The sequence below is a fragment of the Rutidosis leptorrhynchoides genome, chromosome 7 (genome assembly GCF_046630445.1).
Source record: "Rutidosis leptorrhynchoides isolate AG116_Rl617_1_P2 chromosome 7, CSIRO_AGI_Rlap_v1, whole genome shotgun sequence".
NCBI lineage: Eukaryota > Viridiplantae > Streptophyta > Magnoliopsida > Asterales > Asteraceae > Rutidosis > Rutidosis leptorrhynchoides.
Genome location: NC_092339.1, coordinates 145,737,495 through 145,809,583, shown reverse-complemented (window position 1 = coordinate 145,809,583; position 72,089 = coordinate 145,737,495).

Sequence of the window (72,089 nt, the reverse complement as noted above, 5' to 3'; positions counted from 1 at the left end):
AGACAGGACCTTGTGCCAGACCGAAAAATCATAGGATGATCTTTACTATTGCTCCTACAAAGGATAGTACTAGCATCCGACACGTTTATAGACCATAATCAAAAGCAAGTCACGGGACATTGCCTTAACAGTTGCTTGTTCATCGCTTTCCTGTACAACCGGACGGTAGTTTATCGAAAGGTAATATACGGAACAAGTGAACTGGACGTGTTGCTTTCCTAATACAAGGTTAGCAAGTGGGTAACACAAAACCACAAGTGTTGAGCTAAAATTTTCAAATCTGAAACCCACACAACCCACAAAAATATTTTGCAAACACCGGTGAAGGGTTATTCCGGAAAACTTGTCTAGGGTAAAAGCTAGATTGAATTTTCAAAAGATCAACTGTTTTCATAAAGATCCAATTTCCTTAAAGGATCTAAATTTTTATAGTCATGTGGGACTGTAAACCACATTGTTACTATCATTGTTTATACCGCCATCTCAAAATCACTGATGTACAAAGTGTGAAGAATAAAGAAGTGATTCGTGTGATGTATTATATTATTTCAAGTTATGTATTGCTTGAGGACAAGCAACGCTCAAGTGTGGGGATATTTGATAAGGCTAAAAAGTAACATATATTTCATAGCAATATCCCTCCTAAATAATAGGTTTTCATATGTAATTGTATTATATTTTCATTGTAATTGTTTAAATAAATAAGTGCGAAGACAAAAGGCGAAAACGAAGATTTGAAGACACAAACGTCCAAAAAGCTCAAATGTTCAAGATACAATTCAAAAGGTTCAATTTATTGATGAAAAACGTCTAAAAATGACAAGAGTACAAGTTACAAAACGCAAAGTACAAGATATTAAATTGTACGCAAGGACGTTCGAAAATCCGGAACCGGGACATGAGTCAACTATCAACGCCCGACGCAACGGACCAAAAATTACAAGTCAACTATGCACAAGAATATAATATAATATTTAAATAATTATATAAATTATTTATATATTATATATATTTAAAAATTATGTCGACAAGCTATGAGACAAATGATCCTGAGCTAGATTTTCAAACTCCGCGACTCGCGGAGTTTGAAGGCTAAAAACTCCACGACTCGCGGAGCTGTCAGAAATCAAAATTCCTATAAAAGGTCACGAATTCTGCGAGTAAAAAAAATATAATAATAATAATACTCCCTAGTATAATATAAATAAATATATATATGTATATATAGTATAGATTAGTGTTATATTAGATTAGTTTGGGTTATGTAAAAGTTATTTTTACGGGTTTTTAAAGTCGGAGCTCTGTCCGTGTAACACTACGCGATAAATAATCAATGTAAGCTATGTTCTCCTTTTTAAATTAATGTCTCGTACTTAAGTTATTATTATGCTTATTTGAGCCAAAGTAATCATGATGTTGGACTAAATATTAAAGACGGGGTAATTGGGTTTTGTACCATAATTGGGGTTTGGACAAAAGAACGACACTTGTGGAAATTAGACTATGGGCTATTAATGGGCTTTATATTAAATTAACGATACCTCGTTAATTTAATATAAAGGTTATGATTTGAAGTATCTATATATAACCACATACGCTTAATCGGACACGATGGGCGGGATATTTATAAGTACGAATTATTGTTCATTTGACCGGACACGGGGATGGATTAATAGTCAATGGACTCATTAAAACAGGGGTGGATTACATTCAAGGGTAATTGGTGTAATTGTTAACAAAGTATTAAAACCTTGGTTTACACACAGTCGATAACCTGGTGTATTCATTAAGCAAAGTATTAAGACCTTGTTACAGTTCGAATCCCTAGTTAGTTGGAATATTTGACTTCGGGTATAAGGTTAAATTTGCCGAGCAGTTTATAATTATGACCGATGAACTATTATGGACAAAAACCAGATAGGTTTCAAATACATCCAGGATAAAGGACAATTAGCCCAGGACAATAAATTAAAATCAAAACGTCAAACATCATGGTTACGGAAGTTTAAATAAGCATAATATATTTTATTTCATTTTTCCTCGTACTTTTATTTATTGTCATTTCAATTATTGTTATTTATTTTTTATTGTTATTTAAATATCGTCATTTACTATACGCTTCGCTTAAAATATAAATCGACAAACCGGTCATTAAACGGTAAACCCCCTTTTATATATTATTATATATAATTATATATATTTTGTACAAATATAGTTGTTTAAAAATATAGTGTGCAATAAGCCCACTCCCTGTGGAACGAACCGGACTTACTAAAAAATATACTACTCTACGATTAGGTACACTGCCTATAGTGTTGTAGCAAGGTTTAGGTATATCCCATTTGTAAATAAATAATTAAAACTTGTGTAATTTGTAACGTATTTCGTAGTAAAATATAGTACTATCACGTACCCCCATGCTACCACATCAACTGCCCAAGGAACGAGTTTAGGAAGATGGAAGCCGAGTTACGAAATCTTAAAGTTGTCAGAACGGAACTTACCAACTATAACAGGCGATTCATGGAATTAGCCTTGTTATGTCCTGAATTGGTACCAACGGAAGAGCGAAAGATTGAATTGTACAAAGATGGTCTGCCAAAGAACATCAAGGCCAATGTTACAGCATCCAAACCCAAGACAATTCATGAAGCTATCACCATGGCAAACGAGCTAATGGATCAGATCATCCTGGATAAGAACGCATCAAATACCGATGCCAAGGTATCGGATAACAAAAGAAAGTGAGATGGAAACCGTGATCGAGGTCACCAGCAACAATCTCTCAAGAAATAGGAAACCACGCAAGGTGCGGGTAGTGGTTCAAGCTCGGGTTACAAAGGGTGTAATCCTTATGTAACAGATGCCACAAACATCACACTGGTTTTTGCAATGTAGTGTGCAACAAATGTAATCGAAGGGGTCATCTTGCTGAAGATTGTTGGGTTCCTGTTACAAATACAAATGGCACCAAGACTCCTGCCACCAATGCAAATAGAACTACCCTGGCTACTGTTACTTGTTACGAGTGTGGAAAACAGGGTCATATTAAGAGCCAGTGCCCGAATCCAGAGAAGAATAACAGACCTGCACGGGGAAGAGCGTTTGTTATTAATGCTAGAGAGGCATGTGAAGACCCGGAGCTTGTTACGGGTACGTTTACCATTAATGACTTATCAGCATCTATTATATTTGATACTGGTGCTGATAGGAGTTACATGTGTAGAGACTTTTACGCTAAATTGAATTGTTCATCATTACCTCTAGATGCTAAGTACATGATTGAGTTAGCTAATGGTAAACTAATTAAAGCCGATAAAATTTGTCGTGATTGTAAAATAAAGTTAGCTGGGGAAACATTTAAAATTGATTTGATACCCGTAGAATTAGGAAGTTTTGATGTAATAGTCGGCATGGACTGGATGTCCAAAATAGGAGCTGAGGTTGTGTGTGCCAAGAAGGCAATTCGCATTCCTCGTAAGGATAAAACGGCAGTAATGATATATGGAGAGAAGGGTAACTCAAAGCTAAAACTTATTAGCTGCTTGAAAGTCTAAAAGTGCTTGAAGAAAGGGTGCTATGCTATCCTAGCACATGTTAATAAAGTCGAAACGAAGGAAAAAGAGAAGAGCATCAACGACGTGCCTGTGGTAAGAGATTTTCCTGAAGTCTTTCCGGAAGAGTTGCCGGGATTACCTCCACTTAGATCTGTAGAATTTCAAATAGATCTAGTACCAGGAGCTGCACCAGTGGCTCGTGCTCCATACAGACTTGCACCGTCTGAGATGAAAGAGTTACAAAGCCAGTTACAAGAATTACTGGACCGTGGATTCATTCGACCGAGTACTTCACCGTGGGGAGCTCCAATTTTATTCGTCAAGAAGAAAGATGGATCCTTCCGAATGTGTATAGATTTACCGCGAATTAAACAAGTTAACTATCAAGAATCGGTACCCATTACCGAGAATTGATGACTTGTTTGATCAGCTGCAAGGATCACGTGTTTACTCCAAAATCGATCTAAGATCGGGATATCATCAGTTGCGTGTCAAAGAAGAAGATATTCTGAAAACTGCATTTCGGACACGCTACGGTCATTATGAATTTTTAGTCATGCCGTTCGGGCTGACAAACGCACCAGCTGTATTCATGGACCTCATGAATTGGGTATGCAGTCCGTATTTGAATAAGTTTGTTATCGTCTTTATTGATGATATTCATCATTTTTCCAAAAATGAATAAGAACATGAGCAACATTTAAGGTTGGTGCTGGAACTGTTGAAGAAAGAACAGTTATACACAAAGTTTTCTAAGTACGCCTTTTGGTTAAAGGAATTCAGGTTGATCCTGCGAAGGTTGAAGCCATTGAAAAATGGGAAACCCCAAAGACTCCGACGCAAATACACCAATTTTTGGGTCTTGCTGGCTATTACAGAAGGTTTATTCAAGAGTTTTCCCGGATAGCCAAACCATTGACAGCATTAACACATAAAGGGAAGAAGTACGAATGGACTTCTGAGCAGGAAGCCGCATTTTAATTATTGAAGAAGAAGTTGACTACATCGCCTATTCTATCGTTACCTGAAGGAAACGATGATTTTGTAATTTATTGTGACGCTTCGTGACAAGGTTTTGGTTGTGTCCTCATGCAACGAAAGAAGGTTATTGCATATGCATCCAGACAACTGAAGATTTATGAACAAAATTATACGACTCATGATCTAGAATTGGGAGCAGTGGTGTTTGCATTAAAGATTTGGAGACACTACTCTACGGGGTTAAATGTACTGTGTATACTGACCATAAAAGTCTTCAACATATATTCAACCAAAAACAACTAAACATGAGGCAACGTAGGTGGGTCGAGCTGATAAATGACTATGATTGTGAAATTCACTATCATCCCGGAAAAGCAAATGTAGTAGTAGATGCTTTAAGCAGGAAGGAAAGAGAGCCGATTCGAGTACGGGCAATGAATATGAAGATTCATACAAACCTGACTACACAAATAAAGGAGGCTCAACGAGGAGCTCTTACTGAAGAAAACTTTGGAAATGAGATGCTCAAGGGTTTAGTCAAGCAACTTGAGATACGAGAAGACGGAACCCAGTATTTTAATGGACGTATTTGGGTACCGAAGTTTAAAGGGTTAAGAAAATTGGTTTTAGATGAGGCACATAAGACGAGATACTCGATACATCCCGGAGCTGGAAAGATGTATCAAGATCTTAAGGCACACTTTTGGTGGCCAAATTTGAAAGCTGATATTGCAACATACATTAGAGAATGTTTGACTTGCTCTAAAGTCAAGGTGGAACATCAGAAACCATCAGGTTTGATTCAACAACCATAAATCCCTGAATGGAAATGAGAATGTATTACTATGGATTTCATCACGAAGCTACCAAAGACTGCATGGGGTTATGACACCATTTGGGTAATCGTCGATCGTCTCACCAAATCTGCACATTTCCTACCTATGAAGGAAATGGATAAGATGGAGAAATTGGTACGATTATACATGAAGGAAGTTGTTTCAATACATGGAGTACCTATTTCCATTATATCTGATCGCGACAGTAGGTTTACGTCAAGGTTTTGGCAATCACTACATGAAGCTATAGGGACTCGTCTGGATATGAGCACTGCATATGATCCTCAGACCGATGGGTAAATTGAAAGGACCATTCAGACTCTTGAAGACATGCTTACAGCATGTGTGATCGATTTCGGAAACGAATGGGATAAATATTTACCATTGGCAGAATTCTCGTATAACAACACTTATCATACGAGTATTAATGCTGCACCATTCGAAGCACTTTATGGAAGAAAGTGTAGATCCCCTATTTATTGGAATGAAGTAGGTGACAGGCAACTGACTGGTCTCGAGATCATACAGGAGACTACTGAAAAGATTGTGCAAATCAAGGAGAGATTGAAGACCGCCCAAAGTCGTCAAAAGAGCTATGCTGATGTTCGAAGGAAGCCGTTAGAATTTTAGGTTGATGACATGGTTATGTTAAAGATGTCACCTTGGAAAGGTGTGATACGCTTTGGTAAGAGGGGTAAATTGAACCCAAGATACGTAGGACCATTCAAGATCATCGAACGTATTGGACCGGTGGCTTATCGACATAAGCTACCACAACAACTTGCTGGATTACACAATACCTTTCACATCTCGAACCTAAGGAAATTCCTTGCAAAAGAAGACCTCACTGTTCCTCTTGAAGAAATCCAAATCGACGAGAAACTGCATTTTATAGAAGAGCCTGTCGAAATCATGGATCTTGAAGTCAAACGGCTCAAGCAAAGCAACATACCTATAGTTAGGGTTCGTTGGAATGCTCGAAGAGGTCATGAGTTCACTTGGGAAAGAGAGGACCAGATGAAATAGAAATACCCATAGCTGTTTACAAACACCGCCCATTGAATAGGTATTACTTCAAATTTCGGGACGAAATTTCTTTAACGGGTAGGTACTGTCATGACCCGGATTTTTCCATGATTATATATTGAACAATATTAATATTTACATGATTAAATGTTTCCAACATATTAAGCAATCAAACTTTTTAAGACTTGATTAATTGAAACAAATTTTATGTAAACGTGTGACCACCCAACTTGTCCGATGATTCACGAACGTTATAACTTGTAAATAACATGATAATATATATGAACTTATATATATATATTTAACATGATGAAATGATAATTAAGTATCTCATTAAGTATATTAACAATGGACTATATACATAAAATGAGACTACTAACTTAAGGATTTCGAAACGATATATATACGTAACGATTATCGTTGTAATAACATCTTAATATTTATATATCGTATTAAGATATATTAACACACTATGTTATCATGATAATATAACAATTTAACATCCCATTAGATATAATAACAATGGGATTAATTACATTTAACAAGGTGGTTAACTTAAAGGTTTCGGAACAACACTTACATGTAACGACTAACTATGATTTAACGACTCAGTTAAAATGTATATATATATATATATATATATATATATATATATATATATATATATATATATATATATATATATATATATAGTGTATTAAGATGTATTAATACACATTTTAAGGACTTCAATACATATATCAAAACACTCTTACTTAACAAAAATAATCACAATTGTATTCCCATTTGTTTTCATCAAGAATTCTACTCATATTCCCTCGGTATTTGCACTCGTATTATACCCAGCTTCTAGATGTATTTACTATTAGTATATACCAATAAAAATCTGCTCCTTAGCAGCCTTAAATGATTAAGGAACATGTGGAACCAACCATTTGTCAAGTAGCATGAATTATTTAGCAAGAAAACAACATTAGGAATCTTTTCTTTCTTTATAAACTAAAAACGTTTTTATGCATACACACCATTTCTTCATTCCATTTTCTCATACTTACACTCTCAATTCTTTCTCAAAATACTCTTAACTTCATACTTGACCATCTTCAAGTATTTTACCCATCATTTAGCTTCAATTACAAGCTTTAATCATCATAAAAACAACCTAGAATCAAGAAGTTGCAAGATTACTTCTAATCTTTTTAATCCAATCTAACAACTCATCAAAGATCAAGAACTTCCATCTAATCTCAGTAATTTTTCATTCTTAATCAAGGTAATAATCATATCCAAGCTTTGGTTTAATTCCTATAAACATAACTACCTTAAATCAAGTAGTAATCTTACTTGAACTTGTTTTCGTGTCATGATTCTGCTTCAAGAACTTCCAATCCATCAAAGATCCTTTGAAGCTCAAGTTACTTTCTCACAATTTCCAGTAGGTTTACCTACTATACTTGAGATAGTAATGATGTTCATAACATCATTCGATTCATATATATATATATATATATATATATATATATATATATATATATATATATATATATAACTGTCTTATTCAAAGATTTAAACTTGTAATCACCAGAACATAGTTTAGTTAATTCTAAACTTGTTTGCAAACAAAGTTAATCCTTCTAACATAACTTTTAAAATCCACTAAACACATGTTATATATCTATATGATATGCTAACTTAATGATTTAAAACCTGTAAACACGAAGAACGCCGTAAAACCGGACATACGCCGTCGTAGTAAAACCGGGGGCTGTTTTGGGTTGGATAATTAAAAACTATGATAAACTTTGATTTAAAAGTTGTTCTTCTGAGAAAATGATATTTCTTATGAACATGAAACTATATCCAAAAATCATGGTTAAACTCAAAGTGGAAGTATGTTTTTTAAAATGGTCATCAAGATGTCGTTTTTCGACGGAAATGACTACCTCTTTCAAATATGACTTGTAACCTGTAACTCCGACTATAAACCTGTGACAACCCGGAAATTTCCAACCAAATTTAAACTTTAATCTTTATATGTTTCCGACACGATAAGCAATATTTGTTAAGTTAAATTTCAAGAATTTTAAACTATGTTCATACATTCATTCAACCTCGACCAAGTTCCAACGATTCACGAACCATTAAACGAATATGATTATATATGTATATGTGTATATATATATTATAACTTGAAACGTAAACAAAATATTAGATTAAATACTTTATATGATTGTATCTGTTTCAAAATGTTTATCAATGGAATTAGAAGATAAGATCAAATGATTGAATTATCAGATATATTGAATTATGATTACAAGTTGAAAGGCCCATGTTGATTTGAGAAATCTTTTCATTTTAACAATATTCGAAAAATGGTAAAGTGATTTATAAATATGAACAAATTGTCAATCATTGAGAACTAGACAAAGGATAGTGGAAGATTGAATCTCATAAAGACTCAATTGATCTATTTAGTTTCAAACGTACAAAAACGTTTTCAGTTTAAAAAGAACTTTATTATTAAAACGTATATAACTTTTATAAATATCTAGAACCACTTTTGACAACTCATTACTTAACTAGTATGATAAAGATAAAGATATTTATATTTTATTTTATTAAATATATATAACGATTTAAATTAATATTATATATATTTATACGCGTATTATACGTACATAGTTTTATACTTTTACTATACTTAAACTTTACCTTTACTTTATTTTTACTTTACTTTAACTTTAATAATGCATACTTTAATAATTCACTTTAATAATTCACTTTAATAATTCATACTTTAATAATTCACTTTAATAATTCATACTTTAATAATTCACTTTAATAATTTATACTTTAATAATTCACTTTAATAATTCAAAAATCTATTATAAATAGAATTCAATAGGTTTCATTATTTCATAGAAACTTGAAAATAGTTTTCTCTAAACTCTCTCAATCGATTTACATATATATATTTACTCCGTATTATCTCAAGATATTATTAGTATACATAAAATATTACGACAGAGTGCTGTCCGAGTGATTTCGAAGTTGTTTTTTTGAGTGGGATAGGATTAAGGAAATTATGGGTTATAGCTATGGAGGTGATTGAGTATGGTTCATGGGTATGCTCGTGAGGTCAATATAGTGTTTATCATCTCCGTTGCGTTTACGTACCTTTCCTGCAATATTGAATCTCAATATTGATATGTGAGTACTCATAATTTAACTTTTACATACTAATAGTGTATCCCTGACTAGTGCTCGAGTATTTAGGATTATGCATGCTTGTACTTTTGATATTGCCCTTAGATAGGTTAGGTTGAATCTTGATTTAGTTACACTTGCGGTTGAGATAAGGTATAAGATATGCATGTCCTTGGAAAGCTAGCGAAAAATTAAGAACTTTTCCTTTAGATATCGAATGGTTTCGATGAACGGATTAGAAGTTATAATCAATTGAATTTTCGATATTTTTATTAAAAATGATTATTATTATCGTCGTTTTTATCGTCGTTCTAGTTTTATCTTATTATTATCATTATTATTATCTTTATCAATAAAAGGGATTTATCATTAAAAATTGTTATTTTTTTATTACTATCGTTATTATCGTTAAAGTTATAATTAGTATTATTATTATTATCCAATTATTATTATTATTATTATTATTATTATTATTATTATTATTATTGGTATTATTATTATTATTATCATTATTAATATATATATATCATTATTTAAAAATGGTTATTGTTATTGTTATTATTATTATTATTACTATATTATCATTAAGATAATTATTAGTATTATCGTTAATAATGTTATAGTAACTATCATTATTAATATTAGTGTAATTAAAACAAATATTTGTAACACCTAATTATTTTGATTACTATTATTATCATTATTATGAACACGATATAAAAGACGATTAAAAGCTATTAAACGAAACTATTAGGAAATAATGGGTAAGAGTATCATGATGAAATTAAAATATTATAAGATATTGATTTAGATAAAATTATCGTTCTTATTATTTTTATCATTACTATTATTATTAAAAGTATCGTTAGTATTAAAACTATCATTTTAACAAAAATTATCATTTTAATAAAAATGTCATTGTTACTATAAAATATCATTATTATTATTATTATTTTAAATAGAATTATTATTTTAAAGATAATATTAAAAATTATCGTAAATATTAAAGTTATCATAATTAGAATTATCGTTTTATCATAATGTCATCTTAGTAATTATAAATATTGATATTTTTATAATAATAATTATTATTACAAAATAATACAACTTTTACTTACTATCATTATAGATATTATTTTATCAAATAAATATATGATACAAACATATTTTACTACGTGTAATAACTTACTTTAATAATACCTATCATATTATCTTTATAATATTAAATGAACCCTATAAAATTTTATTACTTAATATATATAAAAGTATATTTTATTATATAAATTTAATATAAAATTTTATTTATTAATAAATAAATTATATTATTTACTCTAATAAATCTTTTAAAAATATTTAAAAATGTAAAACGACGATATTTAAACTATATATTAATCATGTATAGATTTTTGGAAATTATTTTGAGTCAAATTTACTTTTGTTGACTTTTGCATATTAGTCTCGAGCATTAGGATTGTGGTACACTATGACTTGACCTAATTTGTTAGACAAATATTGACCAACACATAAATATATATAATTAATTTAGGTTCGTGAATTCGAGGCCAACCTTGCACTTGTTCAATGACGTTATATGTATTTTTACTACGAAATACAGTATGGTGAGTTTCATTTGCCTTTTTACCCTTTATATTTTTGGGACTGAGAATACATGCGCTTTTATAAATGTTTGACGAAATAGACACAAGTAATTGAAACTACATTCTATGGTTGAATTATCGAAATCGAATATGCCCCTTTTTATTAAAGTCTGGTAATCTAAGAATTAGGGAACAGACACCCTAATTGACGCGAATCCTAAAGATAGATCTATTGGGCCTTACAAACCCCATCCAAAGTACCGGATGCTTTAGTACTTCGAAATTTATATCATGTCCGAAGGAGGATCCCGGAATGATAGGGGATATTCTTATATGCATATTGTTAATGTCGGTTACCAGGTGTTCACCATATGAATGATTATTTTTGTCTCTATGCATGGGACGTATATTTATGAGAACTGGAAATGAAATTCTTGTGGTCTATTAAAATGATGAAAATAAATGATTATGATAAACTAATGAACTCACCAACCTTTTGGTTGACACTTTAAAGCATGTTTATTCTCAGGTGTTAAAGAAATCTTCCGCTGTGCATTTGCTCATTTTAAAGATATTACTTGGAGTCTTTCATAGCATATTTCGAAGAACGTTGCATTCGAGTCATTGAGTTCATCAAAGATTATTATTAAATCAATTTATAGTTGGATAGTGGATATTATGAAATGGTATGCATGCCTGTCAATTTTCGATGTAAATAAAGATTGTCTTTTAAAAACGAATGCAATGTTTGTAAAATGTATCATATAGAGGTCAAATACCTCGCAATGTAATCAACTATTGTGAATCGTTTATAATGTATATGAACGGGTCCTTTCAGTTGGTATCAGAGCGGTGGTCTTAGCGAACCAGGTCTGCATTAGTGTGTCTAACAGATAAGTCGATAGGATGCATTAGTGAGTCTGGACTTCGACCGTGTCTGCATGTCAATAGTTTTGCTTATCATTTTGTGTCAAAAATTAACTACTTATCATCCTCAGGAAATTACCTGCTTATCATTTTTAGTCTAAGATACGTCTTGCTGCATTGATTGCATGAATAGTGTATAGACAAAAATTCATATCTTAGCGTATCTGCTAAATCATATCTTATCGTATCTATTACTGTAAATGTTGCCTGATATATCCAGTAAATTCCTCCGTAATTTACGAAATCTTTTGTTCTATATATATGGATATTCTATGTAATTAGAATACCATCCGATAACCGAAAATCATTTCATATCGAAAAAAAAAAATCCTTATTCAATCGTAAGAAATGGAATTCATCATTAATTCAAGTTCCTCGGATTTCGAAATGGAATCCCACTCCAGCTCCGAAAGCAGTGTGACCGGAATAAATCAACCAATCAGTCATCACCTATTCTGGATGAATTGGGGATGGGTTCGTAGCCTCCTCAATCATTGGAGACAAGAAGAAGGTGATCCCTTCCATCCACCACATTGCCCTCTTGACGAAGAACCTGAAGCACTTACCGGCGAACCTGTCCGAAACACCATTTTCTCGCTCATTTCTAGAGTATCTCGTCACGATTATATATTACATCAAATTTTAGATTTTATTTATCCGCTCGTCCGAACCGACAATCACCCCGGTGTAATAGAAGAAGTCAACGAGCTTCGCGCTCGGGTAGTGGCTTTGGAGAATATGGTGCAGAGATTACAAACACCAGCAGCAGCATCAGCAGCATAACCAGTAACACCATCATCAACGCCAATAGTACCATTACCACCCCAACCACAACCACGTCGTAAACCTCAACTTTACACTCTGTCCCACGAGCACCAATGTCATACGCCCTGTAGATACCAAGGAATACCAACAACAATAACCGACGAAGTATTAATTCATAACTTCATTGGAGAAACATTCCGCGCAGATTATGTAATCTCTAAAGTCTTAGAGATTATCTAATCTAGCCCTAACCATAAATCAGTTAAGCGAACCAAAATGATAGAAGGAAGAGTAGAAACCCTGACAAAAATGGTGTGTGATTAACAAGCTAAACTTGTTTTACCAACAGCATCAACAGTACCGTCAGCGTCACCAGCATCATCAGTACAGTCAACATCAGAATCAACAACACCTATAACATCACAAACTCCGTCAGCTCAAGAATCACTATGGACATCATTACGAATCAATAACCCGTATATTGTATCAACGAGTTATGAAGAATTAACTCATTCCCTTTGAAGAAATTATATGTATATTTTATATATTTTGAAATAAAAATAAATCTTTTCGTGCTAAGCTATTGTGTGTGAATCTTAACTACTCGGTTAATTCATATTACAAATATGCAATAATGTACGTCCTTCGGCCGCAACTTAACCAGCGTTAACTACAATCTCTGTCGCAATTCAACAAATTCCAATTCATAATAAATCAAGTATATATTTGATTTTACACTTTCATCATCGATGTACCCGAAACTTTTCAGATAACATCATTCGTACTTTGCGAAATTCACAAGAATTCCACTAACCGAACATCATACATCAACAAATAACGAAGTATTGATTCATAATTTCAATGTCATTAAAGAAATACTGCGTAAAAGTTATGTACTTTTTAAAGCCTTTAGGGATTATTCAATTCTAGTTTCAACCGTAAATCAAATGAGTTTAATTTAACATTAACTCATTAAATCTATGTTACATCTGAAGAAAATATACATATATATATTTTCATAAAGACTGTAATAAAATTCTTTTGTACAAAATATTAATTGTGAAATTTTTTTTTAACGGGTAGGTAATACCCGAGAGATATATAAATTCACAAATAATATGTTACATTCTTCTAATCTGATTCAGCAAAATCATCCATTATACTCCCTACTTTCACAACAATATACATTCTTTTATAGAAATCAAAACAACCATACTCATTCAAAATTTAATTACATATTCTGATTTTGAAATCTCAAAATTCAACTCGAGATATGACCAAAATCATCACTCTTAGATCTTTACATCTTTCACAAGCTATATTTTGACTTCAAAACTGTGTTAGAACATCAAATGTATGTTAACGATTACAATCTGTGTTCAAACCCTTCAAAAATTTCTGAAGACACTTCGAATGATGAGCAATCGAGATGATGATCCAACCACATGTTACCCACAGTTATGTACCCGAAAAACTCTTGAAACCAAAGTAAAAGTTTAAACAACGTATCCTCGTCAGATTCTTTAGCATTTATTAGCAAAAATAACTTTGCGACTCCTATTCAAAGTAGCCAGTTTTGTCACAGCTCCAGCAAATTAACTTCGACTTTTCAGTCAGACTAACCTTATTATAACCTTGAGATATACACCAACGTTACCAGGGAACCTTTTACATTCCACCACATTATTAGCAGATGTACCAACAACTTCATTACCCTTTGACTTTAGCCTCTCCAAGAAGTCATTATAATTATTCATTGAAACCCCATCATTTACTCATTCGCATCTTGTAATGAGAATTGCCATACGAATCATTGGGAATTAGCAATCAGTATTTTGAAATCTCGCAGCATGTCTACGCCAATAGTTATATGTGTATATATAACGTCTATCTTCTGGACTTAATTTGAATGTGAAGTTTCTGAAAAACACTCCGAACTACGAATTGGTTCTCCGAAAATGGAAAAAATGCTGATGAAGCAGCAAAAACTATAAACGACTTTAAACGGTAAAAGCTGGATGATAATGATGAAGTGTGCTGGCAAAGCGCAGAAAAAGAGAAGCTTTGGAACTGAAAAACAAATTGAGCAAAGTAGGAAGGAGGCTGTGGACAAATTACAAAGACTGAACCTGACTTCAAAGGATCCAAATGATTCAGTACATGCTGAAGTCATTAACGAATACCTTGCTCCTGACTCTAAACCCCTGCGGACAATATTCTTCATCATCCTCTGATATTAGAAATTCTAAAATATCATCATATCTTTCATTATAAATATCCTCCATATTTCTGAAGATATTTTCTTAATTTTTCTTATTTTAAATCATTTACCTCTTCGCGCTATTTGTATTACATCATAAAAGAAACTATTTTAGTTTCTAAATTCTGAAACATTCAAGTTTAAAATAGGAATATTTTGAAGTAGTGTTGGGAACTGAAGCATGAATTAGTATAATATAATGACACTTGATCAATGTGATTATATTACAGTAAGTCATGCTGAGTTTCTAAATGGAACGTGATGATTCACAGATCATAACATCATCATGTGCCATGTTATACGACTCTTGTATTCTATTTAACCTCTAAAATATCAAGAAAATATTTCTTGATGATTCGGCCTTTTCCAAGGTATTCTAGTAATTTGACAAGTCAAGATCGTGCCATCACAATTTCCTTCCTAGAACATTAACAATGTTCATTCCGAAATTCATATCTGTGAATTCTGGACCATTACAAGCGGTGCTTAATCGTAAGAAGAAGAAACGAAAGGACAAAACTCCGAAATAGAAATTGGGGTATAAATTGCAGCAAATAAAAGAGAGCATTAACTGTGAATGACAATGATTATAGAAGACAGAAGCAGAGACTTTGAAATATAAGGGAACATATAAAGCCCAACGACAAACCAGAAATTATAAACCATATATATCGATGCATATAGCAATATAAAGACACGGGAGAACTAGAAACACTATAAACCCAAGAGTATAGTAGAAGTAAATAGATTCTTCCGGTGGTAGATGAAAAAGAAGAATGACCGATATGAAAGTTAGAAGTATATCGAGAATCAGAACTGGATGGAGCATATTGATGAATACTTTAAAATATGAGTTGAGGGGGAAAGAATAGAAGGTGATGAAACATGACTAGGAACTTAGAAATTAACAGATTTAACTCACACAATGGCGGAACAAGTGAATCAAACCCTCTAGTGAATAGGTTAAGTTTTTTTTTTTTGATTAATTTAGTTAAACCACAACTAAATCAAGTGTGATTAAATCAACACCTAGAGCTATTATTCACCACCTGGGTGATTTGGACTGAAAGAGAATCGGAGGAGCTCACTAGATCTGAGTGTGTGTAACAAATGAGAGGCTTAACCTAAAATGAAGAACATAAGACTTTATATACCCCTGCTGTTGACTCACCCATACGATTCATTCATCACACGTACGAGTTGGCTTCATCAGTCGTACGGGTGATCACTCACTCGTGTCTTCTCATTTAGGTTGTAATTGTGACTTAGCTCAGCATCAACTGTGCGTATGAGCCTGTCAGCCGTACTAGTGAGGCTTCACTCGTACGTCTGACTAAGTCTAACATAGTCAAACATCTAAATCTCGTTCCTGCAGTTCCTGTAACCACATACAAACACGGATAGGATAATAACGAGCAATCATGGTGGCCTGTAAACTGTTGTACCTGCAATGGACGCGGGTAGATGTCTAGGGACTTGCATAAAATGCATCAACAGAAGGTGTGAGTTGTAAGGAAACGAAGGAGGTGAATTTATAATAAAATCTCCGACAGAACAATTAAAATGGACGATCGCATTTAAAGCGGATCCTAATTCCCTTGATTACCGGAGAGTCAAATCTTATTAAGAAGATTTTCTTCAAATCCCTTCAAAATCTGGGAATCAGTCATATCTACATCAAATGATAAGATGAATCTACACTTACTCATTTCACTCTTCTATGTTAGCTTCATTCGTACTCTTCATATAAATGGATTGTTTATCCAAATTATTCGCTGATGATAAAACTCTAATTTTCAGCCCGTATGCATCATGAAAACATACTTATTATCATTCACGACCTTTCCACTCAAATTTCGGGACGAAATTTCTTTAACGGGTAGGTACTGTGACAACCCGGAAATTTCCAACCAAATTTAAACTTTAATCTTTATATGTTTCCGACACGATAAGCAATATTTGTTAAGTTAAATTTCAAGAATTTTAAACTATGTTCATACATTCATTCAACCTCGACCAAGTTCCAACGATTCACGAACCATTAAACGAATATGATTATATATGTATATGTGTATATATATATTATAACTTGAAACGTAAACAAAATATTAGATTAAATACTTTATATGATTGTATCTGTTTCAAAATGTTTATCAATGGAATTAGAAGATAAGATCAAATGATTGAATTATCAGATATATTGAATTATGATTACAAGTTGAAAGGCCCATGTTGATTTGAGAAATCTTTTCATTTTAACAATATTCGAAAAATGGTAAAGTGATTTATAAATATGAACAAATTGTCAATCATTGAGAACTAGACAAAGGATAGTGGAAGATTGAATCTCATAAAGACTCAATTGATCTATTTAGTTTCAAACGTACAAAAACGTTTTCAGTTTAAAAAGAACTTTATTATTAAAACGTATATAACTTTTATAAATATCTAGAACCACTTTTGACAACTCATTACTTAACTAGTATGATAAAGATAAAGATATTTATATTTTATTTTATTAAATATATATAACGATTTAAATTAATATTATATATATTTATACGCGTATTATACGTACATAGTTTTATACTTTTACTATACTTAAACTTTACCTTTACTTTATTTTTACTTTACTTTAACTTTAATAATGCATACTTTAATAATTCACTTTAATAATTCACTTTAATAATTCATACTTTAATAATTCACTTTAATAATTCATACTTTAATAATTCACTTTAATAATTTATACTTTAATAATTCACTTTAATAATTCAAAAATCTATTATAAATAGAATTCAATAGGTTTCATTATTTCATAGAAACTTGAAAATAGTTTTCTCTAAACTCTCTCAATCGATTTACATATATATATTTACTCCGTATTATCTCAAGATATTATTAGTATACATAAAATATTACGACAGAGTGCTGTCCGAGTGATTTCGAAGTTGTTTTTTTGAGTGGGATAGGATTAAGGAAATTATGGGTTATAGCTATGGAGGTGATTGAGTATGGTTCATGGGTATGCTCGTGAGGTCAATATAGTGTTTATCATCTCCGTTGCGTTTACGTACCTTTCCTGCAATATTGAATCTCAATATTGATATGTGAGTACTCATAATTTAACTTTTACATACTAATAGTGTATCCCTGACTAGTGCTCGAGTATTTAGGATTATGCATGCTTGTACTTTTGATATTGCCCTTAGATAGGTTAGGTTGAATCTTGATTTAGTTACACTTGCGGTTGAGATAAGGTATAAGATATGCATGTCCTTGGAAAGCTAGCGAAAAATTAAGAACTTTTCCTTTAGATATCGAATGGTTTCGATGAACGGATTAGAAGTTATAATCAATTGAATTTTCGATATTTTTATTAAAAATGATTATTATTATCGTCGTTTTTATCGTCGTTCTAGTTTTATCTTATTATTATCATTATTATTATCTTTATCAATAAAAGGGATTTATCATTAAAAATTGTTATTTTTTTATTACTATCGTTATTATCGTTAAAGTTATAATTAGTATTATTATTATTATCCAATTATTATTATTATTATTATTATTATTATTATTATTATTATTATTATTGGTATTATTATTATTATTATCATTATTAATATATATATATCATTATTTAAAAATGGTTATTGTTATTGTTATTATTATTATTATTACTATATTATCATTAAGATAATTATTAGTATTATCGTTAATAATGTTATAGTAACTATCATTATTAATATTAGTGTAATTAAAACAAATATTTGTAACACCTAATTATTTTGATTACTATTATTATCATTATTATGAACACGATATAAAAGACGATTAAAAGCTATTAAACGAAACTATTAGGAAATAATGGGTAAGAGTATCATGATGAAATTAAAATATTATAAGATATTGATTTAGATAAAATTATCGTTCTTATTATTTTTATCATTACTATTATTATTAAAAGTATCGTTAGTATTAAAACTATCATTTTAACAAAAATTATCATTTTAATAAAAATGTCATTGTTACTATAAAATATCATTATTATTATTATTATTTTAAATAGAATTATTATTTTAAAGATAATATTAAAAATTATCGTAAATATTAAAGTTATCATAATTAGAATTATCGTTTTATCATAATGTCATCTTAGTAATTATAAATATTGATATTTTTATAATAATAATTATTATTACAAAATAATACAACTTTTACTTACTATCATTATAGATATTATTTTATCAAATAAATATATGATACAAACATATTTTACTACGTGTAATAACTTACTTTAATAATACCTATCATATTATCTTTATAATATTAAATGAACCCTATAAAATTTTATTACTTAATATATATAAAAGTATATTTTATTATATAAATTTAATATAAAATTTTATTTATTAATAAATAAATTATATTATTTACTCTAATAAATCTTTTAAAAATATTTAAAAATGTAAAACGACGATATTTAAACTATATATTAATCATGTATAGATTTTTGGAAATTATTTTGAGTCAAATTTACTTTTGTTGACTTTTGCATATTAGTCTCGAGCATTAGGATTGTGGTACACTATGACTTGACCTAATTTGTTAGACAAATATTGACCAACACATAAATATATATAATTAATTTAGGTTCGTGAATTCGAGGCCAACCTTGCACTTGTTCAATGACGTTATATGTATTTTTACTACGAAATACAGTATGGTGAGTTTCATTTGCCTTTTTACCCTTTATATTTTTGGGACTGAGAATACATGCGCTTTTATAAATGTTTGACGAAATAGACACAAGTAATTGAAACTACATTCTATGGTTGAATTATCGAAATCGAATATGCCCCTTTTTATTAAAGTCTGGTAATCTAAGAATTAGGGAACAGACACCCTAATTGACGCGAATCCTAAAGATAGATCTATTGGGCCTTACAAACCCCATCCAAAGTACCGGATGCTTTAGTACTTCGAAATTTATATCATGTCCGAAGGAGGATCCCGGAATGATAGGGGATATTCTTATATGCATATTGTTAATGTCGGTTACCAGGTGTTCACCATATGAATGATTATTTTTGTCTCTATGCATGGGACGTATATTTATGAGAACTGGAAATGAAATTCTTGTGGTCTATTAAAATGATGAAAATAAATGATTATGATAAACTAATGAACTCACCAACCTTTTGGTTGACACTTTAAAGCATGTTTATTCTCAGGTGTTAAAGAAATCTTCCGCTGTGCATTTGCTCATTTTAAAGATATTACTTGGAGTCTTTCATAGCATATTTCGAAGAACGTTGCATTCGAGTCATTGAGTTCATCAAAGATTATTATTAAATCAATTTATAGTTGGATAGTGGATATTATGAAATGGTATGCATGCCTGTCAATTTTCGATGTAAATAAAGATTGTCTTTTAAAAACGAATGCAATGTTTGTAAAATGTATCATATAGAGGTCAAATACCTCGCAATGTAATCAACTATTGTGAATCGTTTATAATGTATATGAACGGGTCCTTTCAAAACCACTACTTTTTCAGTTTAGTTCTAAATACTACAGTTCATTATGAAACCATAGCAATTTGATTCACTTTAAACAGAGTTGTAATGAATATTTGGCGAGCAAAACAAAATCTGCTAAAATTAACGTTGTATGGACGAAATTTATATTGTAAAAACTATATTAACCATATCCTTGCTAACTTTTTCTATATATATTTGGACATGTTATCATTAGTATAACAAAATATTATAATCTTAGTGATATTGCTTTAAACATACATATATTTCGACGCAATATCATTTATATTTCATAGGATTTTACCGTTTACGAAGACATTCAATGCATAATTCACGAGAAAAAATGACAAAAGTAAACACGAGCTTAAAATTTGAAGGAACGACGATAAACAACGAATTTAAACCAAAAATATATCGAGATAACGTTTACCCGAATGCAAGTTCAAGATGATCGAAGAAAAAGAGTTCAAATGAAAGTTTCAAGTCAATATACGTCAACACGGGGTCAACAAAGAACAAAAATAGAAATAAAAATAAAAAAAACTGCCGTTTACTCTTACGCGGATTGCATACTTCTGTACGCGGGACGCGTAATGTTGTTGTTCTTACGCAAAACGTGTGGATGGTTACGCGAAACGTGTAATGTTGAGGCCAGACTCAGATCTAAATTGCAAATGGGACGGTGGCTTTTTATGTTTAATATTAATTCTTTTTCAGTCTTTACAGCAGAAAGTAGATTAAGTCTACCTATTACTTCAAGATATACAATTTAAATACGAGTACTACTATGAGTTGCATATGGAGGAGAGACAGACAGAAATACACAAACACATATCACAAATTATTTTTAGCCACTGTCTTAGTTTATTTTTTCATTTACTCCATATCAATTACTTCAATTTTCATTTCGTATTAATTTTAAGATTCAAGATTTAGGATAGTTTCAATTTTAAGGGTGTATTATACGTGATTAAGGGTATTATTGTTCGAGTGCAAGGGTGTTGTTATTGTAATTTTCTACCATTTGAAGTTAATGAAAGTGAAGATTTTCGTAAGTTTATTCTATTAAAATTATCGTTATCAATTTTTATCGTTATTATTATGTTTGTATATTTATATTTTTATGTTTACCCTAGTATAATGAGTAGCTAAATTTCCATAGTGTTCGTTTAGATGTAGAGCCCCTAGTGAAATGGATTATTATCATTTGTAAAAATTAAAATGTAACTTAAGTATTTTTAACATTGTGCCTAATTAAAACAACCATTATTATGTACTTAGATATTTAACCCTTGTCACTTAATTTATTAGATTCAAATAACGAAAGTTATTTTTATTTATATAAATTAAGCTTCAACATTAAAAGTGATTTAGACGAACTTATGAATAAGTTATTAATACTAATTTTGAAATAAAGTTCGGTGGTTTGGGTAACATCATTAGTTACATAATAGTGAAATTGTAAAAAGGGAAACCGTTATGATTTGGGTTTTGGCGAAAGTCAAAACTAGATTGGGTCTCAATTTAAATACTTGGGGAATAGTAACTATCTAAATAAGATCAAATGAAAATTAGATTTAATTTAGTTAGTTAAAAACTTTATATATTCGAAAGAAAAATATAAAGTTTTATACTAAAACATTTTAATAGAACTTAAATTCAAAGCAATCCATGGATCTAGAGGTGAAATATTTAAGTGAACACTCCCATTTATATATTGCAAATAATTATTATTATAATTTATTTACGTATTATTATACAGAAAAATAAAAAATATAATCCAAATGCTTCAGTTTAATACTTAATGTTTTGTCACATCGAACATAACATACGCGGATCACGTATAATATAACACGAAACGTGTATCTTCCAGATATACGCGGAACGCATATATCAATACGCGAAACGCGTACGTATTAATACAGTACTGGTACGAATACTGTTTAAATCCAAGTTTTAATTAAATCTTTTATTATTACTTTTAAGTATTTAATTTATAATTAGTATAATTAATATAATTTCCCTTCATCCATCTTTAATTTAATTAAAACTTATTATTTAGTTAATTTAAATAATTTGTATTTTATTTTATTGGTTAAAACAAACTCCTAGCCATTTAGTTTTATTGCAAGTTATCGTTTTACCATTCAGTAATTCAATTGTTTTACCATAAACAGTATAATTTCATTTAATTCACTTTTAATTTAATGATTATAAATCCGGTAATCTTGTAATTTTATTCATCAAGTAAGTTAGTTTAATTAAGTGTGTTTTTCATTATTGTTATATTATATAATTCCTAATCCGAAACCCCTATAAAATTAGTTTAACTTCAAAGACTATTAAAAACCATTAAACACTCCATCTCCCTGTGGAACAAATCAGATTTACCTATAAAACTAAACTACGCGGATAGGACTAGTTTCCTATATATGTGTGAAATCAACCCGAATTCATTAAAACACCATATATACAATAAATCAATTCGTGTAACAAAACAACTCAAATCCGTTCATAAAATAAAGGTATAGTTTCAACACATCAGCTTTTTGGCGCCGCTGCCGGGGAGTTGGCAGTTAAATAATTAGATAATTTATCTGATTCGTAGTAGTAGTTGGATTTGTACGTGGACTGGGTTATTGGAGCCAAACAGTACCCAATTATATTGGGACCAAACGAATCCTGCCCCTCTGCTGCATCTTTGGCTATTCGAAACGTGAGCAAAATCAGAAGGAAAATCTGTTTGTTTAAAGGTTTTTATCATTGTTTTTATGTTATTCGATCCTTTTGAAGGAATTCAATTCTTAGAAAAGCTTTTGGTGTTGTGATTGCATAATAGAAATTAATGCATGAATTTACGTTCTTCCAACACTGATTTAACTCCTTCATATCCTGAACCCGAAAGGGAATTTCACGAATGTTTAAGAGCTCAAGAAGTAGAGTCTCTCACTGAGGGTTTAGAATCACTTTCATTGGATTCTAACTCTGAACCAGTTATTCAACCAATCATAGAACCAGTTATTAAAGAAGAAGAAGAGATGACTGCTACAAATCAAACGATGGATGCATTAATGAAGGCGACAAGAACAGGTCAAGGCAACGCAATTATTCAACCTACGATGACTGACGGCTTTGAAATAAAGGGTCAAGTTCTTCACATGGTGACTAATACATGCCAATTCGGTGGAGCTCCAAATGAGGATGCTAACGAGCATCTTCGTAAGTTTGTAAGCATTTGCAAGCTATTCAAGATCAAAGATGTCTTCGATGAAGTCGCATGTTTAAAAATCTTTCCATGGTCACTAAAGGATGATGCAAGAGATTGGCTAGACTCATTACCAGAAGGTTATATCGAAGACTGGAATGATATGATGGACACGTTTTTGTCAGAATTCTTCCCTGCTTCAAAAGCAGCAAAGTTGCAAAGTGATATAAATCACTTCAAGCAAAAGCCTAATGAGACTCTTTATGAAGCTTGGACCCGATTCAATAAAATGCTTAGAGTATGTCCTCAACACGGGTTGGATACATTCCAAAAAGTCCAAATATTCTATAAAGGAGTCAATGTGGCTACTCGAAAGGATATAGATATTGCAGCAGGAGGATCAATCATGAAAAAAATGCCCGAAGAAGCTCACACGATCATTGCCGATATAGCAGCACATTCTCATAATTGGCATCAAGAGATGGAGTTCTCTAGGTTAACAACTGTTGCTAGTATCGAAAGCAACGATGAAATCGCTGCTTTAAAAGTTCAATTGGCAAATCAAGGAAGACAAATTGAGAATGTGACGAAAGAAATGCATGCTATTAGGGTAGGGTGTGAATTGTGCCAAGGTCCTCACCTTACTAGGGATTGTGATCAAACAACAATGGAAGAGCAAGCGAATTTCTTAGGTTACATGCGAAAAGGTGAAATGAATTTCAACGATTTTCCGGTGGTTGAAGCAATGAACCAGAAATATCCTCCTATCAACAGCTACCAAATAGGAGGACCTTCAGGTTCAAACAATAATTACTAAGGAGGAAATCCGGTCTACCAAAATAACTGGAATTTATCAAATCAAAATCAAAGAAATGCACCACCGGGTTACAATCACCTAAACAACTGAAATCAACCTCAACGAAATTACCAAAATAATTTCCAACACAATCAACCACAACCACAAGCACCTATACAACCACAACCCGAGAAGAAATCCGGTTTAGAAGATCTTTTGAGAAATTTTATGGTTAAGCACGAGCAAACTGCGGAACTTCAAACTCAGCAAATTCGAAATCAACAAGCTACGATACAGAATTTAGAAAGAGATGTTGGAAGGATCTCACAGTTACTAGCAGAGAGACCACTAGGCAATCTCCCCTCAAATACTCAAGTGAATCCCAACAACAGTCAAACAAGGAATGAGCAAGTAAACTCCATAACTACGAGAAGTGGGTTAACCGTTAACCTCGATGTTCCAAAGCCTCATGTTCCTATTTCTATTCCAATTCCAAATGAAAAAGATTCTACCGTGGAAGAGGATAAAGTGCCAACCACAAGTGCACCTAAAACTCAACCGCCATTAAAAGAATACAAACATCCAATTCCATATCCACAATGTTTGAAGAAAGATAAATTACAAGCACAGTACAACAAGTTTGCCGAAATGATTAAGCAAATTTGTATCAATGTACCACTTGTAGATGTTCTTGCGGGTATGCCAAATTATGGAAGGTTTATCAGGGATCTCATAGCCGATAAAGATAAACATGAAGAAGTTTCAACCACATTCCTCAATGAGGAATGCTCAGCAATTTTGCAAAAGCAAAAGATGCCACCGAAACTTGGAGATCCTGGTAGTTTCATTATTCCGTGTCTGATGGGAGATTCAGTAATGTACGATGCATTAGCTGACTTAGGCGCAAGTATCAATCTTATGCCACACTCCTTATACTTAAAACTAAACCTAGGTGATCTAAAACCAACTAGGATGTGTATACGCCTAGCCGATAGAACATTTAACTATCCTATTGGTATTGCCGAAAACCTACCGGTTAAAGTTAATCATTTAATCTTTCCTGCCGATTTTGTTATCCTTGAAATGGAAGAAGATAGCAAGGTTCCCCTAATTCTAGGGCGACCTTTTCTAAATACCGCAGACGCGATTGTGCGTGTTAAAGATAAAAAAACTTAGTCTAGGTGTAGGGGAAGATAGAGTTACCTTAAACATAGATAAAGCTATGAAACAACCTATCTCTTTCGATGACGAATGTTATAAGGTAGACATTGTTGATTATTGTGTTGAAAAAGAATTACAAGAATTACTAAATGTAGACACCTCGAACTTCACCCCAATGAGTGAAAGTAATGAATTTGATGTAGAGCTTGAACTTGACGAATTGTTGAAAGTAGTCATCGATGAAGATTGCGTTGAGGAAGAAATTCCCAAGGAAGATGAACCCTTTGAAGAAATTACCGATGGTAACAAGTTCCGGATAAAATCTTCCTTGGAAGAACCACCAACCTTGGAACTTAAAGAACTCCCGGAACATTTGGAGTATGCTTATCTCCAAGGTACGTCACAATTACCTGTTATAATTTCATCAAGACTCTCTGATAACGAAAAGAGTAGGTTAATGTCCGTTCTAAAAACTCACAAGAAAGCGATTGCTTAGAAAACAACCAATATTCCAGGGATTAACCCCGCTTATTGTACTCATAAGATTCTAATGGAAGAAGATTTTAAACCCGTGGTATAAAGACAATGAAGGTTAAACCCTAACATGAAAGAAGTTGTCAAGAAGGAGGTTATCAAGTTACTTGATGCCGGGTTAATATACCCTATATCCGATAGTCCATGGGTTAGTCCTATTCAAGTAGTACCTAAGAAAGGAGGTACAACTGTCATCCTTAATGATAAGAATGAACTCGTTCCTACAAGAACAGTCACTGGTTGGAGAGTCTGTATAGACTACCATCGTTTAAACGACACCACAAGTAAAGATCATTTCCCACTTCCTTATATTGACCAAATGCTAGAACGTTTAGCAGGAAAAGAGTACTATTGTTTCCTTGATGGATTCTCCGGTTATTTTCAAATTCCCATTGATCCAAAAGACTAAGAAAAGACAACTTTTACTTGTCCATTTGGTACATTCGCATACCGACGAATGCCGTTCGGATTATGCAACGCGCCAGGCACCTTTCAAAGGTGTATGATATCAATATTTCATGACATGATAGAAGGAAGTATGGAAGTCTTTATGGACGATTTATCTGTTTTTGGAGACTCCTTCGATTCATGCCTTTCCAACCTCGAGCGAATGTTAATTCGTTGTGAGCAATCAAATCTTGTTTTAAATTGGGAAAAATGCCACTTCATGGTGAAGGAAGACATTGTTTTAGGACACAAGATTTCTCGAGATGGAATGGAAGTAGACAAAGCTAAGATCAATGTAATCTCAAAGCTTCCTCCTCCAACTAACGTTAAAGGAATTTATAGTTTCTTAGGTCATGCGGGATTCTATCGACGATTCATAAAGGACTTTTCCAAAATCGCTCGACCCATGACTAAACTTCTTGAGAAAGATAGTACATTCTACTTCAATGACGAATGCTTACAAGCTTTTTCCATTCTAAAAGATAAAATTATGAATGCACCTATCATAGTATCTCCCGATTGGTCCAAACCATTTGAACTAATGTGTGATGCTAGTGATTTCGCACTAGGAGCTGTTTTAGGACAACACCAAGATAACAAATTTCAACCAATATATTATGCAAGTAAAACACTAACAGGAGCACAATTCAACTATACAACTACCGAAAAAGAACTCCTTGCAATTGTATTTGCTTTTGATAAATTTAGATCATATCTTGTGTTATCCAAAATGATTGTTTTTACCGATCATTCAGCCCTAAAGTACTTGTTCAAGAAACAAGATGCAAAACATAGATTGATACGTTGGATTCTTCTCTTACAAGAATTTGATATACAAATCAATGATAAAAAGGGTGCTGAAAATCTCGCTGCTGATCACTTGTCTCGTCTTGAGAATCCTGATCTAGAAAAACTAGATGAGTCAGTTATTCATGACACTTTTCCCAGTGAGTTTCTAATGAGAATAGAAACCGAATTTGAAGTTCCATGGTTTACAGATTTTGCAAACTATCTCGCTGCAGGAGTATTAATTAAAAACCAAACGTACCAGTAAAAGAAGAAATTCTCTGCTGATTGAAAGTTTTACTTCTTTGAAAACCCTAATCTTTTTTGAATAGGAGCGGATCAAGTTATCCGCCGATGCGTATATGGTAAAGAAGCTCAACAAATATTAGAGCACTGTCATCAAGGCCCAGCTGGTGGTCATTTCGGACCTAGCTATACAGCTAAGAAGGTTTTTGACTCAGGTTTTTATTTGCCAACCATTTTCAAAGATGCACACCACATGGTTAAAATATGTGATGCATGTCAAAGATCCGGTAACATCTCAAAAAGGGACGAAATGCCACAAAAAGGCATTCTTGTATGTGAAGTATTTGACATTTGGGGTATTGACTTCATGGGTCCATTTCCCGCATCAAATAAATGCAAATACATCCTTGTGGCAGTTGACTACGTTTCTAAATGGGCTGAAGTAAAAACTTTACCCACAAATGATGCACGTGTTGTTGTGAACTTCCTAAAAAACCTTTTTTCACGTTTTGGGATTCCAAAAGCATTAATCAGTGATCGTGGAACTCATTTTACAAATGAATTACTCGAGAAAGTACTTAAAAAGTACGGAGTTAATCATCGTTTCTCAACTTCTTACCACCCTCAAACGAGTGGCCAAGTTGAAAACACAAATCGAGGTCTTAAACAGATTTTAGAAAGAACGGTTAAAAATAATCCTAAAATCTGGCATCGAAAGTTAGATGATGCGCTTTGGGCATTTAGAACTACATTCAAAACGCCCATTGGTACTACACCTTACCGATTAATTTATGGTAAGGCGTGTCATCTACCTGTCGAAGTTGAACACAAGGCATATTGGGCTCTAAGAGAATGTAATACTGACCTTGTGGAAGCTTGAGAAAACCGATTCTTACAACTTAATGAATTAGACGAATTAAGACTACAAGCTATGAAAACTCTAAAACATACAAAGAGAAAACTAAGAGATGGCATGATGCACGATTAAAAGAAAGGAAAGAATTTGAACAAGGGGATAAAGTATTAGTTTTCCAATCACGTTTTAAGTTTTCACCTGGGAAACTTAGATCCCGGTGGACTGGGCCATATATAATAAAACAGGTTTTTCCATCTGGATATGCAGAGTTATATAGCAAAGACGGTGGAACTTTCAAGGTGAACGGTCATCGACTCAAATTATACTTTGACGGAATCAACACTACGGAAAGAGACAAAATCACCTTCTACAATAAGGACAAGTAAATTCAGGGTAACTTTAAGGTTTTCAACTCCATTCTCGATCTTTAGTTTTATCTTTAAGAGTGGGGTTTGTTCGGTCTTTCCCTAGCAGTGTCACACCCCCAAAATGGACCAGGGGTAATTGTGACCAATCATATCATAACACAGTTGTATAAGCGAGAACGACTCTAAATGAGACGTTTTATTTATTAAATAAATAGCGGAAGCATTATTCAAAGTTTTACATCATAAGAGTACAGTAAATGGAAAATGTCTTAAACAAAATGATAAATATGAATGATGGACTCCATGCAAGCAGCAAAGCATACATCAATCATCTAGTAGCAAGTAGCAGCTAGCTCATTTAAAACCTTGAGTGGTTATGCCACAATATTAGGGTAGACAAAACAGAGAGTAGTTCATGAAAATTATAGTCATGAAGTTTGATAGAGATCATCATTGTTTACAACAAGAATACTGTAATGATGAATATAAGTTGAAGAATAAAGTTTTATCAATATTGAATAATATGGATAAAACGATTCGATTATAGGAAGAGTATAAACGAAGCTATCGTAAAAGAGTGAATGAGTAAATTAAATGTTCGCCTTAACTTTTGACGTAGTCACGATTGATTTCCAGAATTCAAGGGATTAAAGGAAATCTTCGTAATCTATAAGATTTGATTCTCCGGTATTTACGGAATTTTGGGATTTCTTTGATTAAATGCGGTGAATTGCCTCGATTGCTGTGTTTGGAAATTTTGCTATAAATTAGCTTCTTCCCTTTCATTATCTTTACCACTTCTATACTTTCTTCCTAGATTCATACTTCCAAAAGATTTGTTAATATGCTCAATTCCGTATTGATACTTGTTATTATATTGACCATATATGCAGTCATGATTCTTTTTCTTTTACTACCGGAGGAATATGTTTACTTCTACTATGCTCTTGGGGTTATAGTGTTTTTAATTCTCCCGTGTCTTTATGTTGCTATACGCATTGATATACACGATTTGTAATTTCCGTGTTGTTATCGGGCTTTGTATTTTCCCTTATATGTCGGAGCTCTTTACCTTTTTATTCTGCTCTCGACTCTAAGTTAAGCGAGTAATGGTCCAGAATTTGTAGGTATGAAGTTTCGAATGATCCTAATGTTCTAAGCGTAATATCACGATTTGATTTGGTAAATTACCAGAATTACTGAGGATAGAATTATCAAGAATATATGTTCTTGATATGTTCAGAGATTAAGTAGAATGTAAGAGTCGTGTAACATGGTAAATGATGATTATAAAGTCTATGAATCATCATATTTCATTAAAAATTTAGCATGACTTACTGTAATATAATCACGTTGGCCTGACGTCATTATATTATACTAACTCATGCTTCAATTTCCAACATTTCTTCAAAATATTTATAATTTAAACTTGAATTTTACTGAATATAGAAACTAAAATAGTTTCCTTTATAAAGATATCGCAAAGAGATACTTAATTGTGGACAAGAATCGTTATGAAAATATCTTCAGAAATATAGAGGATATTTATAACGACATTTTGGAATTTCTAAGTTCGAAGGTTGATGAAGAAAAATTTTCCGCAAGCTTTTAACATAACTTCGGAGCAAAATATTCTCTAAAGATTTCATCGGATCCAGAATTACCTGGATTCTTTGAATATAGGGTTTGGTCCTTGTATTTGTCCTTGGTCTCCTCCATGGTTAGCTCAATCCGTTTTTCAGTTCCAAATTTTCTTTTGAGCTTTTCCAACGTACCATTCTTTATTATCAAACTTTTGGCCATTGAGACGATCTACAATTTTGCTGTTTCCTCTGCATTTAATGCAGCCATATTTGATTCATTGATTATCAATCCGAGATGGTTTCAAGAAATTTCATTTTTAGATGATTAAACGCTGATTGTAATCGTCAACGGATCTAATGGTTGATGAATAGGCGTTGTTGATTTCAAAAGTAATGAACGATAATTTCGGTGGTTTGATGTGATAATTCATCATAGAATACGAATGAATATAATTCATGAATGTAGTGATCTTTAGGAAGATTACACTTGCTAAAGCTTTACTTGGATTCCGATATGTCCAAATCAGAATAGGTAATTAAATTTGTATGAAAATGGTTGTTCTTTAGTGAATGGATACATATGTGGATGTAAGTAGTATAGTTACTAGTTATTGAATCAGAATTTGAAGAATGTACAATGTAAGATATTGATGTGAGATATAAATATTTCTCGGGTTTTACCTACCCGTTAAAATATTTTCACAATTAACAGTTTGTACAAAAGGATTTTTAATTACAATCTTTATGAAGATATACGTTCATATATGTATTCTTCACGTATAATATAGATTTAATGAGTTAATATACTATTAAAATCATTTGATTTGCGGTTGAAGCGAGAATAAATAATCTTCAAAACTTGAGAGATTACATAATCATCGCAGAATCTTTCTTTAATGAAGTTATGAATCAATACTCCATCGTTCATTGTTATTGATATACCTCGGTATATGATGTTGATGCTCGTAGAATTCTTGTGAAATTCACAAGGCACGAATGATGTTTTCTAAAGAGTTTTGAGTACATCGAAAATGAAAGTGTAAAACCAAACATGTATTTGAATAATACACTTAGTTAATTATGAAATGGAGTTTATTGTGATGAAGTAGTGATTAACGATTGTTAAGTCATTAACGAGGGATGTACATCATAGCATATTAGTGATATGAATTAACCAAGTAGTACATACTAGTTAAGATTCACACGTAATAGCTTAATACGAAAAGATTTATTATTGTTCCAAACCATATATATATATATATATATATATATATATATATATATATATATATATATATATATATATATATATATATATATATATATATATATATATATATATATATATATATATATATATATATATATATATATATATATATATATATATATATATATATATATATAAAGTATACATATATAATTTTCAGGAAGAATGAGTCAATACATCTTAACTCATTATTACTAATATTCCTTGGTATCTATGGGGCGTATGATGTTGATATCCGAGGTACAGATTATGGTTTTGTTATTGGTGAAGCTGATGTTGTTGGTGGTGATGCTGGTTATGCTGCTGGTGCTGCTGCTGGTGCTCGTAGGTTTCGCACCATATTCTCCAGAGCCACCACTCTAGCGCGAAGCTCATTGACTTCTTCTATTATTCCGGGGTGATTGGCGGTTCGGACAAGTGGACGAATAAGATCTAGAATTTTAGATATTATATATTCGTGACTGGATACCCTGGAAATGAGGGTGAAAATAGTGTTCCGAACGGGTTCGTCGGTAAGTGCTTCAGGTTCTTCACCAAGAGGAGAATTCGGTTGGTGGAAGGGATCACCTTCTTCTTATCTCCATTGATTAAGTTTACTACGAACCCATCCCCAATTCATCCAAAATAGATGATGACTAATTGGTTGGTTCATTCCGGTTATGCTGCCATTGGAGCTCGAGGAGTTCGAGGAATCAAGTGAGAAATCCATATTATCTGATCAGAATAAGGTTTTTGTTATGAGATGAGTGTTGAATATTGAATGATATATTTGTCTTCTTGATATACGTATATATAGCAAAAAGATTTTCGTAATTTACGGAGGAAATTTAGGAAAAGTGTTAGACAAAGTTTATTAAGATAGATATGATAAGATATAATAAGGTATGATGTGTCTATAATCCAATAATAGCAGTATGACGTGTCGAGATCATAAACTGATAAGTATGTAATTTGATAATCTTTCGATTAAAGACTTTCAATTTGTAATGGCCTATTCAGGTCTAGGGGCTTGAGCTATAGGATCCTTTAAATCGGTAATCCAAACCCTTCCATTCTAGAGTTTCGTAGACGCCATCCGTCAAGAAAATTCAATAACGAGAAATAAAAGGTATAAAAGTAATGAATATGAGTAGTGATGACATTATAATGTCTTTGAGATTCTCGATAACTCAATGACATTTTTCGGTTCGCAAACTGATTCATAAAGGCATAAAGCATATAGGTACGTGATATAACAGGGAGTTATATACGTTTGAGTATGAATAGTAACAAATATAGGAGTTTCAAAAATTCATGGATAATATTTCATGTAATACATATGTAATACACAAAACCATGATAAATGACATAGGAATGTCGAGAACGGTGTCGCATTTAAATGTGGTGGCGGAATTGAATAGTACTTAAGAGAATGAGCAGAGTTCTTAGATTGGCTCGGCATTCTAAGATAAGTAAAGTTTCTAAAGTATAGTATAGCATTTAACAGTTAAAGGCAACAATTAAAGGCACTATAGTCAAAGGAAGTTGTAGTCCTACAATGCTAAGGTACCTAATTGTATAAGGCACACATAAAACGTAATCCTGGTTCTCTACAACAACCTGCTCTGATACCAATCTGTCACACCCCCAAAATGGACCAGGGGTAATTGTGACCAATCATATCATAACACAGTTGTATAAGCGAGAATGACTCTTAATGAGACGTTTTATTTATTAAATAAACAGCGGAAGCATTATTCAAAGTTTTACATCATAAGAGTACAGTAAATGGAAAATGTCTTAAACAAAATGATAAATATGAATGATGGACTCCATGCAAGCAGCAAAGCATACATCAATCATCTAGTAGCAAGTAGCAGCTAGCTCAATCATCACCTGAGACAAAACACGCTTAAAGTGTCAACCAAAAAGGTTGAGTGAAATTCATAGGTTTATAAATAATATCCAAAGTTTTAGGCCACAAGATTTAGTTTAAAGTTGATTGATATAGAAATATCAATCTAAAAGTGTTGCTGCATTTTGTAATATCGCTACTAAACAAGTTTACCCTATGACACCTTGTACTGTCAGTGTCGTGGAATCATTATTATGTAACCAAAGACCAACGGTAGAATGGTTAGAGACGTTACTCTCAATAGGCCTACTCACAATAATTAAGTTTGCATTTAAACGTAACAATTAACGATATTACGGTAGGGATTTAGCATGAATCAAAGCATGACAGCATAGTTAACAATTTAGTACTTGTGTCTAAGCGTAAAACAGTTATAAAGCAAGCATGTGTCTCACCCCAAAAGTTATAAAACAGTTATGAAACAGTAAAAAGTGGGGCTATGAAGTTCACCTTAGTAGCACACGAAAGAATTGAACGGAAGGACGTGACCGATATCTCAACCTAGAGATAGAACATATGATCAGACATTGCCTAACAGACAATAGTATATAGTACTATATTGATAGTAATGGTTCACTAAAGAATTTCCATTTTCGGAAGGTTACTATTTATGGAAAGTTTCCACTTATAGTAATTTTCCAATTTTAGAAAGTTCGGGTTAATCTTTAGCAAGACGTTGTATAACTTTACTCAAACTTCGTTGCTATCAAATAAGTCAGGAATGACCAGATGTAACCGGGGGCCCAGGACTCTTGACCAGAATCTAAGTCATGGCATTCGAGATCCACAAGCTTACCCATAAATGGCAACCTAAACATCATTCACTTACGACCGTGAGAAGCGATGAAGTTCACATGAATTGTACATTATCTTTGATTAACCTTCATCTTAGGTTTATATGTTATTATATATGTTATATTATATTTATTAATGTATTAACAATTTGATTATCTTATATTATATACTATAACTTATTATTATTAAATTAGTATAGTTACAAAATAAGTGTTTATTAATAATGTATTGTTATTAACTTACATTATAGGCATTATACTTTATTATATAGTATACTTAGTTATTAACCGTAAGTTATAATAATAATATTAATTTAGTATATGTAATATACTTATGTTAATCGAAAATCATACTAATATATGTTAATTCGAATATTAATTCATTAAATATTATATTTATAATTTTTATAAACTTAGTTAATTATACAATTCAGTATGATATTTTATAAAAATAATTTTATCAAGTTTTTGTATTTATTTCCCACTTTTCTTTATATATATACTCGGTTTATATTAATCAAATTTAATTAGGTAATAAATATTAAATTGACCTAAATAAATAATTTTATATTTTTTACAGGTTCTATATTATGTAAAAATGTTATAAAAATTATTAAATCAAATTTTATATCAAAATATTATTTATTTAGTGTTTTCTAATTATTTAACCATTGTAATCGGCCTATAATTAAATAAATAGGGAAAATAATTTAAAATTAATTTTTATATATTTTTTAAAGTATATAGTGATGCTACTAATGATATAAAAATTTTATAAAAATATTTAATACACGTTTGTATTTATTTTGTATTTTATTTATTATTTCTCTCGGTTTAGAATAATGCAAAAGTAAATTCTTTTTAAATACTAATCTTCCCATTTATTTAATTTTTATAATTTTTGCTTGTTTATAAAAGTATAATAATCTCAAAAAAAGATTTATAATTATTTTTGTTACTGTTTAATATTTTATTACGAATTTTATATTGTTTTTATGTTTAAATACTACATAATTCGTATTTAATTATAAATAATATTCCATAAAGTATCAAAATTATTTTTATACATCATAATACTTATAATACTAATTATAACATGTAAAAATAATTTATATATATTAAATTTAAATTTTTAAAGAATATACAAAAAAAAAATAAAAGCAATTTGATAAAAATATAGAAAATACCTCAAGTACTTTCCCAAGTTTGTGAGAGAGTTTTTCCAAAGATTTTATACAAGTTTTTATGAAATGGAGGTGGGTATTTATAGGAAAAAAATGGTTGGTGAAAAGAAAAAATATAAATAAAATAAAGGTGCCAATTTTGACAAAAAAATAAAAATATGTTAAAAATGTTTTTAATAAGTTTTTGTTTTTGAAAATATTTAGTCAAAATTCATGGGCTCATTATTTAAATTATATAAAAAATCGCTTTTTTTATAAGCTAAAAATATATATATATAATGATTAAAATAACTTATCTTTTAATTAATAATTATGTTTCATATAGTTTTAAATATAATACGCATTAATATTAATATTAACTAAAGCTATTTTATATAATTAGTGTAAACTTTAGTTAACAAAAAGTATCGACTAAAAATAAATATTTGATCAATGTCAAATTTAATTATATATTACGTATGGATAACAACCCTATAGTCAAATTAGTCAATTCAAGTATGGAAATATGAGGGTTGTTATAAGCAGACACTAAAGAACTAGTCTTCTCCCTCCATTCTACCTTTTTATTTCTTTTCATTTTTATTATTTTAATTTATTTATTTTTATTTTATTTTCAAGATGCCCAATCAATATGTCTACAACCACTTTCTTTTAATGTGCGATAATATTTTACCGAGGGATGTGGTATTAGATATAAAAAGTAGATGCGATCAGGCGAGAAAAGAAATAAGACAAGAACTTAATGAGAAAAATTATGCAAAAGGCAAATCAAAATCAGCTAAGAAACGACGAGCGCATCATTTGGGCAAGTGTGTAAAATGTGGAAAACCGACTCATTACGGAGATTGCCCAAAGAACCAAACGGACTCTAATTACGAGTACGTAACTTTGTGCGGAAAAGGCCCTTTTAAATGTTCAGAGGAAAACCTCTTAAACCAACGAGGATATGCCTACGAATCCATGGGAGGCGAAATGGTATGACTCTACTACGAGGCGAGTCAACGCGGGTTCACCCTCTAAATCTTCTTCTCGCCAATTGTATGTTCGTGCATTTTTGTGTGTTTATGTTTTGGTGTGTTTTAGTTTGTATTTGTTTGTTATGTGTTTTTATTAAAAACATCTACCATTTAAAATTGATGAACCTTGAGTTCAACCTGCTTTCATTGAAAATGATAATGTTAAGTGTTACAACTGAATTGTCATTCTTCAAATTGCACGAAATTTATTGTTGGATTCATAAGATATCTTTTAAATAGTAAACCACAAAAACAAAAGAAAAATTATTTCTACTAAAAATATACTTTTTATCAATAACCGTAAAAATACATAACTTGTAAACTTTGTCGTGGGTAATGATAGGTGTAACAACCGAAATTATCTCTACCTAGTCGATAGGAAACAAAGTTTTAAGTTTGAAAATTAGTTGGTTTAAAAGTATACAAAAAAAAAATTATTAAATAGAGTGTATTTTAAATTCATGTAATTTTTATTTTTCATGTACTTGTTTTAAAATTTTATAGCGTTAATCTTTTAATTTTATTAAAAATTTGAAAATTTTGAAAAAAAATAAATAAATAGAGTGTTTTGTTTTATTTCAATTTTGTTTTCGAAAAATATTAAAACTTTAACTTTTAATGAATTAAATTTTATAAATTGAATTAAAAAATTTATAAACGGATAAAGACTAGGTATAACAACCGAAATTTCCGTTACAACAAATATAAATTTATAAAAGATATTTTAAAATTTTGATTATTTATAAGTTAAAAAAAAGGGCCTAACACTTATGCGAAACGTGTAGTATACCACGAGAAACGCGTATAATCATAATCTACGCGAAATGCGTAATTGTAAAAGACAGAACACATATCTGGTCGACCAGCACTTGTTCTTCACACTTTATATATATATTTTTTTTCTTGCTGTGAATGAAGGAGATACCCAAAAATCACCAAAATCACTTACAAAAATCAAATTAACACTCTCAATCTTCTCCAATTCTTCAATCTTTCAACATGCCTAGATTGGTAAGGGTCCTAAACCCATTTTACCACTTGTTCTTCAAGTTTTTCAATATTTATTTTTATAGCTTTAATCCGAATTTAGTGCTTGTTATTGTTAAATTTTGCTTGATTATTGCTATAACTATGCTGTTAGTATGATATTAAACCCGATTACCATGAGAATTTGATGTTTAATTGATTATTATAAAATTAGGGTTTGTACAAATTGGGGAAAATTGAGGAATTGCTATTGAAGTGTATTAATTTGGTTATAATTAGATGTTTTTAACTGTTTTGATAGTAGTTAGAACCTTTAAACATGAGTTTGATTGTTTGATCTTGTGATTTTAATTTTAGTTTATATTTGATAATTTCCGTTATTGCCATGAATCAAGTATGAATTGTAATGATGCTAAGAATTATTTAGAAGATGGAATGCACACAATGTGATTGAATTGAATTATATCTGCTTAGTTCATTGAATGTTTCCACTTGTGAATTAAACTTTGTTTATGAAACTTGATTGATGATTATGAATTTTTTTGGTTTATTTTTGTTTGTTTTAATTTTTAGAAGTAAAACTTTAACTGTTGTTGAAATATTGGTTCCTGTGGTGTTGAAAACAAGCTTGAATGTTGAATATGGATTTCTTGCTAATATTAACACACCCAATTGGGACGATTTTCTTGTTTTAAAATGTTATGCAGGTATTATTTAGAATGAGAGCTGTAAACCAACAACAAGACTTAAAACGGCATATCATATGTGTGAATTGATAGACTTAAAACAAACTTTTTGATGCCTGAATGCCATGAAATGTTAATTGTAAGTGTATAGTTGTAATGTATGTTTCATTACCTTCAAAACGGCATATCATATGTGTGAATTGGATTCCCGAAACTTAAAATGCATTTGATGAACTTGAAACTTTGAAAATAAACCTTTATTGATCACTTGACGAGATTTTGGTTATTGTAATTGATGTTATTGCTTGGTGAAAGGTAGTTAGTTGTATTCCTTGTCAAAAGAGCTTTCCAACGATATAAGATACGCATTCTAAGTGTTTACGGTTTGTATTTTGTGCTAAAATGAATTTGAATCAAGACTTGAACTTTTGAAACTGACCAGGCATCAGGCCACGCCAAGTGTCGCGGCGCGACACCTCTGGCCGTGGCGCGGCATATGCCTTGTTCCAGAATTTGTTTCACTTTTCAATTTCACGCAAAATGTTTGCTATACTATGGACCTCCTATTCACATGTAACTTGTTCTAACATGCTTATATATGAATAATTAGCACAGAAAAATAGTTCGGGATCCGACCCGAACGTGTTGACTTTTTGTTGACTTTGACTTGACCGAGTTTGACTTTTAGTCAAACTTAACCAAACACTTATGAAATCGTTCAAATCTGATTTTATACTTGATTCTTGCATGAAACTTGACAACGTGATTCACATGCTATATTTAATCGAGTCGTAACGAGCCATAGGACTAATTGAGCACATTTCGCCCGACCTTGTGTCGTAACCGGTTAATTGATACAACTTACTTGTTTAGGTCAAGGCTAAGCAACTTTCATGTACACGTTTACTTTGTGAAGTACTTTTATACTCGTGCACTCGAGGTGAGATCATAGTCCCATCTTTCAACAACTTTTATACTTTTAAATCATGGGATGAGAAACATATACGGTTTTATACTACATACTTTTACACTTTGAACACAAGTACGGAAACGAACATTCCACGTACGAGTTTGAACAAAAAGCCTCAATTCAATTATCATTAGTTACACTTGCAGGGTGTAAACGTGAACTTATATTATGTGATCACATGGGCTTGACGAGCCTCATTCGGACGGTTCGCTACCGTTAGCGGATGAAATATATTTTCGGGTCTAGTGTATGTTCTAACACTACGCAAAGGGTGCAAAACAGTTAAGTTTGATAATTGGGTGCCCGCGATACAAATAACAACTTTGGAATGCAAATGATTTTGATAATCATCTTATATTAAATCTTGTGGTTCAAAAACAACGTTTACAAACACCTATGATTTCACCAACGTTTTTCGTTGACAGTTTTCTATATGTTTCTCAGGTTCATACATGGCTATTTGATACATGCTTCCGCGTACACTTATACTTGCTTGGAGTCAAGCATACATGCATACACTCTGATTACTTGCTTGGAGTCAAGCATACATACATGCATACGCTAGTGATAGCACCTTTGGTTTCAAACATTTGTTTACATACTTACGCTATTTATAGCAACCGTGATTTTTAACTTACATTATGTCGAAAGTTTATTTCATTTATACATTACTACTTTTGTAAACTTAAACTTGTTGTCGAACCGTTTGGTAAACTGAACTTTGTAAATCTTGTACGTTTCAAATGAATGCGACATAATTTTGGTCAAACGTGTCTCATATAGGGACTACGACCACGTAACGGGACCTAAGTTAGTGGCGCCGTCAACGACGATTTTGTCGGGTCGCCACAGATGGTATTAGAGCGTTGGTTGTAGGGAACTAGGATGTGCATTAGTGTGCCTGACAGAGTCGGTAGGATGCATTAGTGAATCTAGACTACAACCGGATAGTTAATCATTGCATCCTGACTTGCATTTGCTATAGATAGCACTTACTTGACTACTTGTACATATATACTTGAATCTTTCTTAGGTGAACTCCATAATGGTACCAAACTTTCATCATACGAATCCGTATTCTGCCACTTCCTGGTAACACACGTAAATTCGAGATTCATGCGCGTAAGGATGACAACGACTTCATTAGTCACACTTGTTCGGGAACTCTATCTCCCAGATTGTTATTCGCTAACCGTCTCAACTTACTATCGGTGTCACACCGGTGTTTCTTAATATCTACCACTTCTTGTTACTTCCATCACCACTCTAGGTGAGTATCGTCATCAACACTTATCACTACGGTTGCGTACTATTCGTTATCATGATTCGTTACACTTCTCGTACCGAAATACATTATCGTTTGACTTGAACCGCATTGACGTGAACGATCATTTATACACTTCCCTCGGGGAATGCTTCTTTAGAGTCGCACTAATTCTTTCGATTCAATACAAGTCACGTTTGAGACGTCGTTACACTTTGTTCATTTTAGATCTTTATGATTACACGAACTTGAATCTATGGAGTGATGCGGGAATGGAGGTATGAGTTAGCGTAATATAATGACACTCGATCAACGTGGTTATATTATGGTAAGTCATACCAAAGTTCTAATGACACGTGATGGTGGTTGGACTCGATCAACCTAATCACCACCATGTGCCATGTACATGACTTCATCTTTCTTGTTAGGTGTAACGACCCGCATTTTTTCGATCATTCTATACTTATAAGATTAATATTTACATAAATTAAACCTTACCAACATGATAAGCAATCCAAATTGTCGAGACTTATGTTTTTCGAAAAGAGATTTACACAACGTTTGACCGTCTAGTTTGACCGATGATATCACGAACTATACAATATATGATAATTATACGTTTGTATATATATATGTATATATACATGTTTAACATGATTTAAGGATGTTTTAATACCTCATTTTGTATTAATAACAATAAGTTATAAGTATATTTTGAAACTACTAACTTAAGTTTTCAAAACGATAACCATACGTAACGTTATTTGACTTAAATACTTATGACATATAATGTTTATACATATATCGTATAAGTAATGTATTTAATCATTTTTAAGGACTTAAATACATAAAACCATATAAGTATATTCACAAAAGATAGCTATATTTGAATCCTCGTTCCGTTTTCACAAGATTTCTATACGTATACTTAGGGTATATGTACCCGTATAAATATGCAGTTTCTAGAAGTTTTACTATTGAAAAATACCAATTATTAGACTTCAATTATATGATCTTAGCAGCCTTTGATTAGTCAATACATGTGGGATCATATATGAGGACTTTTGAGCTAAAAATCAAAAAAATAAAGTCTATATATACATATACATATATACGCCTATATACACATATGCACACTTTCATAACAATTTTCTTTCAAGTTAAATGATCTTCTAAACTCTCTTATCTTCAACCTTCAAGTGTTCTTCAAGGTTCTCATAAGTTTTTAGCTTCAAAACATCACTTAATCATCATAAGAAAACCCTTACAAAAATACTTCAAGAAAATCTTCCAAGAACACCAACTTACTTCCAATCTTTCATCCACTTCCATCACCCTTTTGGTTCTAGGTTCTTACTCCTCTTTTATAGCAACCTTGTCCAAGGAACTTGAGGTAGAATCTATGTTCATAACCTTATTCGATTCATATATATATATAGCTATCTTATTTTGTGGTATAAAATTTTAACAACAAGAACATAGTTTGAATGTTTTCAAACTTGTTTGCAAACTAAATAGATCCTTCTAACTTAACTTTTAAAATACTCCAAAACCTGTAATATAACTTAAATATATGCTAATTTAACAAGGTATAACTTGGTTTTTCAAAGATTATCTTAAAAACTGTTTTTACGACGTCGGAGTGCCACCGGGGACTGTTTTGGGTTGGATAATTAAAAACTATCTTAAACTTTGAATTGGAGGTTTATGTTCTGGAAAAATGATTTTTACTATGGATATGATAACACATAAAAATTCCATGATTTAATTCAAAGTATAAGTATTTTTAGAAAAATAATCATTTAAGGTTGTTTACATAAAGGAAAATGTTTAACTTCATAAGTTTCACTAAAGTTTCACCTAGGCCGTGTGATTTTGAATACAAACCAAGGTATTTTCAGTTCATAGTCTTAAAGAGGAACTCGATCCAAGGAGATGGCAAGTTGAATCAACGAAAACGGATTTGTAACGAAGAAACTATGACCGAAACAAAATTGGTTATCCAAGACTTGTTTAACTTCGGGATTAATTGGGAAAAATTAAATAAAATCACATCTTTCTAAGATAACATGATATTTTATATAATTCAATTTTATATGGTTCAGGATCACCCGTAAACAATACGAGAAGATTAATCATAAGATCCCATGATTGTACGCAACACGTCATTTGACAACACCGGTACTTTATGTACGCAACACGTCATTTGACAACACCGGTACCGTGGGTCAAGATTAATCTCGACCAATACATATACGATGGGGGTTTTTATTTATTTCATTGGGGGTTTATTAAACACCTAAAAATGAACCATTAAAATTGAATTACTAACATCGAACTGCTAACTACGGACTAAGGAATTATTAAAAGTATTAAAAGTATTATAAGTATATATATGTGACGTTTGTTTAAAAAGAAAAGGTATTGATATATTATATATGGATAGGTTCGTGATATCAATCGGAGACCAAGTCAAAATTACATATCTTCAAGACGAAAGTGAGTATATAGTCCCACTTTTAAACTCTAAATATTTCGGGATGAGAATACATGTATTTTATGTTTTACGTTATGGACACAAGTAACTGAAAAATATATTCTACGTTGAGTTGTACCACTGGCATACTTCCCTGTAGCTTGGTAACTATTATTTACAGCGGTATTGTAAACGCGAATCCTGTTGATAGATCTATCGGGCCTGACAACCCCAACCGGACTGGACGACCAGTATTCAACGGTTGCACAGTACTTCGTTTCGTGACTACACTTGGTACGGTGTAGTAAGATTTCATAATAAAGGGAATATGCGACATGATTAAATGTTAAGTATGGTTACCAAGTGCTCAACCACTTAGAATATTTTTATTAAAACGTTTATATATGAAATCTTGTGGTCTATATATATATTGCTGCCGGCATTAAACCTATATCTCACCAACTTTATGTTGACGTTTTAAACATGTCTATTCTCAGGTGATAATTAGAAGCTTTCGCTGCAACATGTTGAATTTAAACAAGATCTTGAGTATGCATATTTGTGTCAAAAATAAAACTGCATATCGGAGGATTTGTAATGTAAAATATGCTAGAAATCGTATTGTTATCATCACATGTAAAGTTTGTAAGTCTAAGATTATCGCTAAACGATAATCATCTTTATTTTGTCTAAAGCTTGTATCAAAATAAGAATTATGGTTTGTAATGTAAAATATATGCAGTTGTTCTTTTAAAAATGTCGCATATAGAGGTCAATACCTCGCAATGAAATTATACGTTATCTAACACGTTCTTATGGTTAAGGTCGGGTTATGACATGTGGTATCAGAGCGGTGGTCTTAGCGAACCAGGTTTGCATTAGTCTGTCTAACTGATAAGTCGTTAGGATACATTAGTAAGTCTGGACTTTGACCGGGTCTGATTTAAAAACCATTGCTTATCATTGTTGGTTAAAATTTATATGTAAATATTATGTAGTACTAATGGGTTAGTTGTTGTGTGATAGATGTCGGGCTCAAAACTTGTTATCACATTCAGCGACTCCGAATCAGAATCTTCAGATGGTGTTCCAGTCATTAAACTATCCGATGACGAAAATAATATCTTTGGGGAAGACTCACAAATTCCGGATGAACCGACTATAGAGAACCCGGAAAGTGAACCCGAGGAGGAAAGTGAACCCGAGGAGGAAAGTGAACCCGAGGAAGAAATACAGGAAATTACAAAAGACGAGTTCGAACTAGGAAAGAAACGAAAGGCTAATGAATTAGAAAATTCAAATCCCGAGTTTAGTAAGGATGATGTGGCACCAACTCCACTAGACACTACCACCCCTATTTCCGCTATTCCTATTCGTTCTATCCCGGCATCCAGTTCTTCAGTCCCACAGCCAAAATATAGGCAGACAGCCAGGATAAGCGTTAAGCGATTCATTGAACCTAAACGTCCTAAAAAATAGACCAAACGATGCGCTGCCGTATTAAACCATGGGATCATATAATGTTTTGTATAATATTATTAGTGTGGTTTGCTTAATGTTCGATGTAAGATAAGCATATGTAAAATAGTGAAGTGTGAAATGCAATAATTTTCCATGGTTAAGTATTATTTGGGTGGTAGTAATTGATTTTCGTACTAAGCTATTAAGTATGAACTTTAACGGGTAGGTACTACCCTAGATATAATTATAAAATGCTAATAAGAAGAAAAGGCTTTTATAATAATACCTGGTTCATATTATTAATAAGCTATAATGTACTGTAAATATACACTACATCTATAATATTCCATGTGAATAATTATTTTCTTTTCATTCTTATAGAAGAATATGGCGCGATTGAACCAAATGACGGAACAAGAAATCCAGGAACTCATCAATCAGCGAGTGAACGGCAGAATGTTATGGGTCGAGGCTGCAAGAGGTGCTGCAGTTAACCCAAATCCTCGTGTGGGGTGCACTTACAAAACTTTTCAAGCTTGCAAGCCCTCATCATTCAGTGGAACAGAAGGACCGATCGGTTTAACCCGGTGGATAGAAAAGATGGAGACTGTGTTTAAAATCAGTGGTTGTGTTGAAAAGGACATGACCAAGTATGCATCGTGCACTTTACAAGATAGTGCACTCACGTGGTGGAAAAATTATGTGAAGGCTGTAGGAGGAGATGTAGCTTATGATACTCCGTGGGAAGAATTCAAAACAATGTTAATCAGTGAATATTGTCCAAGGAACGAGGTTAGGAAGTTGGAAGATGAGTTACGAAGTCTGAAGGTTATTGGTACTGAAATCACCAACTATAATCAGCGATTCATGGAATTAGTTTTGCTATGTCCTGAATTGGTTCCAACCGAAGAACGGAAGATTGAAATGTACAAAGATGGTTTGCCCAAAAAGGTCAAGGCAAATGTTACAGCATCGAAACCTAAGACAATTCATGAAGCTATAACCATGGCAAACGAGCTAATGGATCAGGTCATCATGGATAAGAAAGTATCCAATACTGATGTGAAGGTATCAGGTAACAAAAGAAAGTGGAATGGAAATTATGATCGAGGTAACCAACAACAATCTATTAAGAAACAAGAAAACACGCAAGGTGCTGGTAGTGGTTTAAGCTTTGGTTATAAAGGACAAAATCCTTTATGCAACCGATGCCACAAACATCACTCTGGTTACTGTAATGTGGTATGCAACAAATGTAATCGAAAGGGTCATCTTGCTGAAGATTGTAGGGCTCTCGTTACAAATACAAATGGTACCAAGACTCCTGCCACCAATGCAAATAGAACTGCTTTGGCTACCATTACTTGTTTTGGGTGTGGAAAACAAGGTCACTATAAGAGCCAGTGCCCGAATCCAGAGAAGAATATCAGACCTGCACGTGGGAGAGCATTTGTTATTAATGCTAGAGAGGCATGTGAAGACCCGGAGCTTGTTACGGGTACGTTTACCATTAATAACTTATCCGCATCTATTATATTTGATACTGGTGCCGATAGAAGTTACGTGAGTAGAGGCTTTTACGCTAAATTGAATTGTTCATCATTACCTCTAGATGCTAAGTACATGATTGAGTTAGCTAATGGTAAACTAATTAAAGCCGATAAAATTTGCCGTGATTGTAAAATAAATTTAGCCGGAGAAACATTTCAAATTGACTTAATACCCGTAGAATTAGGAAGTTTTGATGTAATAGTCGGCATGGACTGGATGTCCAAAGTAGGAGCTGAAGTTGTGTGTGCCAAGAAGGCAATTCGCATTCCTTGTAAGGATAAAATGCCGGTGATGATTTATGGAGAGAAGGGTAACTCAAAGCTAAAACTCATTAGTTATTTGAAAGCTCAAAAGTGCTTGAAGAAAGGGTGCTATGCTATTTTAGCACATGTTAATAAAGTCGAAAAGAAAGAAAAAGAGAAGTGCATCAATGACGTGCCTGTGGCAAGAGATTTTCCTGAAGTATTTCCGGAAGAGTTGCCGGGATTACCTCCATTTAGATCTGTAGAATTTCAAATAGATTTAGTACCAGGAGCTGCACCAGTGGCTCGTGCTCCATATAGACTTGCACCGTCCGAATTAAAAGAACTTCAAAGTCAGTTAAAAGAATTACTAGACCGTGGATTCATACGACCAAGCACTTCACCGTGGGGAGCTCCAATTTTGTTTGTTAAGAAGAAAGATGGATCTTTTAGGATGTGTATAGATTATCGTGAATTAAATAAGTTAACTATCAAAAATTGGTATCCACTACCGAGAATTGACTACTTATTTGATCAACTCCAAGGATCATGTGTGTACTCGAAAATTGACCTAAGATCGGGCTATCATCAATTACGTTTCAAAGAAGAAGATATACCGAAAACTGCTTTTCGGACACGCTACGGTCATTACGAATTTTTGGTCATGCCGTTTGGATTGACGAATGCGCCAGCTGTATTCATGGACCTCATGAATCGAGTTTGTAGTCCATATTTAGATAAGTTTGTTATTGTTTTCATTGATGATATTCTTATCTATTCCAAGAGTGAGCAAGATCATGAGCAGCATTTAAGGTTGATATTAGAGTTGTTAAGAAAAGAACAGCTATATGCTAAATTTTCTAAATGTGCTTTCTGGTTGAAAGAAGTGCAATTTCTTGGCCACGTTGTTAGTAGCAAAGGAATTCAGGTTGATCCAGCAAAAATTGAAGCCATTGAAAAATGGGAGACTCCTAAGACACCAATGCAGATACGCCAATTTTTGGGTTTAGCCGGTTATTATAGAAGGTTTATTCAAGATTTTTCCCGAATAGCTAAGCCGTTGACAGCGTTAACGCAAAAAGGGAAGAAATATGAATGGACTTCTGAGCAGGAGAGTGCATTTCAATTACTGAAAAAGAAGTTGACTACGGCGCCTATTTTATCGTTACCAGAAGGGAACGATGATTTTGAAATATATTGTGACGCTTCGCGACAAGGTTTTGGTTGCGTTCTTATGCAACGGAAGAAAGTTATTGCATACGCATCCCAACAATTAAAGATTCACGAGCGGAATTATACGATGCATGATCTAGAACTGGGAGCAGTCGTGTTTGCATTGAAGATATGGAGACACTACTTGTATGGGGTTAAATGTACTGTGTTTACTGATCATAAAAGCCTTCAACATATTTTCGATCAAAAACAGCTGAACATGAGGCAACGTAGGTGGGTTGAGTTAATAAATGACTATGATTGTGAAATTCGTTATCATCCCGGGAAAGCGAACGTGGTGGCCGACGCTCTAAGCAGAAAGGAACGAGAACCAATTCGAGTACGAGCGATGAACATAAAAATTCGCATGAATCTCAACTCACAAATCAAAGAAGTTCAACGAGAAGCACTTACTAAAGAAAATATAGGAAATGAAATAATGAAGAAGTATGAGAAGCAACTCGTTATACGGGAAGATGGAATTCGATATTTTGCAAACCGTATTTGGGTACCGAAGTTGGGTGGATTAAGGAAGTTGATATTGAATGAGGCACATAAGACAAGATACTCGATACATCCTGGAGTTGGAAAGATGTACCAAGATCTTAAGACACATTATTGGTGGCCTAATTTAAAGACAGACGTTGCAACATATGTGGGGGAATGTTTAACTTGTTCCAAAGTCAAAGCTGAACACCAGAAGCCGTCAGGATTACTTCAACAACCAGAAATCCCAGAATGGAAATGGGATGGTATTACCATGGATTTCATCACGAAGTTACCAAAGACTGCCTGGGGATACGACACCATTTGGGTGATTGTTGATCGTCTCACCAAGTCTGCACATTTCTTGCCTATAAAGGAAATGGATAGAATGGAGAAACTATTACGATTGTATATAAAGGAAGTTGTTTCAAGGCATGGAATACCTATTTCCATTATATCCGATCGTGATAGTAGATTTACATCAAAGTTCTGGCAATCACTACAGGAGGCCCTAGGAACTCGTTTGGATATGAGTACCGCGTATCATCCGCAAACCGATGGGCAGAGTGAAAGAACGATTCAGACTCTTGAAGACATGCTCAGGGCATGTGTGATCGATTTTGGAAACGGATGGGATAAATATCTACCATTAGCAGAATTCTCGTATAATAATAGTTATCATGCGAGCATTAAAGTTGCGCCATTCGAAGCATTGTACGGAAGGAAGTGTAGATCTCCTATTTGTTGGAATGAAGTAGGAGATCGACAATTAACTGGTCCCGAGATCATACACGAAACGACTGAGAAGATAGTACAAATCAAGGAGAGATTGAAAACAGCCCGTAGTCGCCAAAAGAGCTACGCCGATGTCCGAAGGAAACCATTATAGTTTCAAATCGGTGACATGGTTATGCTAAAGGTGTCACCTTGGAAAGGTGTAATACGTTTTGGAAAAAGGGGTAAACTAAACCCAAGGTATGTAGGCCCGTTCAAGATCATCGAACGCATTGGACCGGTAGCTTATCGACTCGAGTTACCGCAACAACTCGCCGGAGTACATAATACTTTTCACGTCTCAAACCTTAAGAAGTGTCTTGCAAAGGAAGATCTCACCATTCCTCTTGAAGAAATCCATGTCGACGAGAAACTACAATTCATCGAAGAACCAATCGAAATCATGGATCGTGAAGTTAAACGGCTCAAGCAGAGCAACATACCGATCGTTAAGGTTCGTTGGAATGCTCGAAGGGGTCCCGAGTTTACTTGGGAACGAGAGGATCAAATGAAACAAAAATATCCACACTTGTTTTCCGATGACGCAAAATAGGTACAATTTTAAAATTTCGGGACGAAATTTATTTAACGGGGAGGTAATGTAACGACCCATATTTTTTCGATCATTCTATACTTATAAGATTAATATTTACATAAATTAAACCTTACCAACATGATAAGCAATCCAAATTGTCGAGACTTATGTTTTTCGAAAAGAGATTTACACAACGTTTGACCGTCTAGTTTGACCGATGATATCACGAACTATACAATATATGATAATTATACGTTTGTATATATATATGTATATATACATGTTTAACATGATTTAAGGATGTTTTAATACCTCATTTTGTATTAATAACAATAAGTTATAAGTATATTTTGAAACTACTAACTTAAGTTTTCAAAACGATAACCATACGTAACGTTATTTGACTTAAATACTTATGACATATAATGTTTATACATATATCGTATAAGTAATGTATTTAATCATTTTTAAGGACTTAAATACATAAAACCATATAAGTATATTCACAAAAGATAGCTATATTTGAATCCTCGTTCCGTTTTCACAAGATTTCTATACGTATACTTAGGGTATATGTACCCGTATAAATACGCAGTTTCTAGAAGTTTTACTATTGAAAAATACCAATTATTAGACTTCAATTATATGATCTTAGCAGCCTTTGATTAGTCAATACATGTGGGATCATATATGAGGACTTTTGAGCTAAAAATCAAAAAAATAAAGTCTATATATACATATACATATATACGCCTATATACACATATGCACACTTTCATAACAATTTTCTTTCAAGTTAAATGATCTTCTAAACTCTCTTATCTTCAACCTTCAAGTGTTCTTCAAGGTCCTCATAAGTTTTTAGCTTCAAAACATCACTTAATCATCATAAGAAAACCCTTACAAAAATACTTCAAGAAAATCTTCCAAGAACACCAACTTACTTCCATTCTTTCATCCACTTCCATCACCCTTTTGGTTCTAGGTTCTTACTCCTCTTTTACAGCAACCTTGTCCAAGGAACTTGAGGTAGAATCTATGTTCATAACCTTATTCGATTCATATATATATATATAGCTATCTTATTTTGTGGTATAAAATTTTAACAACAAGAACATAGTTTGAATGTTTTCAAACTTGTTTGCAAACTAAATAGATCCTTCTAACTTAAATTTTAAAATACTCCAAAACCTGTAATATAACTTAAATATATGCTAATTTAACAAGGTATAACTTGGTTTTTCAAAGATTATCTTAAAAACTGTTTTTACGACGTCGGAGTGCCACCGGGGACTGTTTTGGGTTGGATAATTAAAAACTATCTTAAACTTTGAATTGGAGGTTTATGTTCTGGAAAAATGATTTTTACTATGGATATGATAACACATAAAAATTCCATGATTTAATTCAAAGTATAAGTATTTTTAGAAAAATAATCATTTAAGGTTGTTTACATAAAGGAAAATGTTTAACTTCATAAGTTTCACTAAAGTTTCACCTAGGCCGTGTGATTTTGAATACAAACCAAGGTATTTTCAGTTCATAGTCTTAAAGAGGGACTCGATCCAAGGAGATGGCAAGTTGAATCAACGAAAACAGATTTGTAACGAAGAAACTATGACCGAAACAAAATTGGTTATCCAAGACTTGTTTAACTTCGGGATTAATTGGGAAAAATTAAATAAAATCACATCTTTCTAAGATAACATGATATTTTATATAATTCAATTTTATATGGTTCAGGATCACCCGTAAACAATACGAGAAGATTAATCATAAGATCCCATGATTGTACGCAACACGTCATTTGACAACACCGGTACTTTATGTACGCAACACGTCATTTGACAACACCGGTACCGTGGGTCAAGATTAATCTCGACCAATACATATACAATGGGGGTTTTTATTTATTTCATTGGGGGTTTATTAAACACCTAAAAATGAACCATTAAAATTGAATTACTAACATCGGACTGCTAACTACGGACTAAGGAATTATTAAAAGTATTAAAAGTATTATAAGTATATATATGTGACGTTTGTTTAAAAAGAAAAGGTATTGATATATTATATATGGATAGGTTCGTGATATCAATCGGAGACCAAGTCAAAATTACATATCTTCAAGACGAAAGTGAGTATATAGTCCCACTTTTAAACTCTAAATATTTCGGGATGAGAATACATGTATTTTATGTTTTACGTTATGGACACAAGTAACTGAAAAATATATTCTACGTTGAGTTGTACCACTGGCATACTTCCCTGTAGCTTGGTAACTATTATTTGCAGCGGTATTGTAAACGCGAATCCTGTTGATAGATCTATCGGGCCTGACAACCCCAACCGGACTGGACGACCAGTATTCAACGGTTGCACAGTACTTCGTTTCGTGACTATACTTGGTACGGTGTAGTAAGATTTCATAATAAAGGGAATATGCGACGTGATTAAATGTTAAGTATGGTTACCAAGTGCTCAACCACTTAGAATATTTTTATTAAAACGTTTATATATGAAATCTTGTGGTCTATATATATATTGCTGCCGGCATTAAACCTATATCTCACCAACTTTATGTTGACGTTTTAAACATGTCTATTCTCAGGTGATAATTAGAAGCTTTCGCTGCAACATGTTGAATTTAAACAAGATCTTGAGTATGCATATTTGTGTCAAAAATAAAACTGCATATCGGAGGATTTGTAATGTAAAATATGCTAGAAATCGTATTGTTATCATCACATGTAAAGTTTGTAAGTCTAAGATTATCGCTAAACGATAATCATCTTTATTTTGTCTAAAGCTTGTATCAAAATAAGAATTATGGTTTGTAATGTAAAATATATGCAGTTGTTCTTTTAAAAATGTCGCATATAGAGGTCAATACCTCGCAATGAAATTATACGTTATCTAACACGTTCTTATGGTTAAGGTCGGGTTATGACATTAGGTATCCGAAAACTCCGAGAATATTGATAACAACCATACCAAGGACACACCTTCGATTATTGTCGAACCATATTTATGCTTCCGAATGAATGACAAATTCTTTCGACTCCAAACATATGTTACACGTGTATACTATTTCGTTTTCTTACAGTTTTATCGACGAACTACAATATGCTTGTTATGCTCATATCGAGGCGGAAACTTCTTCTGCATTACACTCGTACTTTCGTATAAAGAAACCTTCTATCTAAATTCTCAATAGAGAGATAGACTCTTCACACTATACTAGCATTCGCCACGAGGGTGAATAGTCCTGACGAACGTTTTTAGAAACCGATAAATCTTCCGCGGCGCGAAATTCTTGAGAAACAGAAACTTGTTCCAACAAACGTTTTCACGTCCTAACAAACTCTTTCAAATATACCTTAAAGGAATGTACCTAGTTTCGGATCGAGATGCTCGTTTCACTTCTAAACTTACAAAAAGCCTCGGGACCACGTTTAAACATGAGTACCGCGTATCATCCACAAACCGACGGACCAAGCAAACACAAGATTCAAACCTTGGAAACCATAATACGAGTTTGCGTTATCAACTTCAAATTTACTTGAGAAAAGTTTTTGCCTTTAACCAAATTTTCTTACAACGATGGTTATCATTCAAGTCTTAACGTCACACCTTTTGAAATCTTATATGACCGGAAACGTCATTCTCCTTTTGTAGAACCAAGTAAATGATAATCAAGTCACCGAACCTGGACTCATTCATGGAGTAACCGTTAAAATCGTTCCAATCCGAGAAAGGCTCGAGACGGCCTGTAGTCGCTAAAGGAGCTATGCCAATGTTAGACATAAACCTCTCGAATTCCAAGTGGGTGGCCGCGTAACGTTAATAGTCGCATCTTGAAAAGGTGTAATCCGATTCGGGAAACGTAGAAAGCTAAATCCGCGATATTTTGATCCTTTTGAAATCTTGGGGCGTGTTGTGCCCGTTGCTTACCGTTTCGAACTTCTGACTCAAACAAATTCCGTTCATCCTACATTCTGTGTATCAAACTTAAAGGCGTGTCTTGCGAAACAAGAACTTGTTATCCTCTTCAATGAACTTACTATCAACGATAAACTTCACTTCCTAGGAGGACCGGTTGAAACTATAAATCGTGAAACCAAACTTTAAACCAACGTAAAATCCCGACTGTCAAAGTTCGTTGAAATGCCCAAGGAAGTACCTTCACATATCCGTAGAATTTGCAATGCAAGGTTTTGAAGAAGAAACAACAACGACTACTTCTAACTAAATTTCGGGACAAAATTTCTTTTAAGGTGTAGGTAATGTAACATCCCGAGTTTTTCCGTTAAATTTATTTTTAACACCGTCTTTTTTTTAGATAATATCTTTAGTTATTTAAATTCGTAATTTCCGTTGACTAACGTTCATAATATTCCCGTTATTTAATTATAACATCACTCATTTACTCGAGTGTTTTTAAAATATTCGTTCGGTTAATTTCCGCACCCGACTACAACTTGAGGGACTAATCTTGTCATTTGACCAATTTGGGGTCAAATAGTCATCACCTCCCACCATTTCCTCCTCATTTCTTTTCTTTTTGATTTTCTTTCATTTATCTCTTCCAAACTTACATCCTTTTCACCTTCATCACAAAATCATCATCTAAATCCGGATCAAGAGGCAAACATCAAAACAAATTATATTTTCGTGATCCTCTCGTCATCCTCTACATTTTGGTACCAATTTCATCACATTTGGGTAACATTTCTAAAACTCTAGATTTCTCTAAATTCGTGTTTTTGACTTGAAATGGTGTTAGTTAGTGTCTATGGCTCGTGTATAACATGAATATATGTTTTGTTTGCTCGATTCGTTGTTTTGAGTAACTAATTTGAACATTTGAAATGGGTGTGTTTAATCTTTGATTTTGGAAGATTAAATGTTGTTTAAATGCTAAAGTTCATGTTTTAATTGTGTTACTAGTATAACTAGCTTCGTTTTGATGCGTAGGTTGATTAAGAAAACTTCAAAAATATGAATATTGATTTTTGTGGATTTTTGGTTAGGGTTTGATAGACTTAAAACAAACTTTTTGATGCTTGAATGCCATGAAATGTTAATTGTAAGTGTATAGTTGTAATGTATGTTTCATTACCTTCAAAACGGCATATCATATGTGTGAATTGGATTCCCGAAACTTAAAATGCATTTGATGAACTTGAAACTTTGAAAATAAACCTTTATTGATCACTTGACGAGATTTCGGTTATTGTAATTGATGTTTTTGCTTGGTGAAAGGTAGTTAGTTGTATTCCTTGTCAAAAGAGCTTTCCAACGATATAATATACGCATTCTAAGTGTTTACGGTTTGTATTTTGTGCTAAAATGAATTTGAATCAAGACTTGAACTTTTGAAACTGACCAGGCATCAGGCCACGCCAAGTGTCGCGGCGCGACACCTCTGGCCGCGGCGCGGCATATGCCTTGTTCCAGAATCTGTTTCACTTTTCAATTTCACGCAAAATGTTTGCTATACTATGGACCTCCTATTCACATGTAACTTGTTCTAACATGCTTATATATGAATAATTAGCACATAAAAATAGTTCGGGACCCGACCCGAACGTGTTGACTTTTTGTTGACTTTGACTTGACCGAGTTTGACTTTTAGTCAAACTTAACCAAACACTTATGAAATTGTTCAAATCTTATTTTATACTTGATTCTTGCATGAAACTTGACAACGTGATTCACATGCTATATTTAATCGAGTCGTAACGAGCCATAGGACTAATTGAGCACATTTCGCCGGACCTTGTGTCATAACCGGTTAATTGATACAACTTACTTGTTTAGGTCAAAGCTAAGCAACTTTCATGCACACGTTTACTTTGTGAAGTACTTTTATACTCGTGCACTCGAGGTGAGATCATAGTCCCATCTTTCAACAACTTTTATACTTTTAAATCATGGGATGAGAAACATATACGGTTTTATACTACATACTTTTACACTTTGAACACAAGTACGGAAACGAACATTCCACGTACGGGTTTGAACAAAAAGCCTCAATTCAATTATCATTAGTTACACTTGCAGGGTGTAAACGTGAACTTATATTATGTGATCACATGGGTTTGACGAGCCTCATTCGGACGATTCGCTACCGTTAGCGGATGAAATATATTTTCGGGTCTAGTGTATGTTCTAACACTATGCAAAGGGTGCAAAACAGTAAAGTTTGATAATTGGGTGCCCGCGATACAAATAACAACTTTGGAATGCAAATGATTTTGATAATCATCTTATATTAAATCTTGTGGTTCAAAAACAACGTTTACAAACACCTATGATTTCACCAACGTTTTTCGTTGACAGTTTTCTATATGTTTCTCAGGTTCATACATGGCTATTTTATACATGCTTCTGCGTACACTTATACTTGCTTGGAGTCAAGCATACATGCATACACTCTGATTACTTGCTTGGAGTCAAGCATACATACATGCATACGCTAGTGATAGCACCTTTGGTTTCAAACATTTGTTTACATACTTACGCTATTTATAACAACCGTGATTTTGAACTTACATTATGTCACAATTTTATTTCATTTATACATTACTACTTTTGTAAACTTAAACTTGTTGTCGAACCGTTTGGTATACTGAACTTTGTAAATCTTGTACGTTTCAAATGAATGCGACATAATTTTGGTCAAACGTGTCTCATATAGGGACTACGACCACGTAACGGGACCTAAGTTAGCGGCGCCGTCAATGACGATTTTGTCGGGTCGCCACACAAGTGACATTTCGCGGGTCACTATATCACTTTTTTAGGAAACTGGTTCGGACTCGATCTGAGTGAATCCGTACCTCTAATCATACCGGTAGATCAAGGTGTTAGAGTTCTAGGATTGGATGTTTATAAACGGCAAAAGCAATACAAGTGAGGGGTGGGATACGTAGTTTAAGACGACAAGAAGTTGTTGCTCCCGCTCCTATGGAGGAAGATGATGAATGTAAGCGAGATACTTGAAGAAGACGGAGACAGCCAGATCAGGCTAGTTCGTCTAATGTAGGTACTTCTGATTTCGATATGTTACAAAATTCGTTTAATTCATTGAGTTTAGATGTAAGGAACTCATATGAAAATTGGGGACAGAGATCAGAAAACCAGTACACTAGTTTTTCTCGGCAATTAGGGGACATAAGGGATACCCAACTAGCTCAGGGTAATATTTTAGAAAACATCCGATATGATCAAAGGGGCCAGGTAGCACAACTTGAGTGGGCACATCATCAGGCATATCTATATACAGCTAACCCACAGAATTACGCACCCTCAGTCTTTCCTTCATACACCCCATGGCAAGCACCCGGTGATCCTCTCCCTCCACCTTATGACCCCAATGCCGCTCTAGCTGCAAGTCAGGATGCTTATCGGCGTTTCTATGAACAACAACGCCAAAATGAACAGCGGCAGCAACAGCAACAGGAAGAGGAAAATCAAGGAGGCCCAGTATGGCCGTTTTTCTAGTTTTTTAGTTTTAAAACAATTTATTTATTTTTTTATCTTGTTTGTAAAAAAAATGATTTTTATGGTGTGTGTTAAGTATTTACTTTTACTTTTATTTTTTTATATATATACAAAAATTTTAAGTGTGGGGTAAAAATTTTTGTACTACTAAAGTACAACCCCATCTTTTGTGTGATTAACATGTTTGTTGACATGTACTTATGATGATGATGCATTCCACATAACGAAACACTACATTTATATTGTGATAAAGGGATTGGATATATTCATACAATAAACATTTTACAATGTCCAATTACTTAACAAAGGAAGTTCTAAATACTTTGCACTTTTTGTCCTCTCAAATTTATTCATTTAATCTAATTTTATGTAATGAGGGCATTACATAATCTTAAGTGTGGGGTGGGAATATATAAATTCTCGAGAACTTATAACTTGGTGGTTTTTACGAAAAATTTTGAAAATTTTTAAACAAATATATCTAGTCAACTTTTAAGGTAATTATGAGCAATTAAAGATTAGGTGTCAAAAACCAAAATTATTGTCTCCATACATTAAAAATACATAAGTTTATTTGATTAAAACCTATAAAAGAAAACCAAGTATAACAGAATTTATAAACCCATATGTTTAGAACCATTTATCAGATGTTTCTATGAAGTTTATTGCAGATATCATTGCTTTGGAATGTATAAACCTGAATATCCCATTAATGCGAGTAACAAAGGATGAATCAAGTCCATCCTTTAGGGAAGTAAAGTCTTCCAATATGACACACTTGCTAACTTATGTTAGAAGATGTAGTCCAGAACAGCTGTAGGTTGACGAAAAATCTTGAAAAGTCATCTCTATCATCGGCTGAAAATCCACCTCACGCCAGCATCAAACAGGGTTTTTGGTTGTCAGACTTATCCTAACCATGAGATGGATCTATCTCGTACAATAGGGGACACATTGCAAATTAGCTTTTAAGACTAATGAATCTAATCCCCAGATGTATAACAACCCTCAATTTTCCACTTCTAATTTGACTATTATACCCCTAGGGTTTCTTTGCATCTTTATGTGTATTAATGTCTAGTGTTGTTCTTCGAGCTTTATTAATACGATATAATTAAAGTCTATATTAATCACAATATACTATAATTGATATTAACGTGTAATAAATAATTGTGGCACAATTATAAAATATAAAACTATAATGTAAAACTATAAACTAATTAAATAATTAATTAATATAATTATTAAATTAAATGATATAATATTTATATATTTATTACTAATTGGATAAATAAATAAATAAATAAGAGAGATAATAACAAATTTAAATAAAATCAAGAAACTTCTAAAATATTAGATAAGATTTTATTTTTATTTTATTATAACCAAAATATTTAAATTAAATATATTAAATTCGGATTTAATTAATTAATTAAGATAATGCTAAATTTAAATAGAATTCTAATACCTTTTTCTCCAAGAAACTTTTCCCCTATAAATACACATTAAAAACCCTCATTTTTTTCATAAAATTTTCTGGAAACTCTCCCAAGCCTTTAAAATATTTGAGGTACTTTTTCTCTCTTTTTCTTTTATTTTTTTCTTTAGATATATGCATATATGTACAAAAATTTAATAAAATAGCTATAAACTATTAGAATTCATAAAAACAATTTTCCCAGGTTCTATTAATGTTATAAAGATGGTATAAGTCAAAAATATTATTTTTATGATGTATTACATATTTATTTTAATTATATCTATCGGCTAGGGTTTATATAAGCTAAAATTAATAAAAAATAGCAAACGAATTCAAAAAGTGAAACAAAAATTTTCATAACTTCTTGTTAATGTATAAAGAGTTTTGGAATCACAAACTTAATTTATTTGTTATTCTAAATAATTATTAGATATTTAGTATCGAAAACAATATACATATATGTAAAATATAGTAATAATTCGTATAAAAATATAAGAACAGTAGGTTTTGCATTAAAAATACTTAGAACAGTTAAGGTATATATAAAAATAAATTTTGGATGTTTTGGTGTATTATTATTAATTATATTCGAATTATATGGTTAAACACTGCAAAATTCGTAATAAATATTTAAAATAGAAAATAAAAAATATATATAATTTTCCTGAGTTTATAAAATATATAGAAACCTGTAAAAAATATAAAAATTAATATATAGGTCAAATTAGTATTTATGCCATATTTAAACTCTTATTACATACTTACCAAAAATAAATACAAGATATATACAAAATAAATATAGGATAAGGATAAATAATTTTTATAAATTTTTATAAAGTTATACTAATTATATAAGGTCTGTAAAATTTATATTTTAATTATTTAATTATTATTTGATTAATCGTGAATTTTGAGTAATATATACATGTATAAAAGATGTATGTATAAGTATTATATATAATAAATAATTAATATATCAAAGGTATATAATTAATAATAAACATTGTTATGATATATTAGACAATAATAACTTAATAAACCTAAACTTATATATACTTAATATAATGTAACTATTAGTGTATGATATGTAATACAAGTAATTAAATATTTAAGTTATTATTATACTATAATATTGTAAAAGAATGATATTATACTAATTTAAAAACTTATAGTATAATATAAAATAATTAAATTGTATTACATTAATGAATATAATATAACTTATATAATAACATATAATATAATCTAAAGAAGGTTAATCAAGATAAGGTATGACTTATGCGAACTTCACCGCTACTCACGGTCGTAAGTGAATGATGTCTAGGTTGCCATTTATGGGGATAGCTTGTGGATCTCGAATGCCATGACTTAGATTCTGGTCAAGAATCCTGGGTCCTCGGTTACATCTGGTCATTCCTGACTTATTTGATAACAACGAAGTTTGAGTAAAGTTGTACAACATCTTGCTAAAGATTATAACCCGAACTTTCTATAATTGGAAAGTTACTATAAGTGGAAGTTTTCCATAAATAGTAACCTTTCGAAAATGGAAATTCTTTTAGAAAACCAACACTATTACTATAGTTACTATATTAGTACATATGTTGTCTGTTAGGAAATATCTGATCATACGTTCTATCTCTAGGTTGAGATCTCGATCACGTTCTTCCATTCAGTTCATTCTTTTGTGGAATAACTCTTCTGTGCTACCAAGGTGAACTTCATAGCCCCACTTTTTAACTATCTTTATATATTTATTTTAAACTTTTGGGGTGAGACACATGCTTGCTTTTAAACTGTTTTACGCTTAGACGCAAGTACTCAAACTTTATTTTGATTTGTTCAAACTGTGCTAACATGCTTTGATTCATGCTAAATCCCTACCATGATATCGTTAATTGCTACGTATAAAGGCAAGCTTAGTTATTGTGAATAGCGCTATTGAGGGTGACGTCTCTATCCGGATGACCGTTGGTCAATGGATACATAATAATGATGCACGACACGAACGTGATGTGTTTAGGGTAACTTATGGTTAGTATCGATATCATATACACCAGCACTACTACCGAACTGATTAATCTTTATAATTAAAACTTGTGGTCTAAAAACTTGGTTATTATTGATAAACCTATGTTGTTCACTCAACCATTTTTGGTTGACACTTTTAAGCATGTTTTGTCTCAGGTGAAGATTGCTAAAGATTATTTGCTATTTGGACTTTGCTGCTTTTGGAGTCCGCATATCATCATTCATATTATTGCATTAGAACATTTTAGATTACATTTAAATTTTAAGGAGTCATTTGTAATGACTCAATACTTTTCGCTGCTTATAATACATTGGTTTTTAATTAAAACGTCTCATATAGAGTCGTTCTCGTTTATACATACTTGTGTTGTGATATTGTGAAGTCATAATTCCCCGGCCCTATTTGGGGGTATGACAAGATGGATGATCTCCGTAAAGATCAACCGCATCTATGTTTGACCGCGGTCAACATACATATGCCATAACAAATTGAGGTGTGCAAACTCATGGTTCACCGATGATATTTGGACACGATATAAGTTTCTTCTAAAACTTATGCTATTTTATGAACTATATTGTGTAAAACCGTTTTTAGGAGATTCGGTTTCAAGTTCCATGATACTTCAATCATGGGAGCGGATAGCTTGCTAATCGCCGACTGAGACTATGGTTTTCAGTTACCCTCAACCGGAATTTGAGGTTAAACCCGGTAAACGTGTCTAGTGTAAAAACTAGCGTGACATTTTATAAAATCATAAAACGTTTTCACAAGGTACAATTTTCCCTAAGGATCTAAATTTTTTTTAAACCTTAATCACGAGTTTCAACTTTGTTTCTGTTGTCAGAATTTCATTTCGTGTGGTGTGCGTGTGATCCAATAAATATTGTGTAGTGTTTCCAATTTATTCCATATAGCGTGTGTTTTCATTTCGTGTGGCGTGTGTTGTGTGATTTAATTTTCGACATGGAAAAATTTGTAATGTTCCGATTCTATTTAAAAGATGTAATTGCTTGAGGACAAGCAACGCTCAAGTGTGGGGTATTTTGATATTGCTTTAAATTGCTTGAGGACAAGCAACGTTCAAGTGTGGGGTATTTTGATATTGCTTTAAACATACATATATTTCGACACAATATCATTTATATTTCATAGGCTTTTACCGTTTACGAAGACATTTAATGCATAATTCACGAGAAAAAATGATAAAAGTAAACACGACCTTAAAATTTGAAGGAATGACGATAAATGACGGATTTAAACCAAAAATATATCGAGATAACGTTTACCCGAATGCAAGTTCAAGATGATCGAAGAAAAAGAGTTCAAATGAAAGTTCCAAGTCAATATACGTCAACACGGGGTCAACAAAGAACAAAAATAGAAATAAAAAAAAACTGCCGTTTACTCTTACGCGGATCGCGTACTTCTGTACACGGAATGCGTAATGTTGTTGTTCTTACGTGAAACGTGTGGATGGTTACGCGAAACGCGTAATGTTGAGGCCAGATTCAGATCTAAATTGCAAATGGGACGGTGGCTTTTTATGTTTAATATTAATTCTTTTTCAGTCTTTACAGCAGAAAGTAGATCAAGTCTACCTATTACTTCAAGATATACAAATTAAATACGAGTACTACTATGAGTTACATATGGAGGAGAGACAGACAGAAATACACAAGCACATATCACAAATTATTTTTAGCCACTGTCTTAGTTTATTTTTTCATTTACTCCGTATCAATTACTTCAATTTTCATTTCGTATTAATTTTAAGATTCAAGATTTAGGATAGTTTCAATTTTAAAGGTGTATTGTACGTGATTAAGGGTATTATTTTTCGAGTGCAAGAGTGTTGTTATTGTAATTTTCTACCATTTGAAGTTAATGAAAGTGAAGATTTTCGTAAGTTTATTCTATTAAAATTATCGTTATCAATTTTTATCGTTATTATTATGTTTGTATATTTATTTATATTTTTATGTTTACCCTAGTATAATGAGTAGCTAAATTTCCATAGTGTTCGTTTAGATGTAGAGCCCCTAGTGAAATGGATTGTTATCATTTGTAAAAATTAAAATGTAACTTAAGTATTTTTAACATTGTGCCTGATAGTGCTCCAAATGAACATATATTTAGGCACAATATCCTTCCAATATATAAATCTTTTAGTTGCAATTGTTCTATTTTTATGTAATATTCGTTTAAATAAATAAGTGCGAAGACAAAAGAAGAAAACGACGATTTGAAGACGCAAATGACCAAAAAGCTCAAATGTACAAGATATAATTCAAGTGGTTCAATTTATTGATGAGAAACGTCCAAAAATGATAAGAGTACAAGCCGCAAAACGCAAAGTACAAGATATTAAATCGTACGAAAGGACGTTCGAAAATCCGGAACCGGGACCTGAGCCAACTATCAACGCGCGACGCAACGGAGCTAAAATTAATGTCTCGTAACTAAGTTATTATTATGCTTATTTGAGCCGAAGTAATCGTGATGTTAGACTAAATATTAAGACGAGGTTATTGGATTTTGTACCATAATTTGGGTTTGGACAAAAGACCGACACTTGTGGACATTGGACTATGACTATTAATAGATAGGGGGTATTGTCTAATTGAGCAACAACTCATTGGAACCTGTCGAACTTATCTTCAAATTAGTTAATCTAATAATTATTAAAATTATTATGTATGTCCTATTTAGTGACGTTTATACGACATCTTTTACGATCATTTAACTAATTATTCGGGTTGGGTAATTGATTATTCATTCTGATCAAGTGGGTAAATTAATTTTCATATCTCATTAAAACAGGGGTGGATTACATACAAGGATAATTGGTGTAATTGTTAACAAAGTATTAAAACCTTGGATTACACGCAGTCGATAACCTGGTGTAATTATTAAACAAAGTATTAAAACCTTGTTACAGTTCGAATCCCTAATTAATTGGAATATTTGACTTCGGGAATAAGGTTAATTTGACGAGCATTTTATAATTATGACTGATGGACTATTATGGACAAAAACCAGATAGGTATCAAATAAACCAGGACAAAGGACAATTAACCCGGGTAACAATTAATTAAAATCAAAACGTCAAACATCATGGTTATGGAAGTTAAAATAAGCATAATTGTTTTATTTTATATCTCATCGTACTTTTATTTATTTATTGTCATTTTAAATATTGTTATTTATTTTACACATTTTAATTATCGTCATTTATCTTTACACTTAAAATATAAAATCGACAAACCGGTCATTAAACGGTAAAACCCCCCTTTTATATAATATTATTACTACTTATATATATATATATATATATATATATATATATATATATATATATATATATATATATATATATATATATATATATATATTATATAAATATAGTTGTTAAAAATATAGTACGTATCACTAGCTCCCTGTGGAACGAACCAGACTTACTAAAAACTACACTACTCTACGATTAGGTACACTGCCTATAAGTGTTGTAGCAAGGTTTAAGTATATCCCATCTATATAAATAAATAAAACTTGTGTAAATTGTATCGTATTTCGTAATAAAAATATAACTATTTTGTACCCCTCTGCTTTAACATCAAGTTTTTGGCGCCGCTGCCGGGGACTCGGCGAAACGCTATATTTTTACGCTATATTTTAGTAAAACTATATTTTTGTAAAAATATATTATTTTTTATTTCATAAAAATATTTTGTATTTATAATAAGTGTTAAGAATATTAAAAAGAGAAAAAAAAAATATAAAAATATAAATATTTTTAAGATTTCGTTTAAAATATATAAAAATAAAAAGTATTTTTATTTTATTTTTAGTTTTTTTTAAATATAAGTTTGTTTTTATTATTTTGTAAAAATTAAAATCTAAAATATATATATATATATATATATATATATATATATATATATATATATATATATATATATATATATATAATTAAAACGAACTGGGCCGAACACTGTAGCAGACCAACTTATGGCCTGGATCCACAGTCCATGCGACCGCATGGCCTCATAACAGAAGACTCATGCGATCGCATAAGCCTGTCTGACAGGTCTGATCCCAGAGCTGGTACGGTTTAGGGTTTAAATTATTTATTATTATTATTATTAACCTAATTAGGGTTAATTATTTTATTAATTAGTTTTAGTTTTATTTAATTTGTATTTTTAAGTTATAATTAGTTTTATTAAATATATAAACTTAACTTTTATAAAATAATAATATAAAAATAATATTTTTATAAAAATAAGTAATATTATCATTTTTATTTCTTTTTATAAATTGTATATTTTAATCATTTAATTCGTAATTTGTATATTTTTCATTCGTAATTAGTTTTAAGATTAGTATTTTGCCGTAGTTAATTTTTATTTCTAGATTTTAAGACTTTGCCGTAAAATCCCTTAAGTGCTTTTTCTTTAGATTAAGATTTAGGCGCTTTAGAATTTTGCGACGCCGTTTATATATTTTAGTGCCTTTTAAGTTATTTCCGTTTTGGATATAGATTTCCTTTTAAGCTTTAATACCTTTAGGCGCAACTTTTTAGATTTAGTTTTTAGACTTTTAAGTTTCGATGTTTTTCTTTCTTATTTTTATTTTTCGACCTTTTATTTTTCGACGTTTTTCGACGCACTCTTTTTCTTTCTTATTTCTCGACGCTCTAGTTTTTAGGACATAGATTTTTATTTCAAAATTTCGACGAAAAATTATTTTAAGCAGTTAAATTGATAGAAATCCAAATTTTCTGGTTCGTAGTAATAGTTGGATTTGTTAGTGGCGCGTTGTGGGCTTCCGATTTAAAGGGTCCTGGCTACCTGCTGCATCTATTGACTATTCGAAACGTGGGCAAAATTAGAAAAGTCTATTAATTTGATAGCTTTAATAATTTTTATCTTTATAACTAATAGGATATTCTGTGAATGCACCGAGCAAAACGTTCACCACCTTTCATACGTTCACCACCTGTAACTCAATCAAGACATCTAGCCAATATTATCGCCGTTGATTTTTCTTTAGAATCATCATCTAGTCAAACAAGTACTCCAACTCAAAATCCCGATAATCCATTTTTTGAATCCGACTTCAAAATTGAAAACCCGGAGGATATTCAAGGACAATTCCAAGATCCTGAACCACTAATCATTTCTCCTGAACCACAAACCGTTAAATCAGAATCCTCTAGTGATTCGTATTCAATAATTTCAATTATGAAAGTAACGGAACCTCTAAGTATGGAAGATCGAATGAGAGCCACACGCACGGGCCAAGGACACGCCATTATTAAGCCAGATATTAATGCACCAGATTATGAAATCAAAGGACAAATCCTACATATGGTAACTAATCATTGCCAATATAGTGGTACGCCAAAAGAAGATCCAAACGAACATGTTCGAACCTTTAATAGGATCTGTACTCTATTCAAAATCATAGAAGTTGAGGATGAACAGATCTATCTCATGTTATTTCCCTGGACTTTAAAGGGAGAAGCCAAAGATTGGTTAAAATCGTTACCTGAAGGGGCGATTGATACATGGGATGTTTTAGTTGAAATTTTTTTTAAACAATTCTTTCCGGCATCTAAAGCCGTGAGACTTCAAGGAGAAATTGTTACGTTTACACAAAAGCCAAATGAAACTCTATATGAGGCATGGACAAGATTTGGAAAGTTGTTAAGAGGATGTCCGCAACATGGCTTAGACACTTATCAAATAGTACAAATATTCTATCAAGGATTCGACATTACCACACGAAAAGACATCGACATAGCGGCTGGTGGTTCCATTATGAAGAAAACCGCAACCGAAGCTCACAAAATCATTGATAACACAGCATCCCACTCACATGAGTGGCATCAAGAAAAAGATATTTTTCGATCATCTAAAGCGGCTAGAGCCGATTCTAGCCGTGACTTTGATTCCGTTTCCGCAAAAAAGATGCTTTTGAGAGACGAATGGAAAAGATGACTAAAGATATTCACGCAATACGAATCAGTTGTGAGCAATTCGGTGGACCACACTTAACAAAAGATTGTCACATAGAGAAAACGATGGAACAACGTGAGAATGTTTCCTACATGAACCAAAGACCGGGAAATAATTATCAAAATAATTATCAACCGCCAAGGCCAAACTTCAATCGAAATCAAAACATTCTTTACAATCCAATTGGGCCAAACAATAACTCGTACAATCAACAAGGTCTGAATAACCAACCAACTTAAAAAACACTTTCAATCAACAAAGACCTAGCTTGTATAAACCACCACCCCGAAGAGAAAAAGCCAAATCTAGAAGAAATGATGGCAAAGCTAATGGAATCTCAAACACAATTTATTACATCTCAAACCCAAACAAATGAGAGGTTTGATCAGTCATTAAGAACTCAACAAGCTTCCATTTTGAATCTAGAAAAACACGTAGGTACTCTTGCTAGCATGATGAGTGAGAGGGAACAAGGAAAGCTACCGAGTAATACTGAAGTAAATCCTCGGAATGAAAATGTTAATATGGTATCAACGAATTCTGAAAAACCAACATCAGAAGATGGGAAGGTTTTCGATGTGAGTAACAATGAAGAAGTTACAACACCACCATCACCTGAGTATGTAAAGCCAGTGGTGGCACCATACAAACCACCCATCCCGTTTCCAAGAAAAGGAGTTGAGTATGAGCAAGTAATAGGTAATAAAATTTGTGATACCTCTGGAAAGAAGAAGAAGAATAAGAAACTGCAAGAAACAAAAACCGTAAAGATAAACCCGGTAAAGATAGTTCCACCAAAACTTCCACCCAGGGTGGGTGATCTGGGTGAATTTATTGTTCCTTGTCTACTTAGTGATTGTGTCATGTATGATGCACTAGCAGATTTAGGTGCAAGTGTGAGTGTTATGCCTCTTTCATTATATAAGAGATTAGGAGTAGGTGAGTTAAGTCCAACAGAGATGAGTGTCCGACTCTTTGATCAAACCATTAGGCACCCAGTTGGAATTGCTGACAACCTACTCGTTCAAGTAGGTAATTTAACCTTTCTAGTCGAATTTATTGTCATTGACATAGAAGAGGATTCAAACATTCCTCTAATTTTAGGTCGACCATTCTTAACATCCATCAGGGCGTTATTTGATGTAAGAGAGGGTAGAATGACACTTAGTGATGGTGAAAAATCGATCACCTTTGTGAGTCGAAAGTCTAAATCTCCACCTACCAAAACCGTTGAACCAACAAAAATGATTGGTAAGAACCATGTTATTTTACCAACTCCAACAGTAGTGCTTAACAATAATAAAACGCCTAAGTGTGGGGAAGATGAAGCAACACCTAATGATGACCTGATAACAAAGAACCCCGTTGTTGATACGAAATTAAATGACTCCGTTATTAATAGTTCAATGAAGAAACTTTTTAAACGGATTCGCGATGCTAGAACCAAGGGGAACTTTAAGTTATGTAACCGGTTAGTATCCAATCTATCGCCTAAAGAAAAGGCAAAACTAGTTGAATTTGTGGAAATTACACAGGAATCCGACCAATGGCTAAAAGCAAAAGTCACAGAAATGCAAGTTGATTATGGTCCAAGAGAAATTGACAATGAAGTTAATCACAATTTCGACACCACAGATACCTAAGTGTGGGAAGATTCAAATGTTCTAAGAAATAATGCTGTCTAGGGTTAGTTGTTCTGTTCTCGTGTAGTTCCGAGAATGGAATCCGATTGGTCTTTTCTACTAGCAGACACTAAAGAACTAGTTTTCTTCCCCCATTCTGAATTTTATTTTGTTTTGTAGGTTTTGTATGAAATTAATATGCATTTTTAAATTTAATTTTTGTGTGATTTAAAAAAAACAAAAATTACTTTATTTCATTAAGTTTAAAAAAATGATTTTTCTAAAATTCATCGTAAGTTAAAGACTAGGTCATGGAACCGAAATTGCTTTACCTGAGGGTGGGGCGACAAATTTTGTTATCATTATTTTTAATATTATTGATCTAAAGTATACCAAAAAAATTAAAAAAACCCCAAAAATCTTTGCTTTTAAAACAATCGCTTTAAAAATGACAAATTTTAAATTTTGTCGAGGGACGGACTAGGTAAACATACCGAAACTACCTAAAGTAAAAGGACACAAAATTTTAAAAAAATTATTCATTTAAATTGTTTTAATAAATAAAGGTTTTTATAAAAAAATTATATATATATATATATATATATATATATATATATATATATATGTTTGTAGTTTATCTTATGTACAAAACAGGGTAAAACAGCGCATTTTCAAAGACTGACATTAAAGTTCAGCAAAAGCTACTAATTTTGACGATAAGACGCAAAACATATGTGAAATTATAACAAAAGGAATGAACGATGAGGCGCGCCATCTATCATTTGACGACCTTAGTAATTACAAACTGGGTATTTTTAATCACTTTTCTACACTAATCACCCTCATGAATTTATAATTATAGTCTGATTTCATGTAAATGATGGCATTGCATGATCTCAAGTGTGGGGAAGGGTTATAAATTCTCTCGAGTTTACACTTAGTATAATTGCCAAATTTTGTGAAAATTTGAAAATTTTTCAACTAAATGAATTCAAAATCATGTTTATACGTATTTATGAACGATAAAACTAGGTGATAATACCGAAATTATTGTTACCTCGAAGAGAACATAAATGGAGAAACAACCCAAAACGTTAGAATTCATTTAAAATGGAATAGAGGAGAATAAAAAGGCAAAGAAAAAAATAAATAAAAGCTAAGTGTGGGAAGAATTTACCAATTTCTTTAAAACACATATCACATATTTGGTACAGAATATTGCAGGTACTTTTGCTTTGGACTAAACTAATCAGTTTTACCTAATTTACTGTAATATATATTTGAAAGAAAGATGGATCAGCACGATGAATCAATTCCATCATTAAAAGGAAGTAAAGTCTTCCGAAAAAGACACGCGCTTCTTGATTTAGGTCAGGAAGTTGTCGTCCAGACCAGCTGTAGGTTGACGAAAAATCTAGAAAAGTCATCTCTAAAATCAGCAGGAAATCCACGGACCTCAGCATCAAACAGGGTCGCCAAGTGGTCAGACTTATCCTAACCATGAGAGGATCTGTCTCGTAAAATGGGGAGGGCGCCGTGCAAATTAGCTTGATAAGACTAATGAATCAGTCCCCCAGAAAGGATAATCTCCTTAAAGATCAAAAATCAGCTTTTAAGCCTGATATTACTCAATCCTTGAGATTGACTTTAAAGATTGAGAATTACAAACTCATGGAATTCGATGATATCTAAACTCGAGCTTGAACGAGAAAATATTTTGATCAAAATTACAAACCGATTTGTTTTCTGAAAACTCATTTTTAATGCGTTCATTACCATTGAACGTAAAATCCTAGGAATTCACCTGGAATTCATTAGGTCACCTGAACTAAATCGGGTGTCAACCGTAAGAACGGTGGTTGTATAGCATGGTCGAAGACAGGACCTTGTGCCAGACCGAAAAACTATAGGGTGATCTTTACTATTGCTCCTACAAAGGATAGTAATTGCATCCGACATGTTATAGACCGTAATCAAAAGCATGTCACGGGACATTGCCTTAACAGTTGCTTGTTCATCGCTTTCCTTTACAACCGAACGGTAGTTTACCGAAAAGTAATATACGGAGCAAATATACTGGACGTGTGCTTTCCTAATACAAGGATTAGGAAGTGGGTGACACAAAACCACAAGTTTTTGAGCTAAAATTTTCAAAACTGAAACCCACAAAACCCACAAAAATAATTTGCAAACACCGGTGAAGGGTTATTCCGGAAAACTTATCTAGGGTAAAAGCTAGAATGAATTTTCAAAAGATCAAATGTTTTCATAAAGATCCAATTTCCTTAAAGGATCTAAATTTGTATAGTCATGTGGGACTGTAAACCACATCGTTACTATCATTGTGTATACCGCTGTATCAAAATCACTGATGTATAAAGTTAAAAAAAAATGTGATTCGAGTGAAGTGTGATTTAATTTCAAGTTCTGTATTGCTTGAGGATAAGCAACGTTCAACTGTGGGGATATTTGATAGTGCTCCAAATGAACATATATTTAGGCACAATATCCTTCAAATATGTAAAGCTTTTAGTTGCAATTGTTCTATTTTTATGTAATATTCGTTTAAATAAATAAGTGCGAAGACAAAAGAAGAAAATGAAGATTTGAAGACGCAAATGACCAAAAAGCTCAAATGTACAAGATATAATTCAATTGGTTCAATTTATTGATGAGAAACGTCCAAAAATGATAAGAGTACAAGCCGCAAAATGCAAAGTACAAGATATTAAATTGTACGAAAGGACGTTCGAAAATCCGGAACCGGGACCTGAGCCAACTATCAACGCGTGACGCAACGGAGCTAAAATTACAAATCAACTATGCACATGAATATAATATATATATAATTATATAAAATTATATATATATTATATATATTAAATAAATTTCTCGACAAGCTAGGAGCCAAAAAGTATGTGACCAGAAAATGACGGCCATGCGATCGCATGGCCAGAAGACACAAAACTCATGCGGCCGCATGAGTTACTGTAGCAGGCCAAGTTCTATAAAAAGTCAGTTTTTCGGACGAGTTATGGACAAGAGAATTCAATCTCTTGCTCTCTTCAATATATATATATTTATATTTATAATTTTAATTTTAATTTTAAGTTAATAATAATAAGGTTATTTTAAGAATGCTTTACGGGTTTTAAGTCGAAACTCTGTCCGTGTAACGCTACGCGATAAATAATCACTGTAAGCTATGTTCTTTCTTTTTCAATTAATGTCTCGTAACTAAGTTATTATTATGCTTATTTGAGCCGAAGTAATCGTGATGTTAGACTAAATATTAAGACGAGGTTATTGGATTTTGTACCATAATTTGGGTTTGGACAAAAGACCGACACTTGTGGACATTGGACTATGACTATTAATAGATAGGGGGTATTGTCTAATTGAGCAACAACTCATTGGAACCTGTCGAACTTATCTTCAAATTAGTTAATCTAATAATTATTAAAATGATTATGTATGTCCTATATAGTGATATTTATACGACATCTTTTACGATCATTTAATTAATTATTCGGGTTGGGTAATTGATTATTAATTCTGATCAAGTGGGTAAATTAATATTCATATCTCATTAAAACAGGGGTGGATTACATACAAGGGTAATTGGTGTAATTGTTAACAAAGTATTAAAACCTTGGATTACACGCAGTCGATAACCTGGTGTAATTATTAAACAAAGTATTAAAACCTTGTTACAGTTCGAATCCCTAATTAGTTGGAATATTTGACTTCGAGAATAAGGTTAATTTGATGAGCATTTTATAATTATGACCGATGGACTATTATGGACAAAAACCAGATAGGTATCAAATAAACCAGGACAAAGGACAATTAACCCGCGTAACAATTAATTAAAATCAAAACGTCAAACATCATGGTTACGGAAGTTTAAATAAGCATAATTGTTTTATTTTATATTTCATC